The 72,089-nt window shown below is 39.4% G+C and overlaps 3 protein-coding genes across 7 annotated transcripts in view; 1 reads left to right on the top strand and 2 right to left on the bottom strand.

Annotated features, from left to right (window-relative positions):
* The window catches only part of sncgb (synuclein, gamma b (breast cancer-specific protein 1)), an 11,206-nt gene extending 5,394 nt beyond the window's left edge, over window positions 1-5,812 (bottom strand). The window contains exons 1-3 of one of the 2 annotated variants that reach the window (XM_079801021.1): window positions 5,412-5,812; window positions 2,177-2,218; window positions 1,959-2,086 (exon numbers count right to left, since the gene is read on the bottom strand). In XM_079801021.1, coding sequence (XP_079657147.1) covers window positions 1,959-2,086; window positions 2,177-2,218; window positions 5,412-5,532 — 291 coding nt within the window. In that variant the 5' untranslated portion in view covers window positions 5,533-5,812. Of the gene's footprint in view, window positions 1-1,948; window positions 2,087-2,176; window positions 2,219-5,411 lie in introns of both variants that reach the window. The other variant, XM_079801022.1, reaches the window with a different exon arrangement.
* Window positions 5,813-19,076: 13,264 nt separating this feature from the next.
* mmrn2b (multimerin 2b) lies at window positions 19,077-33,364 on the top strand. Of its 2 annotated transcripts, none has more exons than XM_079800983.1 (8): window positions 19,077-19,405; window positions 25,901-26,023; window positions 26,112-26,218; window positions 26,366-26,428; window positions 28,189-28,290; window positions 29,368-29,780; window positions 29,866-31,354; window positions 31,562-33,364. In XM_079800983.1, exons 1-8 carry the CDS (start codon window positions 19,167-19,169, stop codon window positions 31,978-31,980), a joined length of 2,955 nt encoding a protein of 984 aa, XP_079657109.1. In that variant the 5' UTR covers window positions 19,077-19,166; the 3' UTR covers window positions 31,981-33,364. The 2 variants fall into 2 exon arrangements, with proteins under 2 accessions (XP_079657109.1, XP_079657108.1); XM_079800982.1 differs by having other exon boundaries at window positions 19,079-19,405; window positions 29,368-29,801.
* On the bottom strand, window positions 32,413-71,367 carry bmpr1ab (bone morphogenetic protein receptor, type IAb). Of its 3 annotated transcripts, XM_079801002.1 has the most exons (14): window positions 71,092-71,266; window positions 62,838-62,945; window positions 60,597-60,710; window positions 51,271-51,512; window positions 38,904-39,072; window positions 38,688-38,790; window positions 38,504-38,603; window positions 38,123-38,219; window positions 37,706-37,841; window positions 37,244-37,436; window positions 35,513-35,810; window positions 35,193-35,368; window positions 34,943-35,073; window positions 32,413-34,623 (listed from the first exon to the last, which is right to left on the bottom strand). In XM_079801002.1, the coding sequence occupies exons 4-14, from the start codon at window positions 51,341-51,343 to the stop codon at window positions 34,498-34,500; spliced, it is 1,602 nt and encodes a 533-aa protein (XP_079657128.1). In that variant the 5' UTR covers window positions 51,344-51,512; window positions 60,597-60,710; window positions 62,838-62,945; window positions 71,092-71,266; the 3' UTR covers window positions 32,413-34,497. The 3 variants fall into 3 exon arrangements, with proteins under 3 accessions (XP_079657128.1, XP_079657127.1, XP_079657129.1); XM_079801001.1 differs by lacking the exon at window positions 62,838-62,945 and having other exon boundaries at window positions 71,092-71,367; XM_079801003.1 differs by lacking the exons at window positions 60,597-60,710; window positions 62,838-62,945 and having other exon boundaries at window positions 71,092-71,306.
* Window positions 71,368-72,089: the final 722 nt, after the last annotated feature.

Below are 72,089 nucleotides of genomic sequence, written 5' to 3'. Positions count from 1 at the left end.
TAAAAGCTTATAGCTTTAAAAACTTAAAGAAACATATATTAAATTAGAAACAAAATATTAGTTATATATCTGCTCACTTGAGTTCTGTGCAGAAGTAGAGCTTTCTTTTCAGCAAATTACTGAACACTGACAGATCATTAACTTAATGGGAACTGATGAGAATCCAGGTAATCAATGCAGCCATTCGGTCTCATTATGCACAATGAAGAGAATGACTCCAGTGGGGATTGAATGAAGGTAACTGAACTTTGCTGTTATATGGATGGTTGCACACATTTGACCCATCCGTGTGTTGTGTGTCATACAGCGTTCAGCTAGATTTAAAGCTCAGTCTCATATGCAGCATGGAGAATATGCCACATTCACAGGCTATATACTAGCACATTTCTTTCTACAACATACTAAACCACCATTCCCAACCCCATTTAATAAGCACCTCATATAAAGCCTCATCCTGTCAACAGCATTATTGTACAGGGGGGAAAACAAACAGAATATGTTAGACACAAAATACAGCATTTCTACAGCAGCTAATTGATATAGTGCAGTATTATCAAACAAAAGTGTCTTTTGTGGTTAACCCAGGTTAGACATAGATCCCTTAGGCTAGATTTAAGTAATTTAAAGGTCTTTGAAATGCAATACACATGAAAGATTAAACCGAAAGATAATGTTAAAGGGTTAGTTCACCCAAAATGGAAATTCGGTCATTAATTACTCACCCTCATATCGTTCTAAACCTGCAAGACTTTCGCTTATCTTCTGAGCACAAATTAAGATCTTTTTGATGAAATTTGAGAGCTTTCTGTCCTTACATTGACAGCTACGCAACTACCACTTTGACGCTTTAAAAAGTTTATGAAGAGATCGCTATGAATTTTTTTAGTCCAATTTTACTGAAGTGACATTCATTGTCAGTGTTGGGAAGGTTACATTTGGAAATGTAATAGGTTACAGAATACAAGTTACCCTATTTAAAATGTAATAAGTAGTGTAACTATTTCATTACTTTATTAAAGTAAAGTAACTGATTACATTTGGATTACTTTTCTATTTTCCAGCACTGGAACACATTTTTAACACTCGCCATGGTGGCAACTCTCAGACAGGTTTGAGTCTAAAGCTTTCAGCCGCAATATGGATTGATGTAAAAATTCAAACAAGAGAGCCAATCAAAAGCATCAGAATAACATCGCTTTACTAAACAGCCTTTAAATGGCAGGAGACACTGTGCACATAATAACAGACAAAGCAACAAATTAATATTATTCAACGTATCCTAGCTTTTTACAGAAAATATTCAGATGTAACCCTAACCCTTCAGATGTAACCCCCTTTGTAATAATTAACATTTTCATAAGTAACTGTAACTGATTACAGTTACATTTATTTTGTAATTAATTTACGTAATCTAGTTACTCACCAACACTGTTTAAGGTTGATTATTCACATATAAACATTCATCAACGCACACATCAGTTGTGGTAAACAGAAGTGTGTTCGCTTGACATTTTGAGCTTCTACAAGAGGTTTGTTCTCGCGAGTCAAGCAGCTTCTGCTTATGTTCGCTGGTCAATGTTTACATGTGAATAAATTAATCTGTTCATCATAGCGATCATGTCTCTTCAGAAAATCTGGACTGAAACATTCGATTCTTATGGATTAGTTTGGCGTTCTCTTTATGAACTTTTTGAAGCATCAAAGTGGTAGTTGCGTAGCTGCCAATGGAGGGACAGAAAGCTCTCAGATTTCATCAAAAATATCTTCATTTGTGTTCCGAAGATGAACTAAAGTCTTAGGGGTTTGGAACGTCATGAGGGTGAGTAATTAATAACAGAATTAATTACATTTTTGGGTGAACTATCCCTGTAATTAAAAAAATGTCAATTCTTGGGTCATGTAAAAGAAGAAAGGGCGACATCTTGTGCCAGTGGAGAACCGAAAGAGCAATAACTCACCGGGTTAACCATGCCGGTTGATGCACCCACATTCTCCAGCCCCTCTGCTGTCTTCTGTCCCATTTCATTAGCGCTGCCTACCGCTGTTTCACCCACAATATTCGCCTGGTCGGTGGTCCTGTGGGCAACTGTGAGGGGCGATTTTACAGATAGTGGGTGTAAATAACTTCTCAGTTCTCAATTTCTATTTTATAAAGAGGCACACATTAATTTCTCACCTGTGTTTACGCCTGACACCACTCCCTCCTTTGTCTTGTTGCCTGAAACATGAGAAATAAACATGAAATGTTCTTTATGAGATTGATACAACAACCCTATTTTCCAACTATACAGAAGAATGAGCTCCATGTGAAAGCACAAAGAGGAAAATCCATCCTAATTATGGACGTTCTGAGCAGGGGTGTAGCACAAAATCCTGGGCCCTATGCATAGGCAGTCCTGATGGGCCCCCATGTTCCATGTTAAAATATATTCCAGACTTTTCAAAGGGCCCTCTCCCTAGACGGGGCCCTGGGTAGTCAGGTCCACTTCCCCCCCCACTACCACGCCCATGGTTCTGAGTCAAAATGTGAAATACTCTACGGTTCAAAAATGTGGGGGTTGTACGTTTTTGTCTTTGAAAGAAGCCTCACCAAGGCTGCATTTGTTTGATCAAAAATACAGTAAAAAATAGTGATATATTATTACAAGTTTAAATAACTTTTCTAATTATTATCAATGTTGACAATAGTTGTGCTGCTTAATATTTTTGTGGAACTCTTTGATGAATAGAAAGGTACATTTAATGCATTCTTACTTAATAAAAGTATGCTCTTTTTTTACTCTTTAAAAAATAAAATAAAAATCTTTCTACCCCAAACTTGAATGTTAGTGTAAATAGTTTGTACATAGATACGGTGATAATAGGCAATGGTTTTAGAACAGCATGAATAGCTTATATATAGGCATTATGCATGTATGCATGTATGGATGTATGGATGTATGGAGGGATTTGTAATTCAATAAAAATTAAACACTATCAGCAGAGTACACACAGACAAATTTCCAACAATATGCAACATACCTGAGACATCAAGACATCTACAAAATGCAAATTAAGTTTCATGTTTAAGCAATCTAACTCATCATTTAATCATGTGTATGTCTCTATTCACAGGTGATAGATGACTATACAGATCAGAGGGGAATTCCAGCACCACTTTAAAGCTGATAAGAAACCAAATACTTCATTAACAGACACTACACGCTTCAAAGAGTTTGTCTGTCAGTCTACATCTACCCTCAATATCATTCTATTACACAGATTAGAGCGTTGCTGTCATCACACATTTAAAAATTCAACACAAAGGACATCATTTCAGCTTGTCCGTTGTTAGTGCAGTCTAAGCAGATGTCAAAATTGTGTAATATTTGGATGCAACCTGCTTCCATAATCCAGTGTGTCTTCAATTTATTCTTATTTTTCAATCTCTATTCTTAGAGAGTTCTCTTCTTTCTCCATCCATCTCTGTCTTTCTTCGTGTGAAAGCATAGGTTTGAGTAGTTTCTGCATGGCTGAGCACATCTGCTCCCCTGCAGTCTTTCTGTGTGTGCCTTAAAGGAGATCTCTTTATATATGGCAGTCTATCTGCACTGTTTGCTTTTCAAATACACATGATCTGTTTGTTGGAGAAATCTGAGCTGCTTGTAGATAAAGTGTCTGCAATATCAGTTGCAGTCGAGGAGATCAGCGTATGGTACTGCGTCATACGCTGATGCTGATGACACTGCATCTTCAGAAAATACAGTCCCGGATCAAAGGCCATTCACAGTACCAAACGCAGTAGCCTTTTCACTCATGAACGGAGAATAAGTAACCTGCCTTTGTAACAATCAACCTGAGTAGTGACTTCACACCCTAGTGCACACAATGCCATATAAGCACTCTGAAGCCTCCTGACAAAACATACACTTTGGGGAGAGGAGATTTGCAGGCCTGTGACCTCTGCACAGGTGACCTTGGTGGAGGAGTGCTTAGAAAGATTACATCGCACCCAAATGCATGCTGGGTTGATTGTTGATCTGATTGGATTAGGTAAGATTACCACTGTCGATTTATATGTGATGATTATTGCATTGAGGAGTTAATGTGTTTTCTGGAATGCTCTATGGTGTGTAGGTCATTTTGAGACGCTGTCTATTAAATTTGCCATGCAATGAATCCTATATAGTCATCTTTTGCGTTGAACTGTGCTTGTAGTTTGTATTTTCTGTCTCCGTCGTCTGTCATGTTCGCCTTATTATGCCATCTGTTCATTTTTGTTGTGATGAGCATAAGCAGACGCTATGGGGCCACAAGCCTATGATATAACACTGAGCACTGCACCTAATTTCTCCATCTCTCTCTCTACGGTGGCATAGGGAGAGGATGAGGGTTAGTCATCACAGTCCACTCACAACCAGGCAAATCCTGCTGCATCGGCACACGCTTGCTATCACATACACATACGCATGGAGACAGCAAGCACAGAGAGGGAGGGAGTAAATGCTGCAGTGCTCAGCTGATCCGCTCTTCATGCCCCCCCTTACTTTCTCTCTCGTTCACATGCACATAAACAACAGTTTATAGTGCATGCAGGATGAAATAATGTACAGACTGTTAGTTAATGCAGAGAGAATTATCGTATTGTATTGGAGAGATAAATAACGGGTATTTCTCTTATGCACATGCACATGCACATGAATGCATGCACAGGAGTAAAAAGCAAATATCTGCCTAAAAATGGCCTTTCTACGCCATTGTAGTGCACAGTGTATTTTTATGCATAAATAATAAATTAGTAACGGCACCAAATCTTGTTACTATACTTTGTTATATTAATTATGTTATATTATAATGTGAGAATATTTGACTTTATTAAATGAAATAGAAGCAAAATAATTAAGTTTTTTGTAATTAAGTGTAACTGTGCAAAATAAATTGTTAAAAAAAACATCTATTTAATTTATTTATAAAAGAAATCTGAAATATAAGGGCACATATTGTCATTGTATTTATGAGCTTTTACTTTGTCCTGTTTAGGTCTGCACTACCATCACTCTCTCCTTCACCACACCCCATGTTTCATTCCCTGCACCATTTTGGCAGCATTGTTTTTTGTTTGTTTTTTATCATTCATGAATCTCACATTTGCAGTTGCCTCCATCTGCACTCTCAAAGCTCTTCAGCAAACTAGAGCACAACCTCACTAAGACCATCCTCTCCTCAAAATACACACACTCACACACACACACACACACACACTCATATCCTAATGGAATGCAGGCACATCCATCACATTTGCATTAAATCCATTGGGAATAATTGCAAAGACCTTTACAGAACACAGCTATTTTTACCACTGTCAGTGCTACATTATTTTCCCTGCGTGGAACACACACACACACAGACTAGCAGCAAACATCTGCACTTACCCACATACATGACCCCTTCCTTGGTCCTGAGAGCTGCCTCTTCAACCCCAGCTTTAGTTTTCTCAGCGGCGGCCACCACTCCTTCCTTGGCCATGGAGAATCCCTTCATTAGTACATCCATCCTGGACGTTGAGTTTGACTATGGTGCTCTGCAGACGGACTGGGCCTGGCAGGGTTTGCAAGGACTGACGGTGTCTGGCTATATGCTGAAGTTTCAGATGACAGAAGAGAGGAATACAGAGAGATTCTGTGCCGGGACAGACGGATACACGGACACCCTGGACAGAGAGCAGTAGAATGAGAGCGAGAAAGAGAGAGAGAGGCGAGCAGGCGCAAGAGAACAGGATGCAGAGAGACAGAACCTGCTGGATGCTGCAGTGCATTTAAGTCGTGCTGCGGCTACAGCCTCCACCCACACCCCCTCCACACACACACACACGGCAGACACGCACTGCTTCTCACAGCAATGTCGAACAGACTGATTACATATTTATTACGCTCTAGCCAGCAGTGCATTAAAAAACCCAGATGATTTTTACAATTTTTGCCATCCTCTTGCACCTTGGGGACATGTGTTCTGCCTCAAAAAGGTTGTTTATAGATTTATGGTAATGAATTTAAGTGTATAAACGTTCTTATCATTACCACAAATATATTTGTGTAATATGTATAATAATATAATTAATGTATAATATAATACAATACATTATAATATATAATTAATATAGTATAATTAATATCATATAATAATTATATACATTTCTTATAATTAGAATATAATTATTATAATATAAAAAATTGTATAGTGTATATTGTTTTATGCGTGTATAAATATTAATATTATGTATACTATATTATATTGTATACAGCATGTAAATATAATATAATAGCCTATAAATTTGCATAATCATATTTTTTACATAAAGTTTTGTATATATATATATATATATATATATATATATATATATATATATATATATATATATATATATATACACATATATTTTATATCTGTGTTTGACCCCCTTTCGCCTTCAGAACTGCCTTAATTCTACGTGGCATTGATTCAACAAGGTGCTGAAAACATTCTTTAGAAATGTTGGCCCATATTGATAGGATAGCATCTTGCAGTTGATGGAGATTTGTGGGATGCACATCCAGGGCACGAAGCTCCCGTTCCACCACATCCCAAAGATGCTCTATTGGGTTGAGATCTGGTGACTGTGGCGACCATTTTAGTACAGTGAACTCATTGTCATGTTCAAGAAACCAATTTGAAATGATTCGAGCTTTGTGACATGGTGCATTATCCTGCTGGAAGTAGCCATCAGAGGATGGGTACATGGTGGTCATAAAGGGATGGACATGGTCAGAAACAATGCTCAGGTAGGCCGTGGCATTTAAACGATGCCCAATTGGCACTAAGGGGCCTAAAGTGTGCCAAAAAAACATCCCCCACACCATTACACCACCACCACCAGCCTGCACAGTGGTAACAAGGCATGATGAATCCATGTTCTCATTCTGTTTACGCCAAATTCTGACTCTGACCATCTGAATGTCTCAACAGAAATCGAGACTCATCAGACCAGGCAACATTTTTCCAGTCTTCAACTGTCCAATTTTGGTGAGCTCGTGCAAATTGTAGCCTCTTTGTCCTATTTATAGTGATACTTCACAAATGCTTTGCTGCATACCTCGGTTGTAACGAGTGGTTATTTCAGTCAAAGTTGCTCTTCTATCAGCTTGAATCAGTCGGCCCATTATCCTCTGACCTCTAGCATCAACAAGGCATTTTCGCCCACAGGACTGCTGCATACTGGATGTTTTTCCCTTTTCACACCATTCTTTGTAAACCCTAGAAATGGTTGTGCGTGAAAATCCCAGTAACTGAGCAGATTGTGAAATACTCAGACCGGCCCGTCTGGCACCAACAACCATGCCACGCTCAAAATTGCTTAAATCACCTTTCTTTCCCATTCTGACATTCAGTTTGGAGTTCAGGAGATTGTCTTGACCAGGACCACACCCCTAAATGCATTGAAGCAACTGCCATGTGATTGGTTGATTAGATAATTGCATTAATGAGAAATTGAACAGGTGTTCCTAATAATCCTTTTGGTGAGTGTATATATATATATGTGTGTGTGTGTGTGTGTGTGTGTGTGTGATATGTATAAGGTAACACTTTATTTTAGTGACGTAATTACATGAAACTACATGTACTTACTTTAGTAATAACAGTAAATAATGCAGAATTACAAGTAACTAACCCTTAACCAAGTGTTACCAACCCTGAACCTGACTGTAACTATATAGTAAGTATAAAATGCCCCTGATAAGAAATTTTGTTTTATTCATTTCCGTCGAGATGCTAGCTCTGCCTGTTTGGTGATGTTTGCTACCAGCTGCTTCCTAGCCCGGCCATCAATTCCAAGCAGTCCAAGGGTCCTCCAAAGCAACTGCCCTGAGAAACCCCTGCAGCCAACCTCCCCCGGCAGGTTCCAAGCCTTCCATCCTTTCTGATGGCACTCGAGAATTAATATGATATAAACTGATATTACGTTTGTGTGCTTCTTCCATCCTCTCTTCCCAGGGTTCTGTCCTCTCGATAAGTTACACCTTCTTGGTACCCTTCAACCAGGGCACAATATCAGGTCTGAGGCTAGTTTGGATTATTTCCTCTGGGAATTTGAGCTGCTTCTTAAGGTCTGACCGCATCTCCCAGTCGTTTTCTGTGGCCAGGACTCCTTTACTCCTCCTCTCTGTTGTCGCACTCTCCCCAGACCTAAGGAACTAAATGAAACAAGCTCCTTAAGAAGTTGTTTTGGCTTTTATCTTGCCTCCTCCATCCTGGCAACCAGCTGAGTTCAAATTTGGTCATGTCGCCACCGAAATTTCTCATCCATCAAACTTGACCTGCACAAGAAGAGGACATGCTCAAGGTAAGCTAATCTTCCTCAGAGCGTGCAGTTGCGGCTATCTGCCAACCCCTATGTATGATGTTTGATGGAGTAGGTAGGACATCGTATATGGAACACAACAAAAAAATCTAGTGCGCTTCCATGCTCCAGATGTCCTGCAAGGTCAGAACCCTCTCCTGCACACTCTCTCACCTCCTCCAACTACCCTGCTTATTCATGGCTGCAGATTTAACATGTTGACTTTCCTCCTCGGCCTTACGGACCTCCCTCTGCAACATACCACTCCGGTCCCTTGGATTCGCCCGCTTCCAGCTTGCCCTAGTTGAGCAGCCTAGCCTTTGCATTCCCAGGGTTACTGACCCAATGATGTCAGCATGATGCAGGCGCTCCTCCACCTCCCTCAATGCACTGCTGGCTAACTACTTGCGACCTGTTCTGACCTGTCCGCCTGACGTACTCTTGTGTATATACTGTCTCGCAACATCATCACCTGCCATGTTTTTGTTATCTTATACTCCTCCACCACTTATGTTACTTGCAGATGCAGTTTGCAGTCTGTACTATACAGGCTTATGGAGCAGAAGCTTTTCGAAAGACCAACCATCTCCTCAAATAGTTGTTCATCTTCCTTTCCAACCTCTTCACAGTAGAGACAGGTGCCTCCTAAATGAGCAGTGGCCTGATCACTCTGGATATGACTGCTGGTATCCCCAGGGATGGTATCCCCATTCTCCAGGGATGCCATCCAAGTTTCAACTTCTTTAAACATTTCGATCATTGTCATTGAGGTCTGCCCTGCATCACTTCCCAGAGCTCTTCATTGGCTTTTCTTGAACCGTTGGAATGGTGTCCTGTTTTGCTCTTTAAGCGAAACTGATTCTGGACTAGTTTCCTCATCAATACCAAACTTCTGGACTTTGCAGGTTCGAAGTCCATCCTTATCTAATCGGCGAGCTCAACCAAGTCCTCCAGCGTCCATCTAGCTTCGGGTACTGATCTTATCGTAATGGTCAAGTCATTCATTAACCTTACTGAAGTAGCACTGCAGGAGCTTCTGGGAGTGCTCTGGGACATGGTAGGGATTCAGTGTTGATTCCACTAACTTGTGGGGTATCATTCCATAGGTATTGGTCAGGTCAAGCCACAGAATTGTCAGGTCAGCATGTTCCACTGCATCTTCTGTGATTTTAGAGATCACGCTGGTATGCTCAAGACAACCAGGAAACCCCGGAACTCCCAGAACTCCCCCTTTTTGAACTGATGTGTCAATATTCTCATTACCCAACAGGAAAGAGGTCAGCCTCCTTGCCAAAATTCCAAAAAAATATCTTAACCTCCACATTGAGGAGTGATATGGTACAGAATTGCTTGATATATGTGGAATCCTCCTCGTTAGGGACAAAACATACTTCAGCAACCAACCAATCGTCAGCAAGGAAATTCTTCCTCCATGCCACGTTCAGTAACCTGCAGAGTGGCCTTCTGAGCCTTTTACACTGCTTGTGCACCATGTATGCTATACCGTTTGGTCCTGGGGCTGATCTTCCTCTTGCTTTCTTTAGGAAGTTAATTTGCTGCCAACTTCCTCTAGTCCAAAATGAATAACTGGTTCTGCTGGTTTGATGAGTTTCTCCATCTCCTCCAAACTAGGTTAGGGTTAGGGCTCCAACTCTCCTAATCGTTTGCCACCCAGAAGTTTTGACAGGTACTTAAATGGATTTCTGATTAAGCTCTCCCTTCCCTTCATCCATTGCCTCCTGTCTCTATGGCGGCACTCAGCTCGACCTGAGATCTTAATGCATTCCCTTAAATGATCTTGAATTTTAGTGAGTGCTGGCTTCTTATATTCTGATGCTTTGCGAAAAGCCTTCCTTAGCCTCTGCAGATTGCCTCTCATACTCTCCATCTCCGTAAGGTGTCCGTTTTCCTTTGGCTGAATATTTGGTTTAGCTTCAGCTCCTTCTTCCCAAAGCGATCAGCCCTTATTCTTCAGGTGATTGATATCATGGCACTAAACTTCTTTCCCACATCTCCTGCAATCCCTGTTTCCAGCACCACCTTTCCCAACGTCATCGGTCTTTCCCAGCTATCACATGGTCTGACAGAAAGAAATATGCAAAATACGATAGGGTTTATCGCAAACCGAATCACTTTTATAGGTACTCACCCTGCACCATCTGTGAGCCAATGACATCGCTATCACCTTTTCCTCTCTCAAGACACCTTCCTCCAACTTGGTTGAGTTTAGGGCTTCTGTTGGTTATCAAATGGGCAACCCCTTCCTTGATGATTTGTGTATATGTATATGTATGTATGTATATGTATATGTATATATATATATTATATATATATATATATATATATATATATATATATATATATATATATATATATATATATATATATATATATATATATATATATATATATATATATATATATATATATATATATGCTCAAAAGTTTATATACACCTTTCAAAATGCATGTTATTTTTTGTGTACTACTGTCCTGAATAAGATATTTTACATAAAAGATGTTTATATACAGTCCACAAGACGAAAAATAGCTGAATTTATTTTAAAAATTAAAATTAAAAAATTAAAAAGTAAATAAAAAAAAAGTTCAATGTGATGGTTGTTCTTGAGTCCTGAGCAGTTAAACTGCCCAATGTTCTTTGGAAAAATCCTTCAGGTCCTACAAATAATTAAATTTTCCAGCATCTTTTGAATCCTTTCCAGCAGTGACTGTTTGAAACCCCAGGGCAAAGTCGAGGGAGGGAGGAGCCATAGTGGAGATTTGGCAGACAACACCATGGGGACAACCGATGGAGAAGCCACTGGAGATACAGACCCAGGTGGAGCTGACAAGGCGAAGAGCCCAAGCGACAATAACCGATGCGGAGCCAATGGGACAAGGAAGCCCAGTGGAGCTGTCAGGACGAAGGTTTCTGGTGTAGGAGATGCAGAGGGGCTGAAAGGACTCAGTGCAAGCAGGGCTGAGGAACTGAAGGCAGGGATCACAGGTGACATGGGGCTGGGCAGAACCAGTAGTTAAACAGGCCATTCAGTGCTAGGTGGAACCAGTGGGGAAATGGGAGATTCAGGGCTGGGTGGAACCAGTGGAAAAACAAGAGTTTGGGTGCTCGAGCCCCTGCCCTTTTTCAAAAATGAATCAAAAGTGTCCCTCTCAGACACATCAATGATAATATCGTGGTCAATAAAACTAAATAAATGTGATTATTATAACATGACATTGATGACAATGTATACAATAGTAACGAATGGCTCAAAAGTCGGACAATTTCTGTTGAGGCATTGCCATAACGCGTTGCTATCATAGACCGTAAAAAAATATGCTATGCTATGGGTTGCGTGCGTTTTGATTGACAGCTGATTTTCCTCTGTTCGGAAGCGGCTCTCGAGACAAATATGGTCCTTTCAGAGAGTGTGTGGCCTTACGGGAAAAAAAGTAAACCAATATTTTTTTTCATCCATAATCAGAGCTAATGTGTTGAATTACAAATCTATATATTATATATTTTAAAGTATTACACAATTCACCAATGCCCGTTTGTCATGTATATACACCAACCAATCGTGATCTGGCAAAGCAAGTTCAAATTCCATTGGGCATGTGAAGTGGAGCGGTAATTTTCTGTTCTTATTCATAAATCGGTTGAAAATTACATGGACAGACGAACTAACGTTTCGGGCTTTTCGGTACGGTGCGCGCGTGTACCGAACGGTTATGAATGCAATCTATAACAGTTAACAGTCGGCTTGTTTAAAGCGCGGATCACACTTCAATCCGAGTTCCCACACGAACATATTAAGTATTCAGTCCATTTTATCACGAAATTCAAACGATAAATGCCGTTTTAACGCTCTATTAGCCATATGTGACGTGACAGATTGACGCGTATCAGTTCAACTTCAAGCGGCGGCGCGAGTGAACGCGATCATCTCTTCCTAAAGAAATTAATATCTAAAGGTATGTTGAGGATACATTACAACTTACTGAAACGTATCATATGTTGTGTAATCGCTCCATCAGTGTTTCAACCGCGGAAAGACAATAAAACTGCTTGTAAACAATGTCATGTAGAATCATATTTACCTCAGAAGTCATTCAGTGTCCACAGCTGTGAGTTCACTAACTTAGAGAGATTAACTCTTTCACTGAATACATGCACTATATTAGCCTATATATTCGTTATATTAGCCTATATATATTCATTATATACCACTTAGCCTGTTAGTGATGTCTTGTTTATTTAATGTATGTTTAAATAAACCTGTCATGAAAATTACAGCCACTAAATTATTATATTTCAACAACGAATTGGAGAAAAAATAATAATAATTAGATTTAGATATTAATGCAAAAACTGCCTTATGTGAAGCTTATGAGTGTTGATTATTATATCTAAAAATAAATAGCAAATGAATTTAGGCTAATAGTTTGGGCTCTGTTGTTAATCTTTAATAGCAATATGTAAGGGCTCCCTATATAGTTTACAGCATTATCTTTAAGAAACGTTTAGTTATAACTGAATTCATTTAAGGACAGACACAATTTTTTTTTCATTAAACCACTGTTGAATAAAAATTTATAAAAAGCAATTTTGTAAAACTGCTGTACCGAATCCGTACCGAACCGTGACTTCAAAACCGAGGTACTTACCGAACCGTCAGTTTTGTGTACCGTTACACCCCTAAAATATAGATATTTACATATTGCCCCTTTTTTACATTTGAGCCCCTGCCTCTGAAGAACTCTCTGCACGGCCCTGGTCCAGAGGCCAAGTTAATAATATCCACAGAGGCGGGGGCGGGGCTTCCCTCATGCCCTTGAGCTCCACTAACACTTGGCGATGGTGTTGCCGGCTCGCGCACCTGGTCCAACTCTCTGTGTAGATCTGGCTCCGGGGGTAATGTCACCTTCAGTCCTCATTGCAGGCTCGAGCATCATGGCAGGCTAATCTCCACAGTCAGCAGTAGGCTCTAGCAAATCCATCGTGCAGCTTGCGGGCAGTGGATGGCTGGTCTCTGGATGTGGAGTGGGGCTGGTGTGGTCATCAGCCTGGCAGATGGTGAACAGGGAGTGCGGATGAGTGCGGATGGCTGAGTTCGACACATACGCAGTACAATTGTTGTGACTCTTCTGTGTTTCTTGCTTATGTGACGTGGTACGCGCACCGTCTGCATGGTCTCCAAAATTGGGCTGCACGCGGAGGGGTACATCAATACCAAACCCTTCTGATGACAAAAATTACGTCACACGGACGGTGCGCGGATGCAGATGATGCTTTGGGCTTTAGACCGCTTGCTCAGGTTGGTGTGGTAAAATACAGAGCAAACGGTCCAGGTAGTGCATTTGACTTGCCAGCTGGACTGTCACCCTGCTCCAGGCAGAGCAGCTCAACAGCTGGTAGTTCCATGGAGTAATACAACAACAAAAAGAAAGGGAGAAGAAAAAAGCTGAAAAAATGTACTGTACATTCCTGTCTTCTGTCACGGGTCTTTGTATACCAGTAACGTAGCACAGGAAAAGGAATAAATCAGGAAACAGTCTTTAATTAAAAAACACACAGGGAAACGGACTTCAAATAATACCTCAACATTGACATAGACAGGACAAAGACTGCAGTATAAATACAATGGAACTAATGAGATAATTACCTAGACAACAGGTGAATCGAATACAATAATCAGACACCCTGGAAAAATGGGACTAATGAACTGGCACATAGGCAATTTGGCAGAATCAAAAACACAAAGAAACATGACCAATACAGAAGATAACTGACACATACGATCAGAATGTTAAAATGAACAGCAATACTCACCTTTCAGGTCATCGACAACACCACTGACGAATAGACATTGAACAATAAGCATGTCCCAGCCAGGTTTGTCACTTGTTGGGGTCCATTTGATTGGATGAGGATTGTAAATACCAACCCACTTGGTGGCTGTCGATTGGTTAAGGACCACAGAATGATGACTGACATGGGAAATAGAGGCTGTGCAGGACCCCTAACGCCTGAGAGCTGTAATCTCTGATGGAATCAGACAGGGTTGCTCTCTTCCACTCTGCTGTGCATCAGATGGTTAGCAGCAGTTTCTATGCGCGATTAAACAGCTCACAGTGAACGACATATTCTGGTCCATGACATTCTATATAAGTAACTGATCTGGAATGACATGCAACACATTATATATGAGACAATAATGAATATACAAGATGAGTTTCTCTTTTTATATTAAACACGGAATCATTTAGTATATTTGGTAATAAAAAAATGTTTGGTTGTGGTCTAGTAGATTAACAATTGTGTAAAACATTAAATACAATATAAAAAGTACTTTATGTGTATGCACTCATTAAGATTATAGATGAAACAAGATCTTCAAATGACAGCTCATTTGAAGAAAAAAAAAAAAAACATCAAGCTGAACAGTTTGCCTGAATAACAAATGAAATATACTGTAGTAATGGAGTCCTCCTTGAATAATGCAGACATCACCAGTGATGAATAATGAATTATATCATTAATAAAGTATTAATTCACTCACGCTCTGAGAGCAAAAATGCAACCCAAAACAAGGCTATGACTGTTCAAAAAAGCACATAGTAAAAAGGGGGTAAGCAAATGAAATATGTTTACTTTGATTAGAGTCAGATTACAAGTGGTGCTGATATCTCACCAACTGGGAAATGATGCTCAGTACTTAACATGTAATAAGCATGCAGAGAACGGAAGCATTCAGGCTGTAGACTGCTGTGTAGTCAATATCTATTCTGTTCTTCTGCCAGCATGACATAACTGAGAGCTGAGAATAAGCCAATACTGCACTGTCAGAAGAGCTCAAAGGATCAGAGACTCAAGAGAGGAACACGGGTACAAAAATATCACACAGAAATGCATCTGAAGGCATCTCACCTCCCTGCCAGTGCTTTGCAGGTGAGTATACCAGCTGTTATCTGTTCTTCTACTGGAAACAAACACATGCTAGTTAGAACATGTTTTATGGCACAGACTATGTTTTTCTGCATGCTGGGTTTTCCCACTGGAACTGAATTCACATCAGGTGATGATCACTGATTCCACTCAAAACTACATTAAAACATTAAAGCAAATGAAAGGACAGAGTTTGAAATATGCAGTGATTATTTTGAAATGTGTAACTGTACATTATTGCGATAAAGGGATAGTTCACCCAAAAACAAAAATTTTATGTTTATCTGCTTACCCCCAGGGCATCCAAGATGTATGTGTCTTTGTTTCTTCAATAGAACACAAATTAAGATTTTTAACTCCAACCGTTGCAGTGTGATAGTCGTATAATGCATGTCATTGGGGATATTTTAGAGTATGAGAGCAACGAGAGTAAAAACACAGACATACGAATCCTAATTAAACCTTGCGGCTCGTGGCGACACATTGATGTCTTAAGACACGAAACGATCGGTTTCTGCGAGAAACCGAACGGTATTTATGTTATTTTTTTACCTCTTATCAGACGGATGTCATCTAGTATTCCCAGCGCCGTAACTTCCGGCGAATAAGGTCAAAATACTGGCGCGATCAATATATATATACGTAGATGCCTAATTTGACCGATCCGTGCAGGCACTAATGAGGATTTTATGTATATATCTATGATTGCGCCGGTATTTTGCATGTATTTTGACCTTATTCACCGGAAGTGATGGCGCGGGGACGGCTGATGCAGAGCCATAGAAAAAAATGAAATACATTTTTAAATATGGATATTATGATTCGCTTCAGAAGGCCTTTATTAACACCCCGGAGCCACGTGGAGCACATTATTTGACGGACAGATACATTTTTTATGGACTTCAAAAACAGAGCAACTATTGCTGCTATTATAATGCTTGGATTAGCGAGAACATTTTTAATTTAACTCAGATTTTATTTGTCTGAAAGAAGAATGTCATATACACCTCGGATGACTTGAGGGTGAGTAAATCATGGGCTAATTTTCATTTTTGGGTGAACTATCCCTTTGGGGCGGCAGTGGTTCAGTGGTTAATGTAGGTTGTCTACAAACCGGAAGGTTGGTGGTTCGATCCCCGGTTCCACCTGACCAAGTGTCGAGGTGTCCATGAGCAAGACACCTAACCCCAGCTGTTCCCGACGAGCTGGATGGCGCCTTGCATGGCTGACACCGCCGTCGGTGTGTGAATGGGTGAATGTGAGGCAATGTGTAAAGCACTTTGGATGGCCATTGGTCTGTTAAAAGCGCTATATAAAATGCAGTCCATAAGGGTACAAACCAAATAAATATACATGGCCATGACATATTACGTTATTGGATATAAAATTATTTTATAATTTTGTTTTATTATATCATATTATATTAACCCTGTAAAGCCTGACATGTGAAATAATGGTCAATAAAGTTAATTAATTTAGAGGTCCTAGAAATTAGTGTATCAAATATGATATAGAAGGCTTATTGTCAAAGCTTCTGCTAAAAAAAACAGTTAACTACAATGAAAAAAACAATTGACCAATAGCAATAAGACGAATATCACAACAGTATTACAATAATATTAAATTTGAAGTCATCTAAGGTCATTTTTACTCGAGATGCAAGATGGAGGGAGCGAATCTACAGTGTGATACGAGAGTAATAAAAAAGTCTAGCGCTGGTTTTACTTACCCAGATGAGTGGACTGATTAGGATAAATATTAGGACTACTGAATGCCGCGATTGACCAAATAGAATCAACAGAAAGCTGTGTAATAATGAACAAAAACAGAAAGAGCGTGAGATAAGATTTTGTGGAAATACATTATGGAGGAAATAAAACCATTAGACATAAAGAAAGGCTCAGGAGAGTAGATGAATTCTGGAAATCTGTCAAACTTTTTTCAGTTCTGCATGATGTTCCATGTGGATCTTCTCAGTAAAGTGAAGTCCCCCCCCAAAAAAGACACCAGTACCGTGTTCAGGAGTCATGTAACGCTGCTCAGCCATTTAAAAAAATATTTAGTTAAAGACAAGAATTTGTTTAGCTAAATGTGTCTTCACCTGTCAATGCTTTTCTAGAAGTCTTTTTAAAGCTATAGTTACTTTTACCCTATCTTAGAAACTATGTCCAGCACTAAAAAGCCCTTCTTATCGCTGCATCCAAAAATTAATAATAGTTAGATAATAAGAGTAGACAATTCTTATAAGAGCTTATAGCCTGCTCAAGGTCTGGTCAGCCTAACAGACTTTAACAGGAAGCCACATTGTGAAGCACAGGCCGAGTGCTGGGCTTGAAGTGCCTGGAGCAGGAGACCCCCTGTTTGTTGTCGCAGCTGAGCTGTACGCTGTTGAGGCAGTCAAGCACAGACATGAAGCCAGAGACCCTGAGGACCACCACACCACAGAGAAAATGCCTTCTTGGTTTGACAATAACTCCTTCTCTCTGTGCAAACCCCCACTCTAAATCTAGTCTGGCCTTTTGCATGTTTTCACTCCAGGCTGAGAAAGAGCAGCTGATGTCTGCTCCAAGGATGGAGTTTGGGAGGCATAGTTTATGAAAAGGGGTCAGCGCTAAGAACAAGGGCTCATGTGTGTTATAAAAACTCTTGCCATTTATCACTGCAGACAATCTCTGGACTGGAAACATAGCATATATATATAGCTGAGCTGACATCTATTTCATTTCCCCCTTTCGAGCCACAGCATATGAAATATACACTTTTAATAATAAAGGCTCTTTGGTGGCATCTATGGATCCACGAAGAAGCTTTAACGTCATTGGAACCTTTCCATTACACAAAGGTTCTTTATAGATCATTAAAATGTTCTTCACACTAAGAAAAAAAAAAGTTATTTTAAGAACTATTTACTGGAAGGTTCTTCGCGAACCCAAAATGGTTCTTCTATGGCATCGCTATGAAAACCCCCTTCTGGAACTTTTATTTTTAAGAGTGTGAGGTTAGGGCTTTACCATAAAGTTAAATTGGTGAACATTAGTTAATGCATTAGATGTGGTGAGCTAACAATGTAAAACAAAATAGATTAATGCTAATTTATAAACATGCTTGTTCATGTTCATTCAAAATACTTGAACTCATTTATACAATTTGACATGATAAAATGTAAGTTTATGTAGAAATTAACATTAACGTAAATTAACAAATGATTGGTAAGAAGACAGTTATGCGTTATACTTACTAGTAACAGTAAATTATGTATAATTACAAGTAAATAACCCTAATCCACATTAACATTAACCCGGCAGTAAGTATACGTACATTATACGAGTACATTGTAACAATGGCACCTTAAAATAAAGTACAATTAAATGCTGTTGTTCATTGTCAGTTCATTACACCTAATGTAACTAATGAGCAATGACAAAGACAAGGATTTAAATACTTGTGATCACGCATACACATAAGGTCTATGAATGCAATGCTGCTTTGGACAGAGTATCTTTCAAATGCTTAAGTATAAAAGTATAAACATGAAACTCAACCATTTTCTTGCAGACTGCAGTGTGTGTGCTTGAGTATGGAAGGGTGCTGTAAGAAATGTGCAAGTAGCGCAATACATGGATTTATGGTTGTTAGCAAGTGGTAGATTTCCTCCTATTGTTGGAGGGTGTTGATACTGTCAAGGGAGAGGAGGGAGCGAGAGAGAGTGAGGGGGAGTGGGAACTGAGAGGGTGGGGAGAGAGACATACTGGTGAGGACACTGGCTGGTTTGGAGAGAGAGAGAGGTGGGGAGTTTCCAGGACTGTTTAAGGCTACTTTTAAAACCGCCATCCGGAGGAACCCTTTCAGTACCTCAGGAAAGCAATGGCCCAGACTCTGCCTCTGCTGCTGTTGGCCGTGCTGAACTCTCTGAGCTGCCACAGTGAAGTGAGGGCCAGAGACCCTGAAGAGGAGGCTGTGGAGATTGGAGGAAGAGCACATCATATGCCTGGCACCTTTGGGATGCCACATGAACATCACAGCATCCCAGTGCCTCCAGCTGGCACACCTCAAAACACAGCACCCCATTCAAAAGAGACTATACATCTACCTGCACAAAGAGGGTGAGTCAAATTGGCATTTTTAAAACTATATTTATAATGCTCAAAATAATGAATTGGTTTTAGTAGGATAAACTTAAACAAATGAGATATATAGAACTTTTTATTTTCAGTTCACAAAACGGACACATTTCAAGTAATCAGAATTGTTTAATTGTTTTGAGTTTTATAAACTTGTTTCTTTTAATTCAAACAAACTTAAATAAAACGGAAACTGGGATTTTTACATTTATATTTCCCAGCATGCGTTGCTATGGCACTCTTAAGGGAGGGAATGCTAAAATTAAGTGTAATATTATGTTTTTTTTTTTCAAGATTATGTTTTGCTATGCTAATTTAGAAGATTTTCTGTTTTGTGGTGGGGTTTTTTTGGGTTAACATCATGGTGACAAGTGGATCATGAGCTTAGTTTGAGAACAGATATATGTTAAGTGTTCTATATTATCATACTTATTCGACAATTGCTATGCTAAGCTAATGCTATCGAAGAATTGTGTTACCAGTTAGCAAGTTAGCATTTATTGAATTAACTAATTAAAGCTATAGCCAAGTTTCCACTACTAAATATTTAAGTTGAGATTACATGATCATTTTAAGTTAAATGTATGAATTATAGTGATTAAAATGTATGAGTACAAAATAAAAATCTGCCAGTTCTGCTTATTAAAACTATGATGTAACTGATTACCTCAAATATTTTGAGCTTATTTCAGTTTACAGTGTTTAAATAAAATATTATTTAATTTGTTGTAAAGTATACTCAGGATGGGAAGGATATATTTGTCTGTTCAATATGATGCCGTCTAAAGGTCATAGATCGTCTCTGCAGAAATCTCTACATGACATTTTTTTATTATTACTAATTACTACTACTCAAAAAAAGTCTAATAACTGAATTGAAAGTAGACATTATTTAGTGGCCAAAAAGCATGCTCTCAGCTTAATGAGGTGCATCATGGGATGGCTTTCCACTTATTGGCTGCTTTTCTTTCTCTATCTGGCCCAACTATTCATTTCATAAAATATTATTTTATTAAAATAATTTTAAATAATAAAATAATGGTCATTTTTGTAATGCATTTAAATTATTATAACAATTATTTTTTAAGTTAATTAAAAAATGTGTTTTGTAATTTATTCATAAATCTTTTTTTTATACAAAACTAATATCAAGCATTTAATCATAAACCTTTAAGATCATGAGAAACTGATACAAGTGAAGTGTGTCCAAACATTTGACCGGTATTATATTTTCTCGGGAATGTATTTATTTGCTAAACGATCAATACTATAGTATAGAACAGCAACCAGAGGTGGACAGTAGTGAAGTATTTTTACTTTCTACAAAGTACATTTTTCAAGTATATGTACTTTATCAGTGTTTTTCTTTGGAAAACTTTTACTTCACTTCCAAAGCATAATGTCTTACTTTTTACTGCACTACATTTCATAAATACTTTATGATTTTTTTTAACCTTTAATACTTAATTACATTAAAAATACTTTTAGTACTTTCTTGTACTCAAGTAAAACTTTGAATTACTTTTATTTAAAAGTAAAAGTAAGAAAGTACACAGCCTTGTTTTCAAGTATCATTATTAAATATACCATATACCCTGACTAAAATCCTTTGCTTTCTTCCTCTATTCTGAGAAAAAAAAAAGTGAATGAATTTGCCCGAGAGGCTTAATTACAGTAATCTTACAATGAAGACAAGTTAGGGCTTCAGTGATCTGGGAAGGTATTATGGAGTGACTGAGTTTCATTGTGATATCCAATATATACATACTGATGAGGGGGCCTATATGTATAGGAGGGGGATTGTGATGCAGATCCACTTCTATAGTCAGCTCTGTCTTAGATGTTTTAGCTGATATTTCAGTCTTGACAACACACTGAGCGGCTCTCTTTGGGAGCTCTCTGCCGATTTCTTGAGGATGAGATTCAGTGAGAGGAATTAGAGCGGACTGGGCATGCTCACTACAGCTTAACAGTGAGGCAGATGACAGGTACCCCTACAGCAGTTTTCAAGGGCATTTACCTTTTAGTCTGGACCAGAACAAAAGAATATGAGCACCAGCTGTGTCCAGAAAAGACATAGGAGGAGTGCTAATCAAAAGTGTTTAGGTGTTTAAAGAAAAATAAAAGAGAGATAAAAAGAGGGGTAAAGATGAAAGAAAGGTGGACTGATGAAGGATGTTCAGATGTGGGTACATGGAGACAGATTAATGATAAAACCATAAAGCGGCAGACAGGGCTAGAATTCAGCCAAACTATGACTGATTCAGTGGCTGAATAGGGGCTGATGTTTTACTGGACAAAGGGTCTATGGTTCAAGGTGGCAACGAAAGGAAACAGAACAGCCCACTTATATCTAATCTCTTTGTTTCTGAAACGGATGCACAAAGGAAGGTCAGTTGAAAAAGCACAAGTAATGAACCATTCATGCAGGACGTGTTCTTGCATTTAAAAACACCTACACTCTCAGAAAAAAAGGTACAGTGCTGTCACTGGGGCGGTACCCTAAGGTACAAAAGTGAAAAGGTACATCTTTGTCCCTTACTCACCCCTAAAAGGTACATATCAGTACTTTAAGAGTGCGTATTAGTACCTTAAAAGGTACATATTAATACCTTAAAGGTACATATTAGTACCTTTTTTGTTTTGTACCTTAGGGTACCGCCCCAGTGACAGCACTGTACCTTTTTTTCTGACAGTGTAGAATGAGGCGAAGAATGGAGACATGTTGTAACATTAAGCTGTTGAAATTGAAATTAAATTAAAATGTCCTTCTAGTGCAAATTAAAATATGGGCCATTCATACGCTATCTTTAAAATTTGCAACACATTTAGCTGTTTTAAGACACAGTAGCTATGCTTCCATCCAAAGTTGTGAATTTAGGCCTACACTGGGCCTCATTCATGAAACGTTCGTATATGAGCAAATTCTGAGTAATTTGCGCATAAAATGGACATTTACGAAAAGTCTCCTCCAGATTCACAAACGCTTCGTATACCACGGATTTGGTAGTTAAGCGCATAGGTTAAACGTGTGTATATTAATAAATTCCAAACATTCGTAAATAGGATGTGCGTGCACACTCATTAAAATGCAATGTCATCACAGTTTGCCAAAATTAGAACACAGAACGTTCAAATGTTTTACGCACCATTTACACGTGGTAGGGAGCAGGTGTAAATTTCTTTCGTACCAACTAACATTTTGAAAATACACATCCGAAAATGTACGTCAGAGCGGCTTTACGAACGATTTACACACATATTCGTTCTGCTCGTGTTTCATGAATGAGGCCCCTTATGCGCAAAATTGAAACATCGCCTAAAACATTCCACTTTCTGGGAATGTAGCCTACTCAATTCAAGATTGTAGTAATTCAAGCGTAAATATCAACGGTCAAAAATTATTAAAGGTCCCCTTCTTCGTGATCCCATTGTTCAAACTTTAGTTAGTGTGTAATGTTGCTGTTAGAGCATAAATAATACCTGTAAAATTATAAAGCTCAAAGTTCAATGCCAAGCGAGATATTTTATTTAACAGAAATTCCCTTTCAAAGCCTACAGCGAACGGCCGGCTTGGACTACATCCTGGTACTTCCTTCTTTAATTACGTCAGTAGAATAGTAGAACAGACTAACCTCCGCCCACAAGACTAAGCGCAAAAAGGGGGCGTGGTCTTGTTGCTGTCCCACGTGGAGAAGAGGACGTGTCGCGTGGAGAAAAGGAAGTGTTGCGTTTGACTGTGTTTGTCGCCATGTCGTCGAGACGCTGTTATTTTCATCCCGGAGTCAAATCACCTTTGTTTGGCTTTCCCAGGGACGCTGTAGAGATCATTAAGCGTGCATATACCTCCCGTTAAGAGGCGTGACCTTTCCATGTGCGCTAAGCTGCTGTCGAATCACAACACAGGACCGTGCCACGTTCGCTAAGCTGCTGTCAAATCACAACACGGGAAGCGCTGGCACAATCAGAACTCGTTACGTATTTCTGAAGGAGGGACTTCATAGAATAAAGGAAGTCATCAGCCGTTTTTAGGACAGTGAAAACAGCGGTATACAGATAAGTAAATTGTGTTAAAAATACTGTTTTTTTTTACACACGAAACATGAACACATGTTATATTGCACACTGTAAACACAATCAAAGCTTCAAAAAGACACGAAGAACGGGACCTAACGGGACGTAATTAAGTAAAACTACTCAGCTTTCCTGATACTGGTGTTCCCATCATGCACTGGGGGTTTGCTCTATTCACACTGTTTTATCATTGCTTTTGTTTTTAGGTTTAGTAACTTGCCATTTTATGACAATTGGAGTTCATTTTCTACTCAAAATGACACATTCATACTCAAAAACGATCCATCAAATGTTACCGTCACTGTACTGTGTATCAAGTATTGAGGTCTCTGTTCGGGTGGGTATTGAGTTTATTATTATTATGTAGATATGGTGTCTCCACAATATCAACTGTATTAATTAGATGTTTCAGTGTTATATTGTTTGAGTAAAAAGTATTGCAACGGAAACTTTTACTAAGAAGAAATAACAAAACCTTTTACTGGCTGTTAAAATTACATATTTTCTTTGTTCATTTTACTTAACTTAGTTAAGTTAAATTTGCATTAAGTAGAGCTCCTTATGTGAAATTAAGGGGGGGGGGGGGCTGTTTCATGCATACTGAGTTTTTTACACTGATAAAGACTTGGATTCCCATGCTAAACATGGACAAAGTTTCAAAAATTAAGTTGGACGTTTGATGGAGTATTTCTGTGGCAAAAATACTCTTTCCGGTTTCTCACAAGTTTCGGAAAGTTTTTTTTCGAGTATGGGTTTGTGTGACATCAAATGGGGCGGAATTTCCTTATATGGGTCCTAAGGGCACTTCTCCCGGAACGTAGACCAGCGCGAGAGAGCGAAGCACAGTACGAGCTGCGCTGCAGTCACAGGACTTCACGACATCAACAATGTCACCAAAGAAGTGTATTTTTGGTTGTCAGGGTAGGATGAAGTTTGTTTTTCCGGAGCAGCAACAGAGTTGTGCAAGTGTTTTGTTTGTTCCCTGCATTTCGGTGACGATTGTTTTATAAACAAGGCCCAGTTCGACGCCGGATTTGTAGCTTGTCTAATGCAGAAAGATGGAGCAGTTCCAGCAATTAAGGTTCACGGTCATATAATAGTCCATAAACCAAATTATGTCCTCATAAACCATGAGTAAACACACAAAAATGTTGTAAAACTTGCATGACAAGCCTCTAAGCAAGTATATAAGTTCCAGTACATACCATTGACACGTCCTGCTGTAGTCGTCTTTCCTGCTTCTCCTGTTCAATTTCAGCCTCTAGATCTGATTCTGGATCATATATGTATGGCTAAATCTGATTGATCTCCATGGTTTATTTAGGATAACGTTTTTAATCCACGTTTAAGGATGTCACAGCTTTCAGACGCTCTCTCAACGCAATAGCTGCGCGCGCTCGTGACTCTTTAGCCCCGCCCACGCGATACGCCTCCAGGCGCTCGTTTTTTTTTTAGGAAAGACTCGGTACAGCGTATCTTTCTTTTATAAATATAATAAAACGAAATACTTTTCGGAGATATGAAGGATACAATACTACTCTATAAGTACTCAAGATTGACATGAGATTGACTGAAACTGAGTGAAACCCCACTAAAATATATAAAAACTTGATATTTGCATAAAAATAGGTGGATGGAAATATAGCTAGTATTAAATTGAAAGGCAAAACAATGCATCATGTGCCCCATAGAAACAATAATAGCTCATGCAAGAACACATCCCATGTGAACAGTCTCTAAGAAATGCCTCCTAGACATTCGAGGGGAATAACTGTGTTTTGTAAGCTTTACTAGAATAAGCCGTGCCTTTGGAACAACAGACAGTATAAAGAAAGAGAACTGACAAGGAAAATCTTGTTTATGTGCTTTTATGTCAGCTCTTATATCATGTTCATAATGAAAACAGCACTCTGAGCCTGTGCAAAACGGCATGCAGCTATGCAACTAGGTGACCACACCTTTTCAAACATACGTTTCAGTGTTAGACAGGATGCAACTCCTGTAATATTGTAAATAGGTCATTTTTGCAGAATACACTTTGTGTATACTTTACTGCATGTTTAGGAAATTCTACACCACAGAAAAACACAGACTTGTCAAAATAAGATTGAGCATGTGTAAACACCGTAATCAATGTGGGCGCATCAGATTCTCCCTGATACAACAGAAAGCTAAAAACAAACATAATGAATGTGCCAATAGAACGGCATATAAAACCTTTTGCTCAGCAATAATATCTTGCCCTGAGATTGTTGGGAAGGGTACAACAGGAAAACACAGGGACTCAAGACCATATATCTTCATCAGTCTGTGATTGCCTGTAATCTCTGCTCTCAACTTTCACTTTTCCCTCATTTCTGTTCTTTTATGTTCTATCCTTCCAAACCTCCTCTCTGTGGTCAGAAACTGGTGTGCGTATGTAAAACACCGTGTGGTCACCACAGCTGTACTCTGCGCTACAGAGACTCAAACAGTGAAATCAGTCAACCCCTGTCCCGATGGAGCTCCTGATTGTCAAATCATCATGTGAGTTACCTCATGTACTCAAACAACCTCAGATCTTATGTTTCTCAAAAATATGCTTCGCTGTATTGATGATGATGGTGATGATCAGGTATAGGCAGTCCTCGCGGCCTGTGTACAAGCAGAAGCACACAGCACTCTCTTCCATACACTGGAAATGTTGCCCAGGCTATGGAGGACACAACTGCCTGGAAAAAGGTAACACTGTGGAAGATTTCTGGATACAATCCTTTTTACACAACAAAAGCATATATCTAAAATATGTTAGGATGTTGCTCTTCAGCTGAGCTGCCCATCCAGTTTTGATGACTCATCTGTTGCATCCTCTTTATCTTTCTATTCCAGACAAACCTCCAGAGGACAAGAAACATGCTTCAAAGTCTGAGGTTAATGACAATGGCAACTCAGGCAAGTCTGTTGTTTTGGGCAAGCTTTAACTTTAACCTTTCATACCTTTCCTCTTTCTGCAAGTTTGCTTCTTTAAAACAACCTTTCTGACAAACAGAGGAAATACCCAGCAGGCCTCTGGCTCAGTGAATGTCCTTCAACAGGAAAGGAAGAGTCAGCTGGCACTCGGGATAGTAGAAGCAGTGCCCTATGCCAGCAGACAAAAGCAATAATAATGTTTAAGAATAAAAAGATCTTAGTCATGTTTTCCAAACGTTTCCAAACATTTGATGGCAGAACATTTTCCCAGACTGTTAAAAGAAGACATCCTATGTGCCCCCATGCCTTTGTTTCCCAGAAGTCTCGAGAGGGTCTCTCTCTTTTAGTCATTTATTTATCCTGTAATGCCATCATTCATCTTGCAGTTTAACAAAGCACATTGATAATACTATCAAAAATATATATGAAGACTTCAGATGCAAAAGCCTCTCTAAGTCCGCCTGACGTTTATCTTTAAAATAAGCATTTTTGTCTGGCTCCTATGTATAGGTTTCTACCTAAGTACTGGTACTTCTGAACGGGCTGAGGCTGGGATTTAGTGGGTTTGAAGTGAAAGTATTTTATGAACTTATACTATATGCGGAGAGTATTCACTCAGTATCGTTATCTAAGTAGCTTTTAGAGGCTTTTGCATCTGAACTCAGGCAGGTTTCCATTACATATTTGCGCAAAACTTTTGTAATATTTTTCTAAATGTCGTTAAAAAACTATTGCAAAATTATGCCGTTTCCATTAAACTATGTGACTAAAATGTAATTTTTTGCTCTCGCGATAAGTCATTCCAAAAATCATGGTTATGGATGTTGGTAGGTTTACATATATCGCAGTCACTGCACTAGCCATTATTTTTAAGCGAAGGAGACGTAGGCATGTTATCCAAGCATTAATGGCAAGGAAAGCCCCTTATACTTGGGAGTGGGCCACGTTTGAGGTGTTTCTGGGAGGTTATAGTATGCGATTTCGCAAAGGAACTGTGGATTCAGAATTTCCGGATGAACAGATGAACCATTTTTGAGTTGTGCAATGCAATAGGGCAATACATAAAGAATAAAGAACTCGTCTTCTGTCCAAACATACCGCACCATCTTTAAAGAATGATCGTGACTAATATCGCCTTCACGTGCTATCGGAAATTTGATAATTAGGAGCTCATCGCATTCAAATTTTGAAAAGGGAGGGAGTTCATGAGCAATTTTTATCTAGGAAATTATTTACGATAATTCCGAGAGCATGTGAAGGCAGCATTATGTACACCAGGTGACCTGTAAATGCAAAAAAAACATAATGAGTTTCCATTGCAGTTTTACAAAAAAAACATCTCATGCAAGCTTAAAAACTTTTTTGCGATTTAAGTTTTTGTGAAATTCACTATTGTTTCCAATGGCCATATTTTCAATTCGCGCAATTTGAAGGGAAATGGAAACGCATCTATTGCGTACTTATGAGAGTCTCATGTCTGCCAAATACTTAAGCCTGCTATCATGAAAAAAAGGATTATTCCCAGTAAAAATAATATTTAGTTTCATAATATTCTGCAATATTAGGTCATTAAATGTAATTTTAGTGTAGTATTTTAAGCATGTTAAATCGTTTAGGGCTAAAATAACCCCTCTTAACTGAGCATATGAGTGGGCCCAATATTTACCCTCAGACTCACAATGTTGTGGTTAATTTCTTTCCCACGTTCTCCATCCAAACAAAATGTGTTTGTTTTTCTGTAGAAGGTAAAATGGAAACAGACCTATTGGAAGATGCGAACTGGGCTGACAAACCTTTACAGGAGGCTCCCATTTATGGTTCTTCACCAAACCAGAGACCTGTTGGTAAGACAGCAAACCTAAGCACCCAGGAAAACATTTAGATTGACACATTACAGTGTAGGTATACTTTGAGATTTTACCACCTTAAACTGAATGGCATGACTACTTAAACAATGACGTCTTCCTCTGGAGGATATCCTCTCTTTCTTATAAACAAACTCCACCGTGATGTAATCACCCAGAGATGTAGGAAGACGGAAGGAGATTAAGAAAGAAGGGCAAAAAGTCATCACTGAACCACATGCTCAGGATGAGTCATGTTTGAAAAGGGGTTTATATCGTCTCTTATATCAATGAGCTCATATTGTTTAAGTGCAGTTACAGCCTACAAAGGGACATCCATCTATCCTCTAGGGACTCCGTTCTGTCAGAAACACTGTCTGGCTGAGAACAGTGATTCAGAACTATTTCCGTGGCTATGTGACGAATCCATGGGTGTCGGAACCATTGTATATGTCATTGTATATTGTATATACTTTTTACGATCAATGATACTGGACCCACTCACTTTTATTGTCTCTAATTCAGCACGTCTGTTTACCTACCCCTAACCGATAAACAATTCTTATTAAACACGTTAGACACTTTATTTCCACTTTTCTAATATTTTCTTCATTTTTATTGAAAATAAATGCCTTTCCGATCTGATATGTGATGGGAAAAGGGAGTAGAGCAAGTTCGGCAAAAGGCTGATTCGAACCTCAGGTCGATTTCAAAAAAGTTTCAAAGCTTGATGCCATGCGTCTTACCACTAAACTATTGCCGCTCTCAATGAATGCAGTGATTTCCGTAGTTTTGTCTTGCCCAATCCGACGTTTAGCAAACAAGGCGGTATATTTGTATGGCATCTACTCCAGTAACATTTTTCTGAGAGAGGACCCACCCACATTTTTTTTGCTTCTGATGCCCATGGATGAATCAATATGCTGATATAGACATAAAGATATCTTAAATGCGTATTTAAAAGGGCACACAAGTAACAAACTGCGTTCTTTCACCATTCTCCCTTGTTAATATCTGAAATATACAAATTGTACAGTATGTCTCCAACATTAGTGAGGCTTGTTATTGATATTCCAGGTGCCAAAGAAGGAATCCCTACCTCTCAGCCTCTGCCATTCCTTGATTCATCAATTCTGCTGTCAATGCATCGGTTAATGTCAACTATGATGAGTCAGCTTCAACCAGTGCTGGAAAGCTTCAATCAAACACTGGAGCATCTGTCCAGTGAGGTGGACACACTGTCTCAGGACTTGCAGCAGTTGCGGATGGAACAGGAAGACAAAAGATCCAACAACAGGGGTCATAGCGGATCTATTGAGCAGAGACTAGAGTACAGCCATCTCCAGATCGACCAAATGATGACCCAACTGGACGCACAGAAAGACCAGATGGAGAGGAACTTTCAGACCCAACAAGAACTGCTGAAACACAACCTAACAAAACTGAAGGAAGATATGGATGATCAGATCAGTCAGAGTCAGGATGCACAGGTCATAATTCACTCAGACTCCGTAAGTGACTACTAAATCCTAACACATCGAAACAGTGCATAAATAATTTGTGTTATTCCAACAGGTGAATCTCCAGTCTCTAACTGAATTGGTTGAGGAGGTGAGACTTGGCCAGAGGAGGCTGGAAGGGGCATTGCAGAGAGAGCGTGCTGAGTTTGTCAATCTGAGTGGAGGCCAGCCAACACAGGTGTCAGGAGTGTCGGAGGCCATCACTCGGCTAGATGAGAAGGCACAAAGTAACTCTGTGCAGCTCAGCAGCTTGTCTGAGACTTCAAAAGATTCTGCTAGAATGATCAAGGATCTGCAAAAAGAACTATTGATCCTGGGACAGAGCCTAGAGGAGGTCAAACAACGCACAGAGGTCCACTTTGCGGAGACCGGTCTGGAGGTGGAGGCTACTCGTGTCAGGGTGCTCAACAGCATTGGTGAGCTTACAGCTAACGTAAGTGCACATGAAGGTCAGTTGAGCGAAATTGAGCTTGACCTGGACAACATCTATCATCAACTACAAAGAAATGATTCAGTAATTGCAGAGCAGGCCTGTAGCTGCAAGTCGATGGGCAGTTCACTAGCTAGGTTGGAGCTGGAGGTGGCTAACGTGACACATTTAACAAGACAGAACCGACTTGCACTTGAGGAGGCAAATCTAGATAGGAATAAGGCCACTGAAATGGAGGATCTTCATCAGGGCCTGCTGAATATGAAGGAATCATTGGCCTTTGAGCAGAGTAGAAGCAGAAGCCTTCATGACAGTATTTCCCAGCTACAGGCTTCACTCCTGGACAGCCAGCAGGAGATACAAGGCCTGAGAGAGCGGGACGAGGACAAGTCGGCTGAAATTCAAGGCCTGTCGGCCACCTTCTCTTCCCTCCTGAATGATGCTGTACGCCACTCTGAAGTCCTGGAAGTGCTACTCGGAGAAGAGGTCTTGGAATTCACACGCTGGTCACAGAGCCAAAAGAAAGAGCTCAGTATCCCAGATCTTTTAAAGAGAATGAATGTGATGCAGCAAAAGATTGAGACACATGACAAGAGTCTGAATTCTCTTCGGAGAAAGCATCCTGAAGGAGATGGGATGAATAGCGATGACCCAGTAGCATACTCAGAGGGGACCACCACAAAGAACCAGGTGAAGGGCACTGAAAGGTATCAGTCCTCATTAGACCCTTTGACTGGAGAGGAAGATGTGGATTACTCGGTCAGTGACTTCTGGAGTCTGGGAAAAGAGGTGGAGCAGTTAGCAGGAAGAATAACCATGTTGGAAGAGCGCTGTGGCAACTGTACCGAGCCCCCTGGTGGTTCTGTTGTGGAACTGCAGGCAGATATAGCATCCCTACGTCACAGCCTGGAGGATCATTTGAGAATGTTTCAAAACCTGTTCAGTAATACAGAAGAACTAGTCAGCTCGACTAGAAGCCTGAACCTAGATGAAGTATGGAGGCTGGTGAGAAAGAAAGAAGGAAAGAGAAGGAGGGGGCACCAAAAGCAGGAAGACCAGGTGAAAAGAGAAGAAAAGTCTTCCAGTGTGCGAAGCAAAAGATATAGTGAAACAGGTAAGAGATCTCAGTACAATTTTTTTTTCATATGCCATTAGTTTTAAAGTTGATATTTGGTACTGTAAGGCCTGCATAGTGTACACACAACAACACCGCCCCTCAATGGACAACACTAAAACTACATCATGACAAAGCAGTTTTTCTTTAACTGAAAAGTATATATTTTTTCCAAAACAAATCATCAAAATAATTGTATCTCTTTAGGACATGCTCAGTTACCACATGCCCCCATGGTGTTCATCACAAGCCTTGACTACAGAACAGGGCCAAATGGGAAGCTCACATCAAAAACTATGGCTGTGAACTACGGTGGTACTTTTAATCCAACATCAGGGGTGTTCCAGGCCCCTGAGACAGGACTCTATCTCTTTTTAGTGACCTTAGACTTTGAGAGAGGCCTTTCATTGGCTGTACTGAAGCGCAGTGGAGTTCCAGTGGCCTCCCTCAGACAGGAACAAGGGGAAAAGAGGGGACCAGTGAGCCGAGCCTCTCTGCTGGAGCTTCGGCGAGGGGACACGGTTACATTAGAATTGATGCATGGATCATTACGAAAAGCACAGCCTGGGGATAACAAACTGTCTGGACTATTGCTCTTCGTTACAGAGCACAAGGACATGCTGTGAAAAGAACTGGGTGAGCTACGAAGGCATGGGAGGATACATTCAAGTGTGACGCACTGTGCGTCACTGCCAGACACGCTGTAATTTGTATGCATGCATCCTCTTCTTGAAGGTGCCAAAAACACTTGTTGAAATATTATGTTTTGTAATTGGTTCTGGAATATTTCCGAGAAAACGGTAGGAAATAAGAAGACCATTTTATACCAGAACAATTTAGATACCACCAGTCCTTCTGTTGGTCTTTAAAATGTGGAGGATTGAATAATAAGGAAAGCGGCATAGTATGGAAACCAGTTACTATGAGGGGATATGAATAAACAAAAGGTACCAATAATGTGGGTAATTCTGTAAAATCAAAACTAGACATCCAACAATTAATGCATTAAAATGAGCACGTTCGATGAAAATGTCAAGCAAGAAGAAAACATCATGACTGTGTACTAAAATAATGTAATTTACTTAAAAATTGATACATTGGACTAATTCTGTTTACAGAACAGCTTTTCTTGGTAAACATAAGGCATCTCTTTTAAAACCAGATATTGTGCACAATACAGTTAAAAAAAGTTCATATTATTCAGGCCATTTTACATATTTCCTTACACATTAAACAATTAGGACAAAAATATTGTGTAGTCATTTATCTAGACAGATGAGCTTAAATCTGTTCAAATGTGATGATTGTAATGGACAGAATAGACTTGAGCACAAAACTGCAGCCCAAACAATGAGAAAAGATGAGAGAAGGTTTTTGTACCAGTCTCTCTCCTTCCTTGTACCTTTGTATAAACGCAGAAGCGGAATAAGATCTGCATTCATTATATTTCCCAGACAGCTATAAATCACTGCTATAAATAGACCCCCATGATATAACCTGATCTTGAAGAAATAGCCAACTTGTTTTTTGAGGCAAAGGACTTCGGCTTTGACGTCAAACCTGCATTCCCCACAAGTGCTAATAATGCATTGCTGTGTGATTCCAATTTTTGACTAAGCTCTTTGCAAAAAATGCTTTCACATTATCTCATAAATTATGGGGGGGGGGGGGGGTATTTTCATGTATATGAAACGTGAACTAAATTCGCCTGTCATGACACTTGAGTAAATTATAGATAAAAGGGTCTAGTTTTACACATTAGAACAATGACAAATAATGATAATTCACATCCACACTTTCATAGGAAGTCATTAAATGTAGAATTTCATTTTAAAGTCATACATTTCCTGTTACTAGTGTTTGTAAGGTTGAGCTGCTCAGTAAAAACATTGAGAATGTCAGCTGTAAGAACAGTGTTAATAGTCCTGCAAGTAAAAGTGTCTTACCACAATAATTCATACTATATGACATGACATGAATAAATAGCACATGCATTTGCATTATTCTATCACATTAGACATTTATGAGTCATATGATTCCCAAGCGTCACAACATTAGATTCAAGGCAAAACTGTTCAATTGAGGCATTGAAAACAGCAATCCAATCTGACACTGAAAAAAATCAGATGTTATATACTGAGTTTGACTTGAAGGCTATAGGATAAAACAAAACAACGGTTATGAGGCATTCGGGAGCAGTAGGCATCCATTTGCACAGACACGCCTGCGATAAGCCAGATCAGACCTGCCATTCTTCTCGATGAATAGATCTTTTATGGCTGGAGTGTTGGCAATATTTGACTAGTGATACTTCAATTCTTCAGGCCAGAGCTGGAGTTATGATCACATCAGTCATTATACTTTAACAAATCCATTCCAGGTCTTTGCAATATGGGAAGGTTCTACTCGAAAACCTTATCACGAACACCCAGTTTTGTATTTAAATGTCTGAAGAAGAAATTCTTCAAAAAGGCTACTAATTATTAGTTAATTGTTGTTAACGGGACATTTTGTTTTATACATTTATATGATAATATGGGTCATTTGAATTAAATAGGGTGCGTTCTCTAACGTTCCTGTGGCCACAACTGCACATGGTCCAAATGCAGAGTGGCTATTTTGTGACACTAGCCATACTGGAACACATCCCAAGCATATGGGTGGTTCGGTCCAAATATCACCCTCAAATATGTCCACCTCGCAAGTCAGTCAATAACAGAGCCTTGAGCCTTCTCCCAAATGGCTCCATTACTGTGCTCCCATGGCAAATGGTGTCACTCCTCCATACAGACGTATTGTATAACACAGCTTTCACAGAAAGCACCATATGCTCTTCAATTCTCTCCCAATATATAAGAGGGCCTGAAGAAGGAAAAATGTTGCCAATGGGGATGATGTGAGTACTGATGCCTGTTGAATAGTTGTCCTTACTTCCTCATAGATGCGTTATGGCACATCCTGTCCAGCAGAGGGTGCTACATGACACTAAGAGCATAACTGCAACAGGGCGAGGAATTACAGTCAGACAGGGAGGCAAATGTTCTGCTCAGCAGCGCTCCCAAAGGTCTGTCTAGGAACTGAGGCAATAGTTGCATAAATATCTCTATGATTTATCTCCGACTGGCATATGGAGGGAAAACTGATCATATTTTGATATCCTGTGATTCAACCATTTTGGCAAGTGTTTTCTTGACTCGAAGAGCTGTGAGACGAGAGGCTGGGTTGTGGGCCCAGCACTCAGACATGAGCTTTAGCATGGCCCGTAAGCACTGTGGAGAAGGAGACAAGAGACCAGTTGTTTTAGGATTGCATTTTACACAATTATTAAATGGTTACATTGGGGTGATATTTAAAAACACCATGAAATTGAAAGTTTTGTGGCTTTTAGCATCCGTTAGAAATATATATACGCCACAAAATTATTATTTTTTATAAGCACATTTGTAATTTACAGTAATTAAAAGAGACTTCTTTCAAACACATAAAAAAACTGCATCCCAAACTTTTAAATGGTAGTGTATGTCAACACATGATAAATAAAAATAGTAACTGTGGGGTTTTAAACTGAACTGTGATGCTTGATCTTACCTCGTCACTGTTCCATCGATTAGACACCACTGGCCGCATGCCTTTAACACATACCACTTCCCTCATATCGTCATAGGATGGTTCTGAAGGTACCATGTCCCAGTATGGCAACTGATACTCCTCAACAATACCTGCACATAAAAGAAAATGGCATTGTTAAAACAAATCCATCACACATTTTTAAAGGAGAGACAAACATACTTTGTATACATTATAATAACCTCATACACTCTAACACATGCAGACGTACCTCCTGTCACGCATCTACGGGCCATCTCCCAAACAACGAGACCGTAGCTGTAAATATCAGCCATTATGTACGCTTGGAATTGGTTCTTATTTAGGGTCTCATCCAGGACCTCTGGTGCCATGTACCGCCGTGTTCCCATCCTTGTGCTCAGAGGGACATCCACCTCATTGGTGTCACTAATATAAAAGCAAAATAAGTGTTGCAGTATTGCATACTAGCTGTAAATGAAATATGCTTCTATGATACTTTTTAGTCATTGCCAGTGTGCTAAAACAATATTTGCAAGCATGTTTGAGTATGTGTTGTAAGAGTGTCTTCACCTGTTGAATTTCACAGCCAGGCCAAGATCAGCAATGCAGCAGGTGCCATTCTTCTTTATGAGGATGTTTTTGCTCTTCAGGTCTCTGTGAGCGATGGCAGGTTTGCCTTGTGTGCCATAGATCTCTGTGTGGAGGTGGCACAGGCCGCAGGCTGCAGAGTAGGCCAGCCTCAGAAGCGACTGTGTGTCCAGGGTGGTGTATTTCAGATAGTCATAGAGGGAACCGTTCTCATGGTAGTCCGTGATGAGGAAAAGCTGAGTGAATGCTCCCGTGCCCTTAATATCTGCAGCTATAAAGCCTGGAGCAAGACCGGAAGAATGAGTGTGAATGTTAAAAAGAAATATAAAACAAAAATAACAGCAGCAATTGTACAGACAGAGGCATTAGATAAAATATCAAATATTTTAATGTTTTATATCAGTGTACATTTGTTCATAATTAAAACTTCCAGATAATTTTCTCACCCATGTCTTTCTTTCTTCAATCAAAAAGAAATTAAGGTTTTTGAGGAAAACATTCCATTTTCTCCATATAGTGCACCTCAATGGGGTCCAATGGGTTGAAGGTCCAAATTGCAGTTTCAGTGCAGCTTCAAAGAGCTCTACACGATCTTAGATGAGGAATAAGGGTCTTATCTAGCAAAACAATGTCAGTTTCTAAAATAAAATTAAAAAAACCATCTATATACTTTTGCACTAGCGTCCATGACTTCAAGCACTACGTAATCACGTTGGAGAGGTCATGTGTGACGTGATGTTTGTCTGTGTACTCCGGTTAAAACAGGGTAGGGTAGGGCGAAAAACTGTAATTTTCTCCTCAACTTCAAAAGCGTTTTTTTACCTTTTTTTTGCAAAGGGCGTTTGACTTCGTCTTTGCACGCTCCCTGTGTAAACACTGGAGCGGTACTCGTCACGTCACGTGTGACCTTTCCAACGTGATTACATAATGTGTGAAGTCGTGCACGCTAGTGCAAGACAAGCATTTGTGGTTAAAAAGTATATACATTTTTGTTTAAAAAAAAAAATTAAAATTACTGATCGTTTCTCTAGATAAGACCCTTATTCCTCGGCTAAGAAGTGTAGAGCCCTTTGAAGCTGCACTGAAACTGTAATTTGATTGAATTGTGTTCCAGTATGTCCAATTCAACCTGTTGGACCCTGTTGAGGTGCACTATATGGAATGGAATGTTTTTCTCAAAAAACAAAAGAAACACATCTTGGATGACAAGGGGTGAGTAGATTATCAGGAAATTTTAATTCTGAAGTGACCTAATCCTTTAAACCAGCTAAATGTTTCATCGTCCCTCCATATTAAATTATAAATTAAATATACAGTATTGCAATGTATTTGACTCTCTACATTAATAAGGTTTATTCTAATATTCTAATGGTTTTGCAATGCAAGTAACATATCAAATTATAAAAATTCAACACTCGATTATATACACAATCCCCCAGTTCCACAGACAAGGCTTACATCTAGTCCCAGACTAAAATGCATGTTTGAGTAGTTTTAACTGAAAGCAACTTGAACTTAAAATATATCTTAAAATATGTCAGTACCATTTTTTTTGTCTCAAGATGCACATCAGTAAGGTTTTTTTCTATGGCATGTTTATAAAAGCTACTTAAATGCCCTAATTGAACTAAGGTCTAGTCCTGGCCTAATCTTAGCCCTGTCTGTGAAAGTCCCTACTAGGTGTCTTTGGCGTTTTTTTGTGATGGAACCTACCGAGTATATTCTCGTGTCTCATGAGCACCGTTTGGTAAATCTCGGTCTCTCTGAACCAACTGGCCTCTTCACGGGTAAAGAACACTTTCACCGCCACCTTTTCTCCTCTCCAGCGACCGAGCCACACTTCTCCATACCTCCCCTTTCCAATTTGACGTACCATCTGAATTTGTTTAGCGATGGTGCGCTGGACCTGCGAATAGAGAGAATTGGGCAATTCAACTCAAAATATTGAATGGTTCTTAACCATTGAAACAAGTTGCAAAACAATTTATTCTTCAAGGGTTCCCATAAGCATAAAATAAATAAAGCCATTTCTATGACCTTTTCCTGACTTTTTAAACATTTTATTCATTTTCATAACCGTAAATCAGTTTAAAATTCTCTGATATTTCCTATTTCCAATGACCTTTCAAACCCTGTTCTTTTTATGAAAAAACTTGTTCAGAAACGGTGCCTCACCAGCAGGGGGAGCCCTGAACCAGAGCCAGTGCTTGACTGACTAATGAGATCTTTGAGAGACTCTCCTACAGGGATGAAGGCCTCATCCTTCTCCAGATCTCTTTGGTACCGCCTCCGTCCCGTCTGTAGCTTATACCTGATCAAACAGCCACAGCGAGTATATCATCACCTATACAATACAATGTTACATCACAGAAGCTGTTCCACAAAGGGATCAGTAACTTATTACTAAGAGCAACAGTATATATCCATGCATTACGATCAAGCACAAAAGGTGCTAAATTCCCTTGACTATCATCTTAAACAGGTGTGCCTGTGCGAGTGTTATCAGTACGCTGGTCAATAATTAACAGACTGAGGTGCATCTTTCATTCATTTCAGCTGGATAAACATGTCATTATGAAAATAAAGTCTCACCTGTAGTAACACACCACAGTAATGGCCACCAAAGTGAAGCAACACACTATCACGGATATCAGAAAGGCCAGCAAGTGGGCGTTCCATAATGGAGGCTCTGGATTACAATAAGATCACAGTCAACAATTTTCATCACCGATAACAAGAAATATTTCTTCAACACCAAATCAGCATATTAAAAGGAGACTTGAGTAATGGCTGCTAAAAATTCAGCTTTGCCATCAAAGGAATTGCATTTTAAAACATTCAAATTAAAAAAAGTTATTTAAAATTTTGTAACAATATTACTGTTTTTACTGTATTTTTGAATGGAAGTGTATATACACACACACATATACATATCTTTATTATTTTTAGGTTATTAAGGGACGTGCCACTTACTTTCTGGAACAGGAGGTGGAAGTGTGGGCTGAAGGTCTCTATTACAGAAATCTGTGGAACAACACTCGATAGTCCGTCTAGTCTGAGCATTAGGGGAGTCCTGGACAACAATAACCACATTCAGTCATTCATAATGCCTCAGCACTTAAACATCTTTTCTCTTCACTTCCTATTTATGTATTACCTTGCACTGGAAGTGGGAGCCCTCATACTTCATGCAGCCGGAGGTGAGGATAGCCTCACCGTGCTCATCTTCCTGTATGATAGCAAAACACTGGCCGTTCGTCCTGTGTAAACACACAAAGACCATTTAATCACAGTGTGTGTGATTTAGATGACCAGTTAGAGGAAGTTGAAAGTAGCTGGTGTGAGCGGCAGGAAAAGCACATGGTGTACTCACTCGCAGGTGTTGTTTGTAGCATCTTCGGGGCAGTGGCCCGAGCAATAGCAGCTAAGGAAGCGGGCAGCATCCTCGGGAGCCACGGTGGATCCGTCCCCTGTCTGTCTCTTTGGATCCGATCCGGGCTTGACCCCGGTGCCGTGAAGCATGTAGTCTGGGTTCTGCCCACCTAGAAGGGTTGAAATAGGGGAAATCAGATTTTTAGTCTCCAATAGCTTCATTATTAAGGCTCAATATTTACACATTGAATCACGCCAACCATATCATTAATATGTCACCATGAAATCAAAATAGACTATCTTTTTTATTGGAATATTGCAGTATTTATTATAAATGATTTATTTGTGCACATCATTATTTTCTTTAAATGGGTCATAACATGAGAAATCTAATTGGCCTTTATCTTTTGATTGAGGTCTTTGTACCATTAAAACATCCTGCAAGTTTCAGAGCTTAAAACATCCTTCTCATTATAAACAAAGCATTTATTTAATTAAAAGCAAATAGAACCCATTATAATCACTTTGACATTATAATAACAGTTAACAGTTCGCAAAGAAACTTTTGTTGACGGCAGCAATAGGCTGTATTCGATCTGACATCGCAAATCATATGTAAATTATTTCACAATGCTTTGTCTCACAATGCAGTTTTATCTGTATAATGTTTCGACATTTACGTGCAATAGTGAGTGGGCGTTAATACTGTTCTTTATGCAATGATGTTAGCCAATCCTAACAGTGGCCATTTACTGACAAGCCTTAAAAGAGCCACCCCTTTCAGACAGAGGATCAGAATGAACTAAGGTTTAAAAAAAACATTTTCCACATACACATGCAAAAAAATAAATATGCTACAAGTGAACCTAAAGGAACATAGTAAAAAATAGTAACAAAAAATCCTTGTCATGACACCTTTCAAATTCAATGTGCCCTCATAATCTTTAATCAGAATCACATCTCTTCTCTGATGACGTGTAAGAAAAGAAAAATGAAAAAAAAAAAAAATCACAACCAAATCACAGCCACATGAACACAAATCCCCTGTTATTCCCTTCGGTCTATGCTGAATTATACTGCAGGGAATCTAGGGATCTTAGATAAATAGGTGGGAGTGAGGAAAACAGATCACCATAGACTGTGAGTAAAAGAGGGAGATAAGGATTGAAAACTGGGACAAAGAGAGAGAGAAACTTAGATTTCTCTGTGCTGTAACCTGATCCGTCTGAGTGTGTTAGCATTTGTCGCAGACAGACAGGGTGCATATTGCCTCAGGCACAAAGACTCATGTGTTTAGTATTGCTGTGGGTGCTTCCTCTTAGATCCCTGCTGCTTGTACTGCAGGTCTGGGCAGGCCTAAACCCAGTCAAAATAAGCCCACACTAAAACAGTCATGCTGCTGTTTAGTAAAACACTACATTCCACACCTAGGATCTCATTACTGAAGCTGTGCTTCAGACCCATCCCACATCTTAAGACTCCTTTAGACATACTATCTCTCTCTCTTTGAATATTAGCATAAATATTAAATAGTAAATGACCAGGAGACACAAATCCAAACAAATATAAACGCAAACTCCGTCCAGCAGGCAGATCTTACCTGCTATCAGGAGAGTTACACGACAGCAACACCTCCAGACATATCAGCTGGGGTGGAGACCACTAAAGTGATAAACAGTCTGATAACACAGAAGCGAGGAGCCAGGATGCTTTAAACCCTGAGAGCTGATATCAGCTGGGGGAATGAAGAGGACGTGGCACAATAGTGTTCGGAGGAAGAAAATAAACAAACCGCTTGTTAAACATCTACAGGAGAATCCCACAATTCAGTGAATCACAACTCGTCTCATATAAATACATTATTCCTAATCAGATGTTGCTTCAGTATGTCTATATTCATATTAAGTACAATCAATAAAGAAGGTCATGTCAATAAGCAGGAACTCCTAAATCTGTATTTTAAGTGCAGTCACAGCTGCTTCTATGCGGACAGAAGCAATTTGGAAATATGGACTATATCTGCGACACAGAGAAAGTGCATAAAGGGCAGAACAGAATAGCAGAAGTAGTGGGGTGACCATGTGGGGTGAGTTATACTGTACAAACTGTATATTCTATCCCCTTACACTAACCCAACCATAAACCTACCCATGGCAGAAAACATGTAAGATTTATAAGCTTGTTTCCTCATGGGGACCTCAATTTAGGTCCCCACGGTGACATGAGTCCCCATTTAGGTTGAAGTCCCCACCGGGATAGAAAAACATGGACACAAACACACAAATAAAGAAATTAGATGTTGGATAAATAAAATAAGCCTTTTTTTAAGCCAATAAAAAATATTGTATTACAGTAAAAACAAATACCATAATATAATATTTTTATTTAAACCAACATAAAACCCCCATGCATAAATAATCTGCATAATTTAAATATATCAATATAGTATAATACATTAGGTATATTTAATATAATTAACAGCCATTTAAAAATCTAAGGCTTTTTTTCTCTTTCATTTTGATCATGGGCTGAAATATGACCTGGGCATGTTTCATGAGATTCACCCAGGGACTTGAAATGATACGAGTGGAAAAACATCATGCTCAGGCCATGAACGAAAGTGTGCTTGACAATACAGTGTCTATAATCAGTTTTATTGAGAGGGATCCTGGAACAGATGTGTCAAACACGATAAGATGTTACTCAACACCAAGTCAATTTGTGGAACATTGCTTACAAAAGAATGTGTCATGAAACATTCTGTTGAATGGCCTGAAGGTGAAATGGTGAGAAGTGGGATTAGAAGGGAAAGTAAAAGACCAGATTAGGAACACAAGAGACAGGATTATGGTGTGTAAATATGAGGTTGAAGACCGGGTCGAGTGGCACGAGCTCTGGAGACTGATCAAACACTCTCGAGTCCGCTCTGTTGTTTCTTTTCTTTTTCTTTTCATGTAATACTTTGTCTCCTGGTGTATGAGTCAGTCCATTCATATGCTGCTTTCCTGCAATAGCCAGCGATATAAATCTTCTGTTTATGTGTCATAGTGCAGTTTTTGCAGATGAGAAATGTTAGTTTGAAGCCATGAAGTTGTCCCATGGCACAGTCCATTTCGACAAAATGCAAAATACACGGCGAAAGCATTTGATGTAATATCTTTGATCACTTCACAGTTTAGTCCAGGCGCCGTTGCTGTCACACAGGGCCCAGTGTGATAATGGAGGTGGAAACCGGTAACATAAACATGGTGGAATAGAGACAGGAAAAAGAGAGAAAGAAAATATTCCTCTGAAATCCCTGCTCTCAGCGAGAGGCCAGTAAATTGAAGGAATGCGAACGGCGTAGTCAGAAACACAGGCTGCTTTTAAGAGCGACTGTAAAAGGCAGGCTAATCTGTTATGATGTGTTGAGCCCTACACGTCCTAACAGCTACAATGCGCAGATAAGCGCGAGCTAAATTCCCGCAACCACAACAGCGGCACACAAACAACCGCAGGGCTCAGGAATGTTATCTAGGCTGAAACGCATAAAACAGGTTTTGAGCCAGAAGGTTTACTAAATCAGAGCAGATGGGACATGTTGCACTATCTCCTCTGAAGTACCTCTGAGGCACCAAGTGATTCATTGACATTACGAAGCCACTGAATACATTTGCTCGTTCTCTGCGTTTTTTCCTTGGCTCGGAGAGAAGGATCTACAGAGCATCGCCGTGCTCCTACATGTGTGCTTGATTGTGGCTCGCCGTCACCGTGGAGTCTGAGGTCTGGCAGTACTCAGGCAGTAATGAGTCCTGCTGACCGCATTCTCCCAGCCTGTAGGCAGCTCAGTTCAGACTCCAGCGCCAGCCTTTTAAAGAGACACTTCGACTCCATTTTCCATACAGTCGGCCCAAACATATACACAGGACTCTACAGTTACACGTTTAATCAGTGTAGGTGCTGTGGAGCACGCTCACGAGCCCCAAGCAACAGGTGAAGCCAATCACCAATCTCACTGTGTAAATGGGTAAAGCAGCTTGTAGTTTATCACAGTGCGCCCAAACATATTTGTACACTTTGAACAGACTGTGATTTTTTAGCAATCCTATAAGATCATAACTAAATCACACAAACGTGGTTACAACATGTATGCAGACTGTGTGATGATGACACCTATTGAATTGTAGGCTACGACGCAAGTTAGTATAGAAGAATAAAGCGTCATCAGCATGCGCTAGTGGTAAACAAATAGAGCAAGATGAATCGCACCTTGGCCGTCGTGGTATTTTTAAGTGCGCTGAAAAAAAGAGGAGGAACTGAAAGAGGCCAACTTGGCATGCCAATTTTGCAAATGGTTTTTAAGTTTTAGCATCATGTTGGGCTGATCAATACGCCATTTTATGTTGCATTTTTATTGGCTAGTCAGTAGACGTACGTCGTAGCAGCAAACACTAAACATGCAAAAGTTCTGAATGTGTCAGAAAATGATCGCAGGCTATCTTTGGTCGCAAGACCGTGACAACGGACGCCATTGCACCTCTCTCACTGTACAACGTATGACCACCGTTTAGGAGCCACGACCACAGAAATCACCACGATTGGTCATCTTTCATCTGGGACAGTCCAAAATCGTACAATGTGTACCGGCATAAGTCACACTTAAAAACGTCTGACTGTCATTGCATGAAATATCAAACCAAGTGGCATATAAAAAAAATGATGCTATTACACAAACTAACTTTCATGAGCAAGTTTTCTTGTAGTTCACCCAATGACAATGAAAGGGAACCAATGTTGTGATCCCACTGACTTAAATTACATAGACAGAAACAGCTTAAATATTCTTCAAAAGATCTTCTTTTGTGGTCTCAAGGTCATTTGTCATGGATGTTTTCCAGTCAGTTTCCCTCAAGTTCAAAAAGGCATCATAACAGAATATCCGTCCATCATATTAACTGTTCCACAAAACTTGACAACCAGAAAGTGTCTAAGACGTTTGGATGTTGGTCTCCATTTTGAATAATGACAAAAATAATAATAAAAATGTCTTGACTGAAAAGTGTGCCATCCATCTTTAAAATAAAGGCCACTTGTTTTGATTTCTATAAAATGCAATTACTTTTTTGTAATATGGTAGTGTCCAGATAATTTTTAGGGCCCACTATATCATGACATTGTGCTGCTTGAAGACTTCGTCAGCGTAAGATGAGGCAGTAGCTGAAGCTTTAACTCCAGGGTAAACATCTGTGGTTTGACCCTATTAAAACAAAGGGTAGAGTAGGCAGCTCAGAGTCCCTATTGAAGCTGTAATAGGAAGCTGGTCAAGAGGCGAGCAGAGAATATGAGTGCTTCACAGACTTCACACACCTTGATGAACAGGCTATGCTAGCTGCTTCTGGTTTCTGTAAAGCACAAAAGTGTCAGAAAGATTGCAAAGAAGCTGTTCTGCATGAACATTTTTAAAGTACAGACAGAAAAGTAGCACACTTTGTGGAGGAATGACAAATCCATGTGTTCTCAGTGTTGTAGCTATTATTTCACAGCACTGCAGTAAGACTTAACAGGAAATGATGCAACGAGCCAGCCAAGTCTCTACGAGGGCGTTTGGCTCACAAGCCTATAATCAAGACACTAGTCTTCATGACAGTCTCACAGTGTCTGCAGCAGAAACGTAGGAGAGGGTAAATAAAAACACAAAAACCCTCCAAGATGTCCTTGTTCCAAAATACATCACTGGGTATCCATTAGACACATCAAAATAACATGTGAATCATGTCCCCTTGAGGGATGACATGTAGGAGGTTTGCCCTTCTGTGAGAGGCTTAGATATTAGAGACATTTATTTAATTCCTACACCGGTTATTCATTCAAATATGTACACGTTCACAACAAAAAGTAACCGAACAATGAGGAAAGGCCGGGCTGTAGGTTGTGGGTTGGCAGAAACGACTTAAGCTTTAAGTGGCAGTTAACCTGAACCTGCCATTATTATTTATTTACTTTCATCTCTTTAATAACGATCATTATAATTATCACATGGGCTCCCATTTCAGGGCCAAATCCCCCAACACGTAATAATCCAGCACTATTTGAACACCAGCTTGTTAAAAATGGAATGAGGGGAAAGAAAAAAAGGGAACATGTGGAAAACAACGGCCTGCCTGACACAGACCAATAAAGTTGGCTGCCTTTATGAAAGTAAAGCTCTAATGGGCTTGGAGACACCTCTAGAGCCAAGTACCCAACAGCAAGCAGTAAAAGTGAGAGTTCAGACCGCCTTTAACAGGCCCCTGCACCGCACCGCTGAACATATGCTCGCTATATGTATGCATGTCAGCGTACAGAAGCTTGTCATAGTCCTCTATTCAAATGCTTCAGAACCTGTGGTCTACAAAAACAAGGAAAGGCAGAGTCACGCACACCAGCACAGGCCTTCATTGTCAGACAGTAATGATCATTTCCTGGAGAGCAGCACGCATTTGGCATATTTAGCTCGCTACCTGTCAGACAGCGTAATACAGGAAATAGTTAAAGTGTCAGGGAAACTCACAGCACCGACAATAGACTCAACAAGCTTCCTGTAGTGGGACCCGGGCGAACGGCCCAGCGTGGTAGAGCAGTGCAAGATGGGAAATGAGGGCACAGGGACACTGAAGCAAGTGATTTATTCAAAACTAATATTAATAAGCATGTTGTGGCCATCAGCCAATACATGGACAAAAATCAAATAAAAACACAAAAACTAAAAAAAATGATTAAATGCTACAAGTAAATTTGAGATTTGTATTTAATACATTCATGCTAAAAGATCCTGGGGAAAGATCCATTGGAGAAAAAAACTAAACCAAACTAAAGATAGAAAACCAATCTAGTGGGGAGCTCAATATTAAAACAATCTCTGCGAATTTTCTGTATAAATAAAAATGCCTCAATTTGATTGTTATATTTCAGCCTACTTGGGTTTCCTTACATGCGAGTAACTAGATCTTCCTGCTGCCAGTTTTCCTGTCCAATGAGGCTCAACCTATAAGTGCTCAACCTCACCTTCTCCACTGAAGGCAGAACATTCCATAGTTCATTTATTAGCTCCAGGATTGAAAGCCTGTGTTAAATGTGTTGAATGACATGACATTTCTCAGAAGAACATGCCGCTATATGCAGTCAGGAGAGATTATTCTGTGTCAAGACGTTGACCTGCCCTCAGATCAGATTTCACAAAGAAGTGGGGGAAAAAACAACAAAACACGCTCGGCAGCATTCATCTGCAGTTCAACTCTCAGCCTGTCTTGTTCTCATTGGCACTCCAGTCTCCCTCACCATTTAACAGGAACCTTTGCAATGACCGAGGGTAGTTACCTTTGGTTTTAAAGGCTCTGGTTGACTTTACGAGTGAGAGAAATTGCTGCCAGCAGCCAGCACCCATTTCTTCTTTTGTTCCTTTACTGGGAGGGGCACAGCAGAAGGAAGAATATATTTAAAGAGCCTAACAAGCAGACAGTGACCACTCCAAACAATTGTAAGGTTAAAACTGTGTCAGTGCAGTGAACAAAAATAACTTTTAAACTGTAGTACCAAACAACAGAGGGAAAATGCATTCCCACCCCAAAGACTTTGATTTGACTTGGTCATTTCCTTTTGTATACAATATTACGAGCTTATCTCTAAAAGGAGGTAATGGGGTTGTGAGCTTTGACATAGTAATTTAAACTTCTTAATATCTTTCGATCTGTTTTTTCCCCTAACAGACTCCGCAGAGGCGTAACTCTAATTCTTGATAGCAAGAAAAGCTCTCTCCCATGGCTTTCGTGTTGCCAAGCATAGACAGTGTTTATGACTCCAAGATATCATTCCCTGAAATAGAAAGGCACTTAGAAAAATAAACTTCAAAGAACTAAACAGAAACAAATAGTAAGACCTCATGACATCAGTGGGCAACTCTGATCATGAATCAAATGTAAACAATGAATCTACTGTTTTTAAGCCACCAGGGTGGACCACTACAAAATTGCTGAGTGCTGTTTTGTAGCCTGGAAAACTTGTTGACTGCATAACAAAATATTACATAACAAAGTGTACTTTGACTCATAGCTAGGCTCACAGTGCCCACAAACATACACAGAACGTGGCACAGTTCTCAAGACAGAACTGCACCCGTCACTGACAAAGTTTTAAACATCACCAACATCTTGATCGAATATTTTGGCTTACTTGTTAAGCTTTCAGCTATTGATAAGCATCAGATTTTAGACGCTGTCTATAGCAATTTGTCTACAATAATGACATGCACCAAAAACTCTGATTAAAGGTACACTAGCCTATTATAAGTTGACTAAACCATCAAATACACAACAGGAGAAATGGGAGAATATTATTAGAGCTGCATTCGGTCTTAAAGGGGCAGCGTCCAATAAACCTTGGTGACGATTGAGCCATTAATGTGAATTAAACAAAAGGCAAAGAGAAAATATTCACAGCTCTTGAATTAATAACTTTAGCTTTAATAAGCATTATCAAACCATCTATCAATTATACAGTGAAAACTATGGAGTGTTATTTTACATTGCATTACTTTATTCGATTTCTTTGTAGGCCGTATTACTTAAAGGTCCCATGGCATGAAATTTTCATTTTATGAGGTATTTCAACATTAATATGAGTTCCCCTAGCCTGAATATTGTCCCCAAGTGGATAGAAATGTTGATCGGTGTAAACCCGAGTTCTGGCTGTCTCTCTCTGCCTTTGAGAAAATGACAGGCCAGACGAGCCAATCCTGAAGTCTCCTGCTTTGACGTCCAAGCAGGAACGGTTTCCTCCCTTTCCCCCGCCCAGAGAATCTGGCACGCCCATGCAAACACTCGAGATCATTAACGTTACTTGTGAAAGAGTGAACACTGGCAGTTTCTCAGTGTTTGGATGTACAAATGAAAACAGAAGTCTTTCTTCAGTTCCTTCTGATCTGTGATCATTGATTTCTTATGTGTAGCTTATTATTTATTATTTGTGGACACGCAGCGGCTTCTCTCTCTCCCGACAGAACGGTGTTTTCGTGTTTTCTATCTTGTGAGTCAGTGTTTTTGTACGTCCTTGTCGCGTCTATCTGTTCTAAAATGTGCATGCAGTCTTTTCTGTTTAACATCAGCAGTCACATCTTTAGAGATAAACTTCACGCACGCCGAAGCTCGGCCTCCAACATCCCCGACCCCCAGTACTGCATCTGGCCCACAGCGGAGGAGCCAAACGCGGCGTGAGATTAAGCAGAAGGGGGGTAAGCGTGAGGGTATCCGGCTAGGCTAGCCAGCTTTCCCCACAATAAACTGGATTAACGTTACATTCGATTACAGCTGTTGTGTCTTTGTTTGCGCTGTGTAACGTTTCTCAATGCACGTCAATGACGCTATTCATATGATATCACATATCTACACATATCTAGAAATAATGCTATACTCAACACTTACTAACTCGTTCATCTCGCTGTAATGGTACATTGCATGTGTTACAAAGTTGGTAGAATAATGATGAAGAGGACTCGGTGTGACTGGGACTCGTGTTTATTCAGAACTCTCAGATACAAACACAATAAACTCGCGCTGACTGACAGCGCTCTCACAACTCAGTAGTTACTATAAATAACTTTGTTAGCAATCGCTCCGTCTCCGTGATGTCCGGTTCGCGAACGAATCATTCTTTTGAATCGGTTCTTTTTAGTGAACCGAACCAGTTCACCAAATCGGACTGAATCGTTCTAAACGGTTCGCGTCTCGAGTCAGCGCTGATCCATAATTTACTAAAGTTACTAACTTTCTGACATGAGTGACAGCCCCTCCGACTAGAAATAAACTAATAACCTGAAGTATATGCTAGTAACTACAACAGTTCACCCTGAACTGAGACATGCTGAGAGAACTGATGAGAAGTGAACACAGGTCCATCCGTCTCTCTGGCAGACTCGTGCCTGCTCGTGCCTCGTTAAACCACGCCCCCTCCGCTCATTTAAAATGCAAAGATGTCAGCCAATCACAACAGTGGGTGTTTTTACTGAAGTCTCACAGCAGACACGCCTCTTGAAGCAGGGCATTCAGCCACAGGGCAAACAGCAGTATAGAAAAAATGCCTTTTATTTCTAAATTATGACATTTTATGATGTAAAAATCATACTAATAATATAAGTACACCTCAGAAAACACTATAAAATAATAGAAAAATGCCATGCCATGGGACCTTTAATGTTAGCAAACCTTCTTGAAATAAAAGCACTGTTGATTTTAATTTGGGTCTTTGTTTTATTGTGTATTTATTTAACATTTGTTTGCACTTTGCTTGCACTTTGTTTCTTTGTTCTTATATTGTATCTTATGCATATAAAACACAAAAATTGCCGGCGCACTGGTCCATTTAAAAATAGATGCTTTATATTTGTTTTGTTCAAACATTGCTTTCTTTTGCTTTAGATATTTCACTTTTCAGATTATAAAGCAGTGTTGTTCTTAATTAGGTTTTTTTAATAAAAAAAATATATAACAAAAAGAACCGATAAGAATACCGTTTAAGTACCGGATTGATAAGCAGTATCGGTAAGAGTAGTAATACCGTTAAAACCTTAATGATACCCATCCCTATCCCATTATAAGTTAAGTTGTTGCTACGATGTAAACAAAGGGCAAATCTGTTTGGCTCCTCTAGCCTGCTAGCTAACATTACAGTGTTTATGTAGTGTTAAGCTACGGGGCTCTCGCTTTAGTAAGACTGTTCACCTTAGGAATTTCCACTCTGAAATATCCTGTAAAATCCGTGTCGCAAATGATCATCTTGTTCGTAAACATTATCAGGGTCTGATTTGGGCTCGAATTAGTATTTAAAATGCCATTGTTAATATATACACCTGAGCAGATGAAACTCGTGGCTATGGTAAGGGGTGTGACATTTCTGGAACATGCTCAAAGCGGTTTGCCAATCACACTGGGCCAGCTAACCAATCAGAGCACATTTCGTATTTCAGAAGGAGGGGCTTCATCAAAACAGGAACTAAACAGAGCATGTGTGACAAACTGGGAAGAGAGGTGCTGCTGCAATGTAAAATATGTGAAAAAAAGAACACATTTTTTTTAACTATTAAGCATGAAAACCTATTCTAGTACAACCCAGAAACAAAAGACTTCATAAAAGGGCATACTATAACTCCTTTAAATTTAATAAATGTGACACTGAAGATTTTACTGTATTTTTGATCAAATAAAAGCATAAGAGACTTCTTTCAAAAACATTAAAAAAATATATAATTGACCCGAACTTTTAAATGTAAGTGTACTTGTTTTTCCTCTTATTTGATCATTTATCAACCTAATTTACCATATCTAAACCAATTTTGCAAATACCCCAATTTTGAAAAAATTCTAAATAAAAAAAAAACTTTCGTTTTTTGTGCTTTGCTCAAACACTTCAACACTAATTCCATTCACACTATTGCCTTCATTAACACACTAGTGTAAAAGCCTAGAGGAAAAACAGCATTCACCTAAAACACACACATCTACAATCTGGCTCATTGACACCCTCTTCCCCCATTCCTCTCCTTAACATATAAAAACACTCACAATTTCAAACCAATCACCCAAACCATTGTTTCTATGCGCAGCCAAATGTGACCCCAACGGCCTCTCCACACACCCAAAGAGGTGTATTCTCCAATACAATCACTGCTGAGTGAATGAATGAACTACCTAAAGACTACATGAATGCCACACACCAGTGTCTAACAGGGGCCATTACATTCTGATAATGCGAGTCATTTGAGAGAAAAGTAGTGTGCAGTCCCTCATGTCTGCATTTACCTGAAATGGAAACAAAGTCTCCATTACTGCCGACCCATATGAGAGAAGATCAGAAGGGCATAAAAACAATAAAATTAAATAATGTAATTCAGATGAATATCTTGGCAGATAGTGTTTGTTTGCTAATGCATCGCAAATGTGAAGAGACGGATTCTGTGCTTTCGGGGCCTGATGAGAATAAAAAGCGAGGCCATTATCCTGCTATGTTTTTAAAGGCCACCATCCATTAAAACAGGCAGTGAGGCTTCTGCAAACACTGGGTATCATCCAAATACGACAAAATCAATTCTCCTGCTGCTTTAGTCTGGTTTGTATTATAAATTGCTGCTGCATTTCTATTGTGCATCCAGATTAAACAAAACAGACGACCTTTTCAGTCATCTCCAGTTTTCGCCTTTTTCCCTCGCTCAAACGAAACCAATCAAAAACACATTTTTGTTTGCTATAGGGGTTTGTGATTCAAAACAGACACTCTGCATCTACTTCCAAGTATTTGAATGGTCCACTGAGAAGGAAGCAATGGTCAAGTGTAGACACTTTACAATAATCAAACTGTCTTACCCTCAGCCGGCAGCGAGAGGAGGACGGCAGCTCCCAAAACGGCAAATACGACGACCATGGAGGTGCTTTTCATGATGTTGGCTTAGATGCAAAGCTGTATGGCTGTCTTGGTTGTGCCGTGCTCTGCCACTTTTCAGACAACGAAGTGACCAACTAGCGATGAACGCAAGTAGACTGATGAAGAGTATGCAAGCTTGATGAAGACTTCAAGGCCTCTTTAAAGCCTCCTCTTGTTTAAGACGCTGTAATGAAGAGAGAAGAACACTTATTAATATTTCAGATCCATCATTGTGACATGTTTCCTTCCTCAGTGCCAGAAAGCAAGCAAGCAATTAAGCAAGAGAGGACCGGGGTGATATTCAAATTCCTTTGCACTTCCATCTTAGCACCATGACTTGTGAGAGCGTGACCCCTGACCCTGTATGAGAGCGGAGATGTAGAATGGCGGCTCTCAAGTCTGGAAGGCTGCTTAAAGGGATAGTTCACCCCAAAAATAAATATCTGTCAACATTTGCTCACCCTCATTTTGTTCAAAACCTTTCTTCTGTGAAATATAAAAGAAGATATTTTGAAAAGTGTTGTTTTGTCCATACAATGGAAACCAATGGTCATCAGACTCAAAATATCTTCTTTTGTGCCATTCAGATTTGGAACTAAATGAGGGTGAGTAAATCATGACAGAATTTTTTATTTTTTGGGGGGTAAACTATCCCTTTAAGGATTGTCCCGTTCAAATGGCTGGTGTTGGGTTCTGTCCAGCGTTAATAACATAATGTGTCTGCTCTCTCTTAGCTCCTGCTTGTCTCGATGCAATTAGTGGCTCCCAGAGACTCTGCGGGACTGGGGGCCTGAATTAACAGGCACAGAGAGGGGGCCGGTGTCTGTCACTTTTCATTTGGCCGAGGGGGACAAAGAGCCCCGACCTGCGCCCTACTTTTCACACTTCCCTGACTCCTGGGTAATGGGGAAACAAAAGGCGGGGCTCCTCTGGATCACAGGGACCCCTTAAGAAAGACTGGATCCCTCTTCCACACAGGACCACAGTGAAAGGCATGGAGAGATACAACCTTCAACAGGTTAACAACTTAACCCATCTCTGGTAAAAAACCAAACAAACAAACAAACAAACAAACCCAAAAGGTAGTTCACAGACAGTACAATTAACAATGTACACAATGGCTTTTCTTTTTAGCAAACAAGAAATAAAACAATGACACAAAAATAAGAGAATAATAAACACAATTCTTTATCAAAATAATAATAATAATAATAATAGTTACTATAATTATTATACCAGAGGGGAACCAAGACCCTCTAGCACCATTAAATCATCATAAAATAGATAATATTTACAAACTTTTAAATAACAGTTTAAAAAGTAAAAACTTTTGTAATAAAAATTCATAAATTGACAATAAACATCTAAATCTTTTTGAGGAAATAAACCCATCAAATCTGCCTATTCAGTTTGTGTTGTGTAGATGCCCATTTTCTCCATTTAGAATTTTTACACATAACACTTTGGCAAATCAATGAGAGACTCATTTCAAATGACAGGAAAATTGACCCCATATCGTCCCTCCAAATGAGTGGGGCTTGTTATCGCTGAGTTGTTGACGCGTTCCACCCTCTGCAGAATTACTGGTCAATCTGTAAATGTACCAATTCTTGGACCATTTGCTGTGATTCTGCATAATAGTTAAAAATTTTCCAAATCATAAGTTTATTAAGGCCTGTTAAATGCATTTAATCGGCTGCTGTGTCGGTCTAATGATATTATTTATTATCAACATTGTTTGTTTGTGGTGGTCCAAAAATGGCATGATTGCTGTTCGCTGTCTATAATGCAGAAGTGTCTGTTGCTAATTTGCTTCGGTAAAGTACACTGTCATGATGTGTCTGCTTACAATTTTGTTGGTTTGTGTATGCAGTGTAGTCATACGGCCAGTTGTCACCATACTTTGTATCATTTAGTTTTATTTTGGTGATACTCTCAAACTCACTGTGCTGATTTCTTGTTGCATTTCTTGTCAAAGGGAACTGATGCAGTACTATAGATGAGAAGGGGGTAAGCTCTGCTAAGTTTACTTTTTTGTTCTGTCAATATGCTGGAATTTATTTTCAAAGAAGTACAGTGTCTATTAATGGATGCATCTTCAGATATTCAGCTTACGATCTTTTCCATCTAAACTGTTTATATCTCTTAGCTTAGTAGTGAATATTTTATGGGCAGTAGGATAACCATATTCATCCGCGCAGTCACACAGAGCCAAAGTGCAACCAAAACAATGTTCACAAAATGCATGCATTAAGCTAGAAGGCCAAAAGTTACACAGTGTACCTTTAAAGCCTGTAAATAACCAGAATCACTTCATAGTTTTGCCTTAGGAGAGATAAAAGCCAAAGACTGGTAAAAGCATGCCAGGACTAGTCAGTGCAGAAAGCTTCGGGGCCTGAGGACAGGAAGTGTGCTGACAGAGAAAGAACAATCATATCATGAGGCCCCTGACACTTACACTTACACCTCACCACAGTCACAGCACACAAATAATATTACATAAAGTAAAAGAAAAAAAGACTAAAATATCATATTCCAGAAATGATTTCCAATCCAAATCGCATAAAGACATGGTTTGGAAAATCCATTTGCTCTAGTCAAGAATTACTACCAATGTGGTAGTACAATAACAGAGTTTGAAAACTGGCACAAAGCGAATCTCTGCAGCAGATGGACCACTATTAAATCAGAAGGCAAATATGCCATAGAGTTGTGCAGCTAAATTGCATAATTTATAGTCTCACTGAGCATTCTCTCAGAGGAAAGTGCCTCATTAATTTCCTTTGAATGGATGAAAGACCAGAGATGGGGGTAAAGGTAAAGCAACTGTAGCCACCATATAGAATGACCACACCTTATAGCAAATCACTGAGGCATGGCGTGTGGTTTCTGGGAAGGCATTCCCACAGTCGTCAATCATATGATGCTTGAAAGGGAAGTCACTGTGGAGACAGAAATCTGAGGAAGAACAGAGCGAGCTGTGTCACTTGTTTCCCTGAAGATAATACTGCTTTGACGGGACCTTTGAATATCTTTGTTTTTTCAGCTAAGTCCATTTCATAGCATAAAAGGACATCCGCAAGACGCCAAACATCCCCTTTCAGACAGGTTTTGGAAAGGCAGGTGAGATGAACAACTAAAGGGATCACCCGAGATCATGCACACTGAAGAATTGCGTTCAAAACCAGATCCTTACATCAAAAACCACAGAGCAAAAGGACAGAAAAAAACTAAAATACGAAAAGAACGGATATTAGGAATGCACAGATATTAGACTATTTTCATGTTATGGTTTATACATTTTTAAATGGCTGATATAACAATCCTATATTATTTCATACTTTAATTTAAAACACTAAAAATTCAAATCAAGTTTAAATGCTGAATGATTAAATGAAGTGAATTTAGACATCATTAAATGAAAAAAATGAAAAAAAACCTTACTTTTCCCATATTTTACATTGTTGCAGCACCTCTCTTCCCAGTCTGTCAGTAATGCTGTTTTGTCCTGTCTCTATGTATGAAGCCCCTCCTTCCAAAAAGTGCAGTGTGCTCTGATTAGTCGGCTAGATCAGTGTGTTGTGATTGGTCAACCATGTTTCTGAATTGTCATGGCCCTACCATAACCTCATTTGTTCTGGGATGGAAACATTTATTTATTAATTTACTTTATGTTGCGTATACCTTGGGCTTTGCGCCACTCGTGTCCGATGTACACATGGTGTAACTTTATTTTTAAATATAGACCATTTACCGGTACATAATTTTTTTTTTTAAAATTCACTACAAACGATTAATTAACTCTACTTACTATAATTAATATAATATATAATTATTATATATTAAGTATAACTATAATTGACTATAATATAAATACTATATTTATATTATAACTTTATTAACATGATTTAACGTTATCAAAGGAGCATTCGATGATGGTAAAAGTAATCTAAATGGTGAAATGAGTAACCAATAGCGAAAAAAACACCTCTAATATCAGCAGATAACCAATATGGTACCGATTTATAGCGCATATGTAATGAGAATCTCTTAAAAGCATTGGCAAAAGTACATCACCAAATCGGTGCTAGTAATAATGACAGTACTGAAATGCATCCATTTCTATACAGTCTTCAGAAAAACAAGTCCCACACATGCAAACAACAACAACACAAACATGCTTTTCACTAACGGCAACCATGCTCTCTAACTTGTAGATTGAGTGAATGTGGTATGTGGATATGTGTGCTGGCATGCGTTTCCCTGGCCCCTCCTGGGGGCCCCTCCTTGCAGGCAGCCCTGCGCCTCGCCTGCCTCTCAAGTCACGCCGGCCAGCAGGGAGAGCAGACTTCCTGGCTCCACTCTCATTGTTTGCTTGGCTGCTTCTGAGGCTCATCCAAGGCTGGATTACCATAAGAATACTGAAACGTTCCTGCAGAGTCCTCCCCTTCCAAACCTCCTGCTGCACTTCTTCTCTCCTGTCCTCCTCCTCCTCCCCCTCTCTGCCCTCCTCTATCTTTTATTCCCTGCTGGCTGCAGCTCTTCCAATATCTCAGTCACGCTCTGCTACCAGCACAGCCCTCTCACAGCCTGCCTTTAGTTTCTCTCCACACCTACAGCCCGACTTTGGTTTGTATCTGTGGCTTATTGGATGTTGAACAACCCTCAAGAGACACAACCCTCTAATGGAAATATAAAAGGGGGTTATTATTGGGATATAAGATGTATATTTAGATGTACAACTGACTGTATCTGACTTGATACCAAACAAGTGCAGGAGGGTAAAAATTTATCTTTTTGTGGGTACATCTACAAAATAGAAATCGAGTGGAAAGTGTAGAAAGTTGAAAGGAAGGAAACGAGGGCGGAGGTTTGTGGCAACAGACGCAGGGCTCTATCCAGACAGTCGTGGGTTCAAGAACACTCTGATGATGGTGTGCATAGTCTATTAAGGTCATGTTGCTCTACCAATCACCCACGTGGATGCCAATATTAATGTACCGCGGGTCCTCCTGTGCTCCATTTACCAGTTTTTACTACTGTGTGTCTGGATGAAACGGAACTATAGGTATATCTATTCATGTTGGCTGACATACACTACCAGTCTAAAGTTTGCACACTCTTTTTTTTTAAACATTTTATAGTAACAGCAAAATCCTCATAAATATACAATGTATTTTTTTTTTACAGAAAAATACTTTAACTTAATTTAACATACAATATAACATTGCTACAACTTATTAAAACAGGAGAACATGGATTTGATGGGTTTCTTTTCCAGTACACAAATGTAACAAAATCACAATCCACTTTTCCTCTTCATAGGAAAAAGAGAGCAAGTCCAACTCCCATCGATCCATATGTCTAGACAAGTACTATACTACAAGCTGCGCTGAGACTGACCGCTTCCAGAGAGTCCCATTTCTCTAGTCTCACTTCAACACCAGTGAGGACCCTGCTGATGCTAGCATCTCATTCCAACACAATGTCATTTTACAAAGATTTCCTCACACGGAAGGCACACTTTTCTAAAAGTAAGTAAATGAGTAAGAGAGATGTTGTGTTAATGGTGGCTCAGATTTACAGCTGTAAACACTCTTTGTTTGGACTTATAAGCCCTGGGCAGATCCTGGGAAACTTGCGCAGAGGCTGCTGTGGGTTCACAAGACGGCTAGATTCATTCTAGTCTGTAATTACAACATTGAGCTGAAAATAAGGCTTTGTTTAAGCAGATGCACACGCTCCAGCACATTCCACAACCAAATGTAGCCTAGCTCTCCAGAGAGGACTTCACGTCACTGAGACATATGGTAGGGTGGTCCAGTTCTGGACAACACACAAGTAAGCCCATGCTCAGTTCAACAACCACTGATCAGCTCTGCTGGAAATTAGACAGAACGGAACTCTGTGCACTGTCCTGCATTATATTGTTACACTACCATACAAAATATGGGGTCAGTTAGATTTTAAAAGAATATGTCTTTACTGTCACTTTTGAAAACATAAAAGCATTTTCAAAAGCAGCATCAAAGTTGAACTGTTTTCAAAATTGATAATAATAATAAGAAATGGAGTAAAAAAAGAAAAATTCTTACTGACCCAAGCTTTTGAAATAGTAGTGTATCTCTATCTGTCTCTGGCCCAGTCATGTGGCTATAAAGACTCGATTACTATTACTACACTTTTCTATTAGTCAATGACTATGAAATAGCATTATTGTAAGATCTTAAAACTTCTGTAGCAAAAACACTGAATATATTTCCAAACTGAAAAGACTTGTGGGGCTAGAAGAGCCACAAGCATGTGGACATCTCTTAGGACTCAATTTTTCTCCATCTATTTTTTTCCTCTCTATGATTTTTGATTCAGAAAGTTGTGTTCTCTACCCAGGGATGGTCACCTGAGTTCCCTAATCTACACGTCTTATGAGTGTGAAATCCTGTCTGACAGATCACAGACCACAGTGCGGACCTGTGCAAGCCAATTCCTTTTGGACACGGAGAACAAAATCCATTTTACTAAGTGGCTAGTCCCACTGTGTATAGAAACACATGTCATCAAGCAGGCAACTGAATGTGACATTGCCCCCTTCCCCAAAAAACACTAAGTGCAAGTTGTTTTGAGCTGAAGGACGTTGCCCTGATGAGCAAAGCATAAAAGTGCACTTCATGCAGGGGTCTCAGATGTCTCCAATTCTCTAGGCAGGACGCTTAATGGCTGCGGCAGGAGTTTCCTCTGTATCAAACAGATCGCTTTCACACTCTGCAGAGCTCGTGCTGCCAGAATGTCTGTTCCTGCATGAGCTTACAAATCAAGATGTCTGCCACAAGGTGTTTAAAAGGATGCTATTTTTTTTTTCTTATCCACATAGATTGGAGAGACATACTATGGAACTTCTGTAGATATTTTTTCTTATCTCGTGGCGTTATGGTTGTTTTCAAGCGCCACGTTTTGAGTTGTTGTTTCTCAAAAGCCATTGGGGCATGACACAAAAAGGAAAGAGGTGCTGTATTTTCCATTACCTGCTCACAAATTCCATCACTGTGGGATGATAAAGAGGTTTTTATCTTCTGTGGCAAGCTTTCTCCCTGCCCCATATAGGGAGCTTGGTATAAGCGGAAAACGTCAGCCTGAGGCTTCTCGGACGGTTCATGTGCTCAACAATTTTTAAGAACACTCCATGCTTTTAGAGTGATATCACAACCACAAAGGAAAATTCTGTTATCATTAACTCAGCTCATGTTGTTTAAAACCTGTATGGCGTACTTTATTCTGTGACAAAAGAAGTTTCAACAGTTTTTGGTCATACAATGAAAGTCAGTGGGGTACAAAACAACAATGACCCCATTGACTTTCATTGTATAGAATCTTCAGGATATTCTTTTGTGTCCAGAGAGGAAAGAAAGTCATAAAGGTTTGGTACGAAATGAAGACAGAATTTCAATTTTTTGGATGAACTACGTCTTTAAGTCAATGCACCTCTCCAATGTTTTCCAAACCACTGCAACATAAATAGGCCAATCTGTTAAGCTACTAAATGTCTGTCATTTTACAACTTCATATTGAGTTTACCTAATTACAGCAGCAGGAAGGGCACTAAAAGCCTTTGTTCTTCAGTTAAAGAGTGACATCTGGACACTTTGATCCCAGATCCAACAATCAGTTTGTTTACATTCTCTTTAAAAGTTCGATTTTAGTCGGAATAAAACAATAATTTGTCTTTTTAAAATGTAAAGCATTTAGTCTAACTGAATTCATGCCAGTCCATTTAAGTTTTGTGAAGTTGCACTGACTGGTCTAGATTGTAGCTTAGCTTCATCTAAAATGTACACACATGTATGTACGAACCTGTTCACTGTCTATATACGAGATTGAATCATGTTTTATGGACAGGCTGCTTACAAAGAACCGTTTCATTATGTGGCTTTCTATTGTGCCACCTGTATTATTATTGTCATGGTTATCAGTACATTTAAAGGTAAAAGGCATATTTTGGTAGTTAAAGTTGGTATATTAACATTATATCCCTAAATGAAATGTATAGCTATGAGTTGTAAAATATACAGTAATCCTGTTTATATTTTCACAGTAAATTGAATGGGATATTTTTTACTGACATATATAAACAGGTCAAAACAGACCACATAAAACAGGTGGTCAAATTATTACAAACAAAAACCAGAGTTAGTTGACAATGTCACTTTCCATTATGCTTCATGTGCATGTTTGAAAGTTTTCCTGCTTCTGCTTTCTGCAAATATTCACCAGCATATGAGAAATATTCCATGCCCCATCTCAATGTAACTTAGTTGTATGTGTGTGGTCTGTGTGTTAATGTAAGTCAGTACAAGAACAGATTTGTCTGAGCAATTGTACGGGAATCTCAGGCAGTGCGAGTGCAGTTTATGAATGCGAAATTGTACGGCAACAGGGCAGTGTGTTTGCCCAGAAACCACAGTAACGAAGAGGCTGGAGGAACGCGCTGGAAAACTTTAGAGCTGCCCACAGGCGAAGGCCCTGTTTAAAGTCTGGCAGATCACACGGCCTCGTTCAGCTCCACATCCTTTGCAAACATGTGGCTGCAATTGAGTGGAACAGCCCCTCCCTCCAGCCATCCATCCCAGCAGCCCCATGTAAACATCCCAGGTCCATGCGACTCACTACATCACAGAATGATTGACCCATGCCTCAGAGCGACATCTAAACTCGCACTACAGTCTAATCAAAAGTAAAGCCCTTAAGTACCTGAGAAAATCCCAACAGTGATCCAGTCGATGTGGCGGTATGGAGTTCAGCATGTAAACACGGTTCTCATATGTCGTGGGTCATTAATGCGGGGGGAACGGTGAAGGTGCTGCAGGGTGAATCTGGTCTCTGACAGACCAATCAAGCGCCAATAATTATGAGACAGGAAACCCGCTGATTGTGTAGGTCTGTCTCTGTCGCAGGGATGGGGTTAAGGGTTAATCTCTGGGCTTCAGTAATCAAGATTGTTGTACGCTCCTTCTCTCCCTACGAAAATACAGCCAAAGGTGGAGGATGTAAAGAAAAACTGCAGCAGTCAACTGTAGTTGGCTCTGGAGTGAGTCTTTGAAAAAGAGGTGATACTCCGGTAACAGAGCCGAGCGCTCCAACAATTTACCGGCAGTTTAATTTCACAAAGGCTTATTTGAAATACGACAGACCCTGAATTACAAAAGAGAAAAAGTATATAAAGTAAACGAGAGCATCATACTACAATCTGCAACAGGAAGCAGCAGGTTCTTACCTCACAGGGTAGCAATTGTGGCAATACATGATGATCCGGGGTACTCATGAGTGTCTGTCTGGAGCTGTATCTCAAGGTAAAGCCACAAACTCCTGTGAAAAACCTTTGTAGTACCTAAAGAGACATGGAGAGCAAAAAAAGGATGATTATACAATCTAGTGAAAAACTAAGAGCCTGTTTACACCTGCACTTAATGTATTTTTACCGATCTGATAGCTATCTGATTTGTTAAAACGGTTACATTTACACTTGGCCACATAAATGAGTCTCCGCAAAGAATTAATCCAATATTGTGTGTGTGTGTGTGTGGACTGGTAATCATCACGTTATGGGGACAAAATGTCCCCACAAAGATAGCAATATCCGAAATCCTCATCCTTGTGGGGACATTTTTAGGTCCCCATGAGGAAAACATCTTATAAATCAGACTAAGTGATGTTTTTTGAAAATGTAAAATTGCAGAATGTCTCCTGTGAGGGTTAGGTTTAGGGGCAGGGGCAGTGTAGGGGGATAGAATATACGGTATGTACGGTATAAAAACCATTACGCCTATGGAAAGTCCCCATAAAAGATGAAAACCAAACATGTATGTGTGTGTGTGTGTGTGTGTATGTGTGTGTGTGTGTGTGTGTGTGTGTGTGTGTGTGTGTGTGTGTGTGTGTGTGTTGAGCTTCAGGATACGATGTTGAAGGTTCAGTTTCATTTGCATCAGTTTGCATGTCGGCTTGATGAAGAGACCGTAAGCTACTCATCTGGGCCATATCTATGGCAATGTGTGTTGCAGTAGCACTGTCATATTTGGCTACCGGTTAAAGCTGTCCGTAACGTTTTTGTGTGTACACAACATGAACCCATTTTCCAAACCGTGTTTTTGTCTAACCCTGAATCATTATGGTACACTTATAATAAGTGTTTATATTGGGACTATTTCAGACTGGTCTGGTAGAAAACGCTGCGGAGGAGCACAGTCCCTGCGTGAGTCGCCATAGACATAAACAGAGAGAAGTAGCTCCGTCTGCAATGTTCTTCCGCAAGACGCATGCAGTTCTGTTAGTTAACCGCTAGAGAGCAAAAAGTTACAGACTGCAGCTTTAACATGGTCTTACACTTAATTTTTTTACCATTTTGGAAGGAGTCAAATTTACATGTGACTTTCCCAACCAGATGCATTTACACTTGTCCAGTTTCGTCCAGAATGGGTCTCAAACAACCATCTGATCGGATTTAAGTCTAAAAAAGAGTTTCGGAGGTCATTTACATCTGGTTTTTCATGATCGGATAACTATCAGATCAGAGTAAACACATGAAGTGACCAGGTGTAAATAGGCCCTAGGAGGAAAGATTATATTTATAAGATAACACCATTAGACAATTAGGCCACTACTGCATAAAACACAATCAAACAACAATCTTATAAGTCATAAGAGTTTTAGCAGCACTTGTGACTACAGAGATAAAAAGCAAACTACCATGACTCTTCTGGATAAAGGAGGAAAGTTGTTTCTTTCAACAGTTGCCAAATCAAAACTTAGCAAGAGATCATTATTGCGTTTTTAGCATTACTTGATGTTGGGTTGAAAAAGAAAAAAAACAATGTAGGGTGGGGACTTGTTCTATGCATCAGTTGTTGACTGGATTGACAAAAATGAATACAAGCTTGCCTACGATTGTGGAGGGGAGGTGTTAAACATTAGAAGGTCATGAAACATACATGGATGAATTGTTCTTGAAGGGTGCTTTCACACTGAAGCATGAAAAATTGGAAATGTGAAAGCGGTCGTGCGGACCAGAGAGTGCACCAGGGTACCGAACCCAAGACTACCTGTAGAATATGGTCTGAGTTCAGTTGGATTGGAACTGTGGTGCGATTTGCGTGAATGTGAAAAGCATGTCAGAAAGTTAAGTAACCTGTGCATGCATTTTAGCCGATGACGACGTCATTAATTCAACAAAACACATGTAAGGGATGATAGTGGGGATGATTTACTTTGGATACAAGTGCGAGTGAGTGCAATAGAGCAACAAATTAATGACTTGCAATCCGCTGTCTCATTAAAAGAGTCTGTTTGCAAGCAGCAGAAAGCCTCCTTCATGTGACATATATATAGTAAACCCAAGATTCATTCACTCTGCTGCACATAATAGCACTAAATGAATAAAAACACAATATATTGACCCGCGTCCTGTTTTCTAGTGTGTGTCGTGCATGTTTGTGATGACGTAAGATGAATGCAAATGCACCTGGGTTCGATAGAATCAAGTTGAGTGAGATACCAACACTGTCTGGGAAACTGGGAATGATCTCGCTCAGGCTCCGACTGCAGCAAGAGTGCCCAGTGTGAAAGCCCCCTAAGTGTTGAAATGAATATTGATTACAAAGTTTTAAAAATTACCTTTAAACTGCTACTTAAAAGAAAACAACACACTTGTGCAACCTAAGATTAGTTTCACATATTTACATGTTTAGACTAAAGTTTGAAAACTGAAAGTACATATTTGCAAGTGAGGTTTGATACAGTAGAACAAGGTGTGATATGGGCGCTTCAAACTCAACAACCAACAAAAACACAGGAGCTTGAATGGAAATTGACAAAAACAAATTTAGATTTTTTGTTGTCAAGAAAGTTCATGCTCTCACTCAACAAGTCATGCAAGTCACTAAATAACACTAAACATGTCACAAAGGAGATCCCAGGATTAAACTGAACTGAGACTGTGTGGATTAGCGCCCAACGCAAGGCAGAAATGCTTCTTAGACAGAGTGTCACCAAGCCCGAGACGTTCATATCCACACAGGTGCCAGGAAGAGTTGACCTCACTGCCCTCACTGAGAAAGAGGATTACAACTTATTTCCCAAGTCCTGGAATGTTGACTTCTTCCCAAATCTGAAGCTTTAGGGATGATCTTTGAAATAAGCCTCATCAAAAACGACAGAATTAAGCTTTAGGAAAGAAGTTTGCCGTTTTTAATCAGAGCGGCTTGCTTATGCACATCTCCATGTTATTTGTGACACTGTTTTGTTGCAGAGCTGCAAGATGAGCGACAGCTGTAGGAAGTGGAAATCAAACATGAAGATGGCATCACTGCTGTTAATTCCAGAGGGTTTAGTAAAACCAACAGGAAAGCACGAGGGTGTATAAAAAGCAATTGGGGCTCTGAGGGGAGACTAATACGATCAAAGCGAACGATCAGCCATAGCTAATTGAAATTAAAGCCCATGAAATGAGAAGGTTAGCGTGGTTCACTGAGGCACTGTGGATGGGAACACAGATGCCTTGAGGGAGGGCTCAACTGTGCCTGCAAAGCACCCACTCATTCTTTTTGCACTGTGGTTATGATATTCCTTAATGTTAGTGATATTTTACAAGTTCTAAAAGAGCAGTCAGTCACGATTCAGCTTTGTGGAAAAGCAACAGCTAAGCTTTTCTGTCAGGATCTTTAGTTTTGTGAGATGACAGCAAACTTGTTTACTGTCAAAGCCACAGGCTTCAAGCACAATTTCAAACTACCAATGAGCAGAAAGCCAAAAAACGTTGAAAATGGTCAAATAATCATACCGCGCCTAAATGCGAACTATGTGAACTATGCGATCAGTCAACCACCAGATGTCTCCGTTTGTGCTAAAACATTAAAATAGTCCATTAAGATGTGCAACTGGCAAAATATAAATGAGAAAGGCAATAATTAACCCTGGGCTCACAATAGTTGAGTGATGATGATGATGACCACCATGTAACACATCTGTTCATATTCACCATTTAGGAACTCTTACTCATTTCCTCTACAAAGCAGAGACCTATTATGGAGGAAGTCATTCAATTACACCCAGCCATTCTCCATTCATTTAGGTTATGGCTCCGAAGCAGAAAACACAATATGTAGGCTATAGCTCACGGTGCTGTTTAAGACCATCAGCTAGCTTTATCTCCTTGAATCTGCTATATAAAACAAAATTAATTAAAACTTAACTGCACAAAAGGACGCAAATGGGCAGTGAACTTGATGTGCTTGTCTGAATGTATAACTCCAGTTGTGGATGCGCTCTTCCAGTAACAACAACGCTTAAACATGTGCAACTAAATTAACGGATTGACAACATTCTATAACATCAGTGTTCTGTTTTGTTCTCATTATAATATTATGTATATTGCAGATTGGCGCAACACACCTTGGCACTTTACTGTATTTGTATTACCAAAGTGATTCAAGGCATCACTGCACGCTTTCAAAGCCAAAGTTTCACATTAGCTCTCCAGTCTGGACGGCATGCTGTCTAAAGGGGCGATCACAGTGCACTTTTCGTTCCATTGACTTCCATTCAAACGCAAGCGAATGCGTCAGACTGGAAATGCAAGCTGATGGTGAACTCTGAGCTGCGAATTCGCATCACGTGATGATGTGTGACCAGTAGAACATCGATTTATCACAGCGTGACCTCTTGGCTGAATTAAAAGTAGGGCTGCCACTAACGACTTTTTTTATATAAATTAATCTATCGACTAGTTTATCGATTAATCGATTCATCTATCAACTCATTTGCAATCGCAAATCAATATAAAAAAGAGAATATCAGCAAATACTTTTTATATAGAATAGTGTTGTTACGATACCAAAATTATGACTTCGATACGATACCAGACTAAAATACCTCAATATCGATACTGAATCAATACCATAGCAAAAAACAGTAAAAGTAATTGAATAATATGACAGAACTTACCATTCAGTGTTTTATCATTGTTTTAGGGTTAAAAAAACCTAAAAACTCACTTGGCCGGTATGTTCCTGCCCTGCCCTACTTCACACAGAATATTAGGTCCGGCCCTTTAAGAGCTGCACGGACCAAATTCTTGTAACACCCGATTTGTCATTCAACTCTGTATATGTTCACTAAAGACATATCCGACTGCGTTTACCCGAATACTCGCCAGGACGTGCATTTTCACATATTTTTTACCATTCAAACCCAATAATCCGTGAAACTGGCGTTGCGATCTGTCTGAGTGAAAGGCGGCTGCGCACTCTTCAGGTCAGAGTTCGGCAGCGCGCGCGAGCACGTCCCGGCCACGCCCGCGCCGCACTTTTCTTTTGCGTTCTTTTTCCTGAGCTGCACGTATTTGACTGTTCTGTTTCTATTGTTTAGTAAACGGTGGAAGCAGAGCTCACACACACGTGACGTCCTGACCCCTGTGGTCACACATTGACGCAGATTAAGAAATACTGCTCAAATTAGAGTGCTGTCATTTTTAAAGTAACGGTACATTTTTAAATATCGTACCCAACTTACCCAGTCCACTAAAAATATTGACGTCGACTAATTTACAGCGTCGACGCAGTCGATTGTATCGACCAATCGCGACAGGCCTAATTAAAAGAACAATATTTTTGCAGTAAAGTCGAGTAGACTGTTTATATTGTTTACATTTTGAATGTATATAAAAAAGACGCTTCAGAGAGTGACGTCTTATCCTGACCGTTGCAGTGTGACCACGGCTTAGCACTAACCAATCAAATCTCAAGTACCGGCAAAAATGCTGCAGTAACTAATTAGCAAAAATAAGTCACACCGTTCATCGTTTTCATGATCGATTGTTGCTGTCATGTTCAAATACTCCAATGCTCATGCCCATTCCTTAATATATGAAACAAATTCACACAAAAGTCACTTTTGCTGGAAAATATTATGGATTTTTTTCCCCCAACTCATTCTATCTAATGCTTTCAAGACTAACATGTTGTGACATTCAAAACATAAGTACTGAACAATTAGAATTTCACACATCACAAAACATTTAAGAAAAATAGAAACACATGAAAAATTTACTGGTTCCTCAATCGTTCCCAACACTGAACACTAGCCATAAGGGCATCCTTAGTGTCAAATCCTGGGGTTCTATATCCATTTAAACCTATATACTTGCAGAAATGATACCTTGTTTTCTTTGACTGTGAAGGCTGGACTTGTCTTGCTGGAGGGCTCTGTGCTAATTAAATGTTTTTTATTGAGGGTTTTGTTCAGGTTCAGCAGTGCTATGAGCACATGCAAAGTTCAGACTGAGAGAGTCATACTCTGGAAATGCCCCTCTTTATAGTCGTGTGGTTCTGTGCAGATGCCAAACACATCTCAGACCTGACATAATGCGCTGCAAACGGCATGCAGACGGCATGGTTTGGGAAGATCTTTCCATAATAAAATGTCATATGTCAATATAACTACCCATACAAAGCAGAGGGAAAAGATCCAATACTCAAACAATCAAAACAGTATGCAAAGAAGAGCATGCAATACATTTTAGATAAACCTTACATTTTTAAAAAGCATTATGGCAAGAACTATAAATGTGCTCAAATGACCAACACAGGATCCAGTAGGGCTTGCATAAGGACGGCCCAAAAACGCTTGGGACAGTTAACGGAACTGTCACTTGCCTGAATGGCATGTGATGCATTGTCACAAAAATGTATATTTTCATGTGTTTTTAAACCTTGCCAATTTAAATATTCAACCGCAAGAAGAAGCAAAAGAGAACTAAACTCGGTAATCACACACTGTTTGAGAAGTTTTGTGTGTATATACTATTGCTCATAGTTAGATTATTTGTTTTTATTTTATTACTGACTGTTTACTTGTCTTTAAAAATATTTGAAATTTATATGAGTTAGACTAGTAGTTTTCGTGTCATAACCTTTTTTATTAATGGGATAGTTCAGCAAAAATGAAAATTACCCCCCTCAAGCCATAGGTGTATATGACTTTCATCTTTCAGACAAATACAATCGGAAATATGAGGTGGAGTAAATCATGGGATAATTTTCATTTTTGGGTGAACTATCCCTGTGGTTACATATTTATGTATCTTTTTTTTGTGGTGGGGGCCAGTGAAAAATTTGACCAGGCCAGTAGAACAAATCCTTAGCGTTGAGCCCTGGGATCATAGTGACCAGCTTTATAAGTGACTACCGGATTTGTATAAAGGACTAGCACTAAACATTGGGAGGTCTCGGCACAGCAAAAAATGGACGTGTGTGTGCTTTGCACGTTCAGCTAACCACAACCAACTCTGCTCTATTGTTCTGTGTGGTCACAACAAAACGCTCCTGAAAGACATGGCATTTCCTATACAGAGACAGATAAAGAGTGTGACATGGAAAAAGGTATTACACAGAGCTCTACGTCAACATGAGGGTGTAAATGCTGAACAAAGGCCAATTTAGTTGCGGTTTGCAAATACAAGTTTTGCTGTGCATTTTCTCTAAAAGCATATACGTCAAATAGAATTTATGACCATCTCAACCTGCACGCATGAAAGATGTGCTTTGCCTTAAAGTAGTAAACAAGTTTTTGTTGTTTTTTTCAACCTGAAACAACTTCTGTCCTTTCTCAAAGCTTCTCAAAAGAATCATTCTTCACTTGCCAACAGCGTATAGGCCATTTGCAGATTTGGCATTCATTAAGATTTGAAGATAACATTTAGTGAGAAAAGATTTACCAAGCGGGGACGTGCGCTCCACCTTTCCATGCACTAAAAAGGGAAATAAACAGGCTGACTGTTACTGCAGAAAGTGATAAAATCTCCCCAGACTCAATTTCATTCTGCAATTGAAGGCTGTGAAACTAGTCCTCTTCTGGTTTGTCACTACCAAGTCTTATTACAACCATGGCTAATCACACAACAGAAAACTATGAAGCATGCAACTTCATTCACTGAGTCTTAAAGGGATAGTTCATCCAAAAATGTTAATTCAGTCATCATTTTCTCACCTTAACAATTACTTTTGTTTGTTTTTTGTTCATTTAATGAAAGTCAATGGGAGTCCATGTAGTTTTGGACCCTATTGACTTTAATTATATGGACAAAAAAGCAAGAAAGTTTTTAAATTATCTTCTTGCACAGAAATATCTTAATTTTTGTTCTGCAGAAGAAAGCAAGTCCTACTGGTTTGGGAATAACATGAGGGTGAGTAAATGATGACAGAATTTTCCTTTTTGTGGGGTAAATGATTCCTTTAAGCAAATCAGAGCATGCAAGACTAAAAGCGGCTTTGCTTAAAGAAAGGTTCTTGTCTGATTCAGCTTAGAGCGCACAGGGACCGAAACCTGACTCTTTTACTCGCTCTCTCTCCCCCCTTTTCCATTCTCCCTCCCTCTCGTTCTCGTTCTCTCTCCTCCCCCCTTTCCAAGGAGAGGCTCTTCTATGGCCAGACGAAGGACCACAGGCTGAAAAATAAAGAGCGAGTCATGCATGGAGGAAGCGGGCCACCATTTCTCCTTTAAATACAGCCATAACGATATATAAATAAAGAAAGCCTGGCTCTTAGGGAGAAAATTAGATTTGTTTCTCTCTTCCCCTCCCACTCCAGGCTTTCTATTTTAGTTGCAAGCAGAGCACAGGCCTTTTTTCTGGCCTGTGACTGCAAGAGCAATTCAGACTGCTGAAGGTTTCGTGTGCTGTAAGAGGTGGGAGGGGTGCTACTGGGGTCATCGTTGTTTTTGAGCCCACATCTTGCACATACAAACATTCCACCAGTACAGCAGATTATAAAATATGATGCAAATGACTAGAAATTGCTGCCAATGGTTTGTGAAAATCAACAGGCATGAGACAAATCTGCCACAGATTGTGAATGTGAATTCCTGTGTCAAGGGCTGGGCTGGCCTTATGCTTCAGGGCACGTAGTCCTGACTATACGTCTGTATTTAAACAACCCATGCACTGAATAATCATACACATTCAATGCATGCAATTATACAGCAAATAATGAGAGTTGTCTTATCTAACGCCAACATTGCATTTGCTTAACAAGCTTTTTCCCTCTTGTTTACTAAAACATCTTGCTAAATATATTGAGGCATTATTTAAACTAAACTAAATGGAAAATTAGGATTCACACCAGAAGCTAAACTCTCACTAATGAATTATTATTATTATTTTAAACTAATAAATATAGCTTTATTCAGACACACAACAGGACTCACCCGAGCCCAATGCAGAAAAAGGTGACGCCATTTAGAAAAGTGCCTTCAATTAACATTATTCACACTTGCCAACATGCTATCTCACATCTGTTCACAATGCTATCTCCACAATCAAGGTATTTCAGGATATTAAGTAGCAGAAAGTGCCCTGTGTTTACTTGAACAACTATTCATATTCACGACAACACAGAGAGAGGCAGAATAAACTGTAGGCATTAGGTCTATTTGTGTTTCCGAAAACACTGCCGCTAAAAAAAAGAGAGGGCTTCTCAGAAGAGCCAAGAGCAAGCACAGGCCTCTCTAAGGTTCTCTGTTTTTCATTTGGAGCTTTCTGCACTTTTTCCCTCCACAAATCTGAAAGACCAATACCACGGTAAATTAAGATATATGGATAGAACTGCCTCTCTCCTCGTAGGAGATTTATCTCTGTCTCTGTGTTTAATTGCCCCTGGGACTAATCATGGGTCTGTTTATTCTCGTGTGGACGGTCAAGATCACCCCCCCCCCCCCCCCCAAAAGGAAAAAGATTTACACTTTATCCTAAACCTCCCTCTAAAACAACTCAGAATACGCTGCAAGAGATTGCAAAAGAGAACAATAGCTCATATTTAAGGGTGTTAAATTTGACTTGTGGAAACGTTTATCCAAGCAGTCTTACAAAAGTGTTACTTTAAAACTAAAATGCCACAAATGAGTAATAATGATCGCTTGTCGATAATCAGTTTAACCAATATTCAAAGTATTCGACTTAATCATTTATCGGTCCTTTAATATCAGGTCTATAGATAAATGGCACCCAAAAACATCCAGAGGAAAACCCCAGAGCCCAAAACAACAATCAAAATTCATTTGTGACATTTAAAATCACAAATGTTTGCATAAATATAATAGCAATAGTAATTATCATTGTTGTCAAGGCAACAATCATAATAAATATTATGTTTGTTTTTTTATTGTTGTTGTAGTCATTAAGTTAATGAAATGAAGCCACAGTTCTGGAAAATGGACACTTTGACATAAAAATAAGCTTTATATATCGTTAATGTAAAGACAGGACAGCATAGCTCTCTAATAAAGGACACACTCTTTTTAATTCAACTAAGTTTCTGACAAATGCCAGTCCGAGCTACACAACAACAAGCAGGTAACTTAACTTAGTCGTGATTTTACACGATGCATGTTGAGACTTGACAACAAAACCCAAACACAGATGTTATCAAAGCAACACCAAACAAAAATACAATAAACAATATGGAGCAACGACGTAGACAGAGATTTGTCATTTACGTTTGCCTTATGATTATATATAAAATGGCAAATGGGCTGGAGTAAGAAAATAGCAGATAAAGGAGAAAAGACGCATTTGCAAACGCTGTAGATAAGACACCCTTTGTCAAAGATTGTATTGTATCTTAAGTTACTCGTTTGCAAAACGAAACCATGACAAGAGAAACAAACTTTCCCCTTCCACAACCGGAAAGGAAATCATCACGCAAATATCCGGAATTCCCACTTACCAATTGATGAAGCCGCTAATACAAAATCCCTCCAAATTAGGACTTATGACTCGTGACGAAGGTCTACTTCAAAACGTGATTTATAGAGATTTTCTTTGGTGATATTTTTTCCTGCTTTCGTGGACGTTTTTCTCCGGTTTCTTTCGTTCTTTTCTCTGTAGTTGTGCCTCGGTGTGAGGGAACATTCCACTCGTGAGCGTAACGCGATGAGCCCTGATTCAATTCTCCAATCACAGCAGCGCGCTGTTTTAGTCCTCCAATCACAGCAGCGCGACTGAGCGTTCCACTTGCAGACCCGCGCGGTGAAAAACAAGCAGGATAGACACGCTGGAGAGGGAGAGGATGGATGAATGGGAGGGGGTCGCCCAAAAATGAGAGCCGCGGGTGCCACCTGGTGTCAACATGATGAAGAATATAGTAGTTGTTTAACTTTTTTAAAGTTTATAATGAAGGCTGCCCTACTAGTAATACATAATTAAATCTGATTTTTTAATCTAAGTAAATGTATACAAACGCAAGGGATTAGAGGAGGGAAGAGTGAATGAATTATCACTCTGTATTATAGTATCATCTACAGGTCAGTATTGGTGTTGCAGAAAACTGACTGGGTGAATATTGTCAGACTCCAAGTGAGTGTAAGTATGAATTTAGATAAACAACGAGCATTAAAATACACACTTCCTAAGTACAAAAGTTTAGAGCCGGCAATAACTTTTTTTTTTTTAAATAGGTAATTATCTTATCCTCACCAAGGCTGTGTTTATTTGGAAAAGAGTAAACAATTACAATTTAAAATAACTTTTCTATTTGAATATATTTTAAAATTTTGTTGATGGCAAACTCTAACATTTCTGTGATGGCAAACTGAATTTTTCAGTACTGCTTTACTTTACTGCTAAATATTGTGGAACCGTGATATTTTTATTTTATAGGATTCTTTTGAAAGTTCAAAAGAGCAGCATTTATTTGAAATAAATATATATTTTTATAAAAATATA

The sequence above is a fragment of the Gobio gobio genome (assembly GCF_949357685.1).
Source record: "Gobio gobio genome assembly, chromosome: 20".
In the NCBI taxonomy this organism is placed as follows: domain Eukaryota; kingdom Metazoa; phylum Chordata; class Actinopteri; order Cypriniformes; family Gobionidae; genus Gobio; species Gobio gobio.
Note: the sequence above shows the minus strand (reverse complement) of the source record. Positions and strands in the feature narration are given on the sequence as shown.

What these genes read in the sequence shown, in the direction of transcription:
- bmpr1ab (XM_079801001.1), bottom strand. Translation starts at nt 51,343, where the DNA reads ATGAAAAGCACCTCCATGGTCGTCGTATTTGCCGTTTTGGGAGCTGCC. An exon ending in GCTACAAACAACACCTGCGA is followed by an intron (nt 38,791 to 38,903) that starts GTGAGTACACCA and finishes GTGTTTACACAG; the next exon opens with GACGAACGGCCAGTGTTTTG. An exon ending in GCTCCCACTTCCAGTGCAAG is followed by an intron (nt 38,604 to 38,687) that starts GTAATACATAAA and finishes ATTGTTGTCCAG; the next exon opens with GACTCCCCTAATGCTCAGAC.
- mmrn2b (XM_079800982.1), top strand. Translation starts at nt 19,167, where the DNA reads ATGGCCCAGACTCTGCCTCTGCTGCTGTTGGCCGTGCTGAACTCTCTG. An exon ending in TAATGACAATGGCAACTCAG is followed by an intron (nt 26,429 to 28,188) that starts GCAAGTCTGTTG and finishes GTTTTTCTGTAG; the next exon opens with AAGGTAAAATGGAAACAGAC. An exon ending in ACCAAACCAGAGACCTGTTG is followed by an intron (nt 28,291 to 29,367) that starts GTAAGACAGCAA and finishes TTGATATTCCAG; the next exon opens with GTGCCAAAGAAGGAATCCCT.